Raw genomic sequence first — 72,041 nt, 5'->3', positions numbered from 1 at the left:
TATACACCTCTCATCCAAGACTACCAAGTAATTTAATTAATTAAAAAAACCAAGTAATTTAATTAATTACCAATTAACCAAGCAAATCATTAAAGCCACGTCTCAAGAAGCTAGCTGTTATGCTACATATCTACACATGATTTTTTTTTTGTTGAAGAAGGACTAAAACGGCAACCCTCACACGTTGTCATTAATGAAACCGGAAAATACAATGGGGGACATAAAACTTGAATCCCAAAACATCCCAAAATAATGTTAGGAGACACAATACAACATATACATTCTAACACACAATTTAACAAAGAGTGCAACATTGGCAACTCCATTTGCTTTACAATTTTTGCGACATACCGGAAAGAAAATGCTCAAACTGAGCCATAAAATTCGATGTCTATCAGCTTTCTCACTATGCTGCCACTGGAAATTTCCAGTGACATTAAGTTTCATCATACCACTAGGAGGCTGCGACCATTTGACAAACTATGGAACTCGTTGCCTCATTAGAGCAGACATGGCACACAAAGTGCAACTAACGGGACATGGCACACAAAGTGCAACTAACGGGACATGGCACACAAACTATGGAACTCGTTGTGTGAATCGCTAAGATTCATATATCAAAATCAGTTCATTTAATTAGTATAGCGATACTAGATCTAAATCTACTGTATTGGCTCAAAATTATTGATGTGACAATGTAACTGTAGAATTTTATGCGAATAATGAACCAGACATGCACCATAGACTTTGTGGTATTCATGCTTACATTTCAGCTTTCTGTCCCAAATATTATAGCTGTTGTCTGTGACTTGGTTTTATTTTATTCCAACGCTTAAGGGACACATTAAACTCATGAGACCTGGGTGTCATTTGCTGATTGCTTGCTTCACAATCTTTCTTGCGTAACCATATCCCGTATTAGAAAATTATCGCTACTATGTAGTAGCGAGAGGAACACTCCAAAGACATCATATTAAATGAGAACGAGTTTCATGTTTTCTTATGCTAGTTTGATCACGGAAATGCCTTGATTTTTGCGTATCTCTTGGACTTTGATGACTAGGTTAAGTTTTTTAATATAAGTCGTTTTAGGAGTTTTCATATAGATTAAAAAACAATTCGAATGACAATTTAACTCATATTTAAGGCTTCATTGATATAAATTCTTACAATTGTTCCGGGAGAATTACTATTCTACCCTTGTGTGTGTCTTAGCCTAATAGGTTTCCTGTTAGGAGATAGATTAGCATCTCCGTAGTAGATTAGGACTCCGAATCCTACGGGATTGTGGTGTTGTAAATGCCTATATATAGACCCCCATATCATTCAATAATATACAAGTATTTCATTCTCAAACAACAATGAAATTATTGATAATTGATATAAATTCCCACAATGAAAATATTGTCATTATTTTGGCTCATAAATAAATTAGAAAATATTATAGAATAAAAGTTAAAACGACTTATATATTGAAACGAAAATCAAAACATAAGCTTATTCCAGTTACCAAAGTTCACTTGAACCAACCATGTGCCACTCACATGCATTAACAGAATCGTTGAGTTGTTAGTTAGTCAGATTTAGACTAAAAAAATGAACTACAGTAAAAACGAAATTACCTATGGTGTGGGAGGCACGTGATCAAATGTTGACCAAAACCTGGGTTCACCATTCCTCCGTCTGTTCATAAGATCGATCTCTTTGAGATTAACCTAGCTTTTCCATATTCAAAGGGGCAACTTTATGGCTTTATAGATCTTTCCGACAAACTCGACGATGAAGAGATTTTGATTTTTCGATTTGTTGCATCCGGATCTGCTTCTTCTTCCTGGCGACTTTTTGCTGCCAATATTTTCTAAACCCAGATGTGGCTCATCCCAGTCATTGGTGTATGTGCTTTAGGCGACGCTGCCGGTGATGTTGATACCCTGATCCAAGAATTTTAAATTCCCCGACCATTCCTCCCCAAGTCGAGTCGAAATCTTCCTCTTCGAATCAAACCCCTTTAATATTCAATTTCTCTGCCGACCGCGGTACCCTTCACTCACCTCCAAGGCCGCCGATGACCTGAATCCCCAGCCAGGCGAGATCTTGGTTTTCTGTTCGACGTTGTTCCGGGTTCTGATTCGTTTTACTTTTTTCACCTAACATGGGTTAATTTGATTGATATTTTATCATTTTGATTTGTGTTTACGGTCGTAACAGTTTTTTGTTTGTTATCACAATTGTTAACGGTGTTAAACTGTTGATATCGGTGTTAGTGCCATGTAAAGATTCAGATCTAATGAAGGGTTTAGATCGAATAATAGTTGTTGGTTCACTAACACCTTAGTGCCCTGAATAAGTTTCTAATCAGAACCTAAAACGACTTATATTAAAAGACATGGAGGGAGTATTTTCTATCTCTGTCCCAAAAAAAAAAAACGAATGAGAATGAGTTTCATGGTTTCCATTACTATCTATATTACATTGAGCACGACCATCCCGAATATAATTACTCTGATGTGTTATGTATCTTATGGATTTTGATGTATTTTGATTTGGAGATATTTTAAATACACACCTCAAATCTTTTAATACACACTCATCTTTAATACACAATTTATTTCAATTATTATTCTAATATTTTTACTAAATACACCACATAAAAAACCTAAAATACTCTTGAATTAAAAAATAACAAAATACGTCATTATTTGATATACAAAGCTACTTTTTACAGTGATTAGTATATTGATATATATATATATATATTAACATCGTATAAATGTCCATATCGATTCTTGTTTGTTTTTACGAATCATTATAGATTGCAATTGTTTTTTTTTCAAATTCTTTAACTATAAAAATAATAAACAACATGAAGAATATATATATATATATTATAAGAGAAAATGATGAATTGAGTGTTTGAAGAAGATGAATATTTTCTTTGTTAAGAATGTATGAAGATGAAAAATCATAATTCTTTTTCATAAATTATCTTATTTGGGACTCTAAAAATAGAAATGTGTTTGAGGATGAATTACTTGTATATTATTGAATGATATGGGGGCCTATATATAGGCATTTACAACACCACAATCCCGTAGGATTCGGAGTCCTAATCTACTACGGAGATGCTAATCTATCTCCTAACAGGAAACCTATTAGGCTAAGACACACACAAGGGTAGAATAGTAATTCTCCCGGAACACTCCCCCTTGTGTCGCATGCTTAGGTTGCATGGTGCACACATCGTTGCCTCGGTAAAAACCTTGTCAAGCAAAACAAAAACCTCTTGGGTAAAACAAAAGCTTGATCGAAGGGAAAAAGAGCACAACGCACCAACTACTTAAGGATCTTAACATGTGATGTAGACTCCCCCTGAAGTCTACCAAACTCTAGTGTTCCGATAAACGACGCATACCAATGCTCTTCACATGTTTCACAAAAGTAGATTTAGGCAAAGACTTGGTGAACAAATCCGCAACATTGGATTCTGAACTCACTTGATTGATCTGAACATTCAAGAACTTCTGTTGTTGAACGTTGTAGAAGAACTTAGGCGAAATATGCTTGGTGTTGTCTCCCTTGATGAAACCTAACTTTGTTTGCTCTATGCAAGCAGCATTGTCTTCATAAATGCACGTAGGTTGATCAGTTGTAGAGACTAATCCACAAGAATCACGAATATGGCGAACAAGTGATCGTAGCCAAACACATTCTTTCACTGCTTCATGGAGAGCGATGATCTCCGCGTGATTCGAAGAAGTAGCAACAAGAGATTGCTTTGTGGATCTCCAAGATATCGCCGTATTCCCAATGGTAAACACATAACCGGTTTGAGAACGAGCCTTGTGAGGGTCAGAGAGGTACCCTGCGTCGGCATAACCAACTAATAAGTTGTTTGGAGTCTTTGCATCGGGGGAAAGAGCTGCACGGGACCGGTGGCTGCTCTCGGCACCGCGCACGGTCTCCACGCCATGGCGGCCGGCGGCATCGCTGCGGCGTACGGCGGCAAGGCCGGGGTCGGCGACGGCGGTGGTGTGGGGAGATACCGTGGCGGTGTTCTCTCTGCAATAGGGGTAGAACAATCCCATGTCAAGGGAACCTTTCAAGTATCGAAACAAATGCTTGATTCCATTCCAATGACGTAGCGTGGGTGCGGAGCTAAATCTAGCCAATAAGTTCACTGCGAAAGATATGTCCGGTCTAGTGCATTGAGCAAGATACAATAGTGCCCCAATCGCACTAAGGTATGGAACTTCAAGACCAAGAACGTCTTCATCATCCTCTTTAGGACGGAAGGGATCCTTCTTGATATCTAGACTTCGGACGACCATGGGAGTAGACAATGGACTGCATAGATCCATATTGAAACGTCGAAGCATCTTCTGCGTGTAATTTGACTGATGCACTAAGATGCCGTCGGCCCTATGCACAAGCTCAAGGCCGAGACAGAATTTCGTCCTCCCTAGGTCTTTCATCTCAAATTCCGACTTCAGATAAGACACGGTCTCTTCAATCTCATCAAGAGTACCGATTATGTTCATGTCATCAACGTAGACCGCAACGATGACGAATCCGGAATTTGTCTTTCGTATGAACACGCATGGGCATAGTTCATCATTCTTGTAACCCCTTCTCACCAAGTATTGATGCAACCGATTGTACCACATTCTTCCGGATTGCTTTAACCCGTACAACGAACGACGTAATCTGACTGCATGAGCACTCCGTGGTCTGGAGGCACTTGATGGAGGTAAAGGTAGTCCCTCAGGAGCTTTCATGTATATCTCTGCGTCAAGATCCCCATAGAGATAAGCTGTGACCACATCCATAAGCTGCATGTTTAGTCTTTCGGACACTACCAGACTAATAAGGTAGCGGAAGGTAATGATGTCCATAACAGGAGAATAAGTCTCTTCATAGTCAATACCAGGTCGTTGTGAGAATCCTTGCGCCACGAGTCTTGCCTTATAACGCACGATCTCGTTCATCTCATTACGCTTACGAACGAAGACCCATTTATGTCCAACAGGTTTGACATCTCTTGGAGTCAATTCAACCTTTCCGAAGACTTCTCGCTTCGCTAATGAGTCAAGTTCTGCCTGGATTGCTTCCTTCCACTTCGGCCAATCTGCTCTGCGTTCGCATTCAGCTACAGAGCGAGGTTCAACGTCGTCTTCAGATATGATCTCAAGTGCGACGGAATAAGCGAAAACGTCATCAATGCATGTGGTGGCTCGGTTTCGGACCGACTGCTCACTTGTGTAGTTCACTGAGATTTCGTTGTTCTCTGGCATCAAACAAGGTTCCATAGCGTCCCACGGAAACACTTGAGTTGATTCATGGACATAGCTGTAATCAGAGACAACTTCATACGATGGTGATTCATCGTTGATGACGCGCTGTGCCTTAGTCATTCGCTTCTTTCTAGGTTTTGAATCCCTAGAGTTTATCGGTCTTCCCCTTTTTCTTTGAGGAGCCGAGGCCGAAGCTGCTCCATGCCGGGCCATCTCGGCATCGTCGCCACAAGGGGCGCCGGCAACACCACGGCGTACGGTGGTGCCGCCGTCGGCCTCCGTCCCACTGTCAGGGGCGGTGCCAACGTTGCTAGGTCCAGGAGCTTGTCTTCCACGCCCGTATTTCGGGACATCCAACCGTGCCGGTACGTTCGCAGCGGGTATGTTTGATCTCGTCACTTTAGCAATATCTACAAAGCCGTCGGGCATCGAATCCGCGACTTTCTGGAGGTCGATAATGCGTTGCACTTCTAACTCACTTTGAGCAGTGCGGGGATCATAATGAGACATAGTGGGGACACACCACGTCAATTCCTGACGTTCATTTGGAATGATAACATTCCCATCTCCCCCTAACGACGGGAAGCATGTCTCATCAAAGTGACAATCTGCAAATCTTGCAGTAAAGAGATCTCCGGTGGTTGGTTCTAAGTAGCGGACAATCGTTGGGGAATTATAGCCAACATAGATACCTAATCGTCTCTGAGGACCCATCTTAGTACGCAGCGGAGGCGTAATAGGCACATAAACGGCGCAACCAAAGATGCGTAAGTGTGAAATATTGGGTTCGTAACCAGTTACCATCTGGTACGCACTAAACGCTTGGTTAGCCGCGGGTCGGAAACGAATAAGTGTCGCTGCATGCAACACTGCATATCCCCACGCAGAGACCGGCAGGTTAGTACCCATAACCATTGCCCGAGCAACAAGCTGAATACGCTTGATGGTAGCCTCTGCTAGACCGTTCTGTGAATGAACATGAGGAACGGGATGTTCAACTTCGATCCCAATAGACATGCAGTAATCATCAAAAGTTTTGGAGGTGAATTCTCCAGCATTATCCAAACGAATGGATTTGATAGTATAATCGGGGTGGTGAGCCCGAAGTTTGATGATCTCAGCTAATAACTTAGCAAATGCAGCATTCCTTGTGGATAGCAATGCGACGTGTGACCAACGCGTCGATGCATCAACCAATACCATAAAATATCGAAAAGGTCCGCATTCTGGTTGAATAGGTCCACAAATGTCACCTTGGATACGTTGTAAGAATGGAATGTTCTCGGTTGAAGCCTTAGCAAAAGAAGGACTTCCTTGAAATTTAGCAAGAGAACAAGCTTTGCAAAACGAGCGATGGGCATCAGAAATTGCCATGGAGGCATGTGAAAGCACGGGAGGCATCACAAGCTCCTGTGAAGGAGGGGATGCCGCCACCGACGGCATGAAAGCCGTGGAGCTGCCGAGTGAGGCATGCTCGGCCTCACCATGCGGTGCATGGGTCGGCACGGCCTCACCGTGCGGAGCACGGGTGAGGTGATCCTCCAATCGCTTCCGGGACTTGAAAAATGGATGACCATGTGAATTCTTAAGAATTCTAATCATCATATCACGTCCAGGGTGCCCGAGACGGGCATGCCAAAGCATATAAGAGTCCGAATCACAAAAGTTGCGTTCAACCGCATATGATTCAAAGATCCGAATGGAAGTAAGATACAAACCATTCCCAAGACTCTTCATCTTCTCTAAGATGCGGCGATGGCCTGCTTTCTCAGAGGTAACGCAAAGATATTCCTCTCCATTCTCAACATAAGTATCGAGGTGAAAACCATTGGCACGTATGTCCTTAAAACTTAGCAAGGTGCGGGGAGACTTCGGCGCATAAAGAGCGTCTACGATGTTAAGAGTCGTACCATTAGGCAACATGAAAGAAGCAGTGCCTCTTCCTTGAATGATGGATTTCGAGCCAATCATTGTAGTCATCGAAGAAGTCGAAAACACTAGATCCGTGAACAACTGCCTGTGCCGTAGGACAGTGTGGGTGGTTCCGCAATCAGCTAGACATTCGATTTCACCGCGGGACATCTACAAAATGACAATTAAGAGAGTCAGCGACACGGGAACAATTCTATACAATACGCCGTAGGATATTGTAAGAAAGGGAATCGGAACAAAGCGCGATTCCATCGAATGTATCACATGACAATAGTACTACATTCTTCAACTAAAGAGTTGGAAATCATGGTATTGAAGCAGTGAAATACCAAACAATAAATGAGGGTGGTAGAAACCATCCAATAATGGTGTGGAAACACACACAAAGAGTACCGGTGAGTGCATATAACGGACTTGGAGAAAACCGGAAAAACAAACCGGAAAACCATGTCAAAAGAACTCTAAACCAGGTGAATTTTGGACGAGGAAAACGTGGCAGCAGGGGCTGCTGCAATATGCCGGAAGAATCACGAGAAAACGACGAAAAATCGTCGAAAAACTCGGTGGAAAACCGCCGACACCTATTGCCGGAAAAACTGGCCGGCGGCTGTCGAAACTGGCCGGTATGGAGGCCGGGACTTCAGGTTCGACAGGGGACGCCGGCAGTAGCCGAGTGGCGGTGCCGGAAACGCCGGGAAATGGCCGGAAGACGGCGAATACGCCGGCAAAACGTGCCGGAAACGCCGGAATAGTAACCGGGGCCAGCCAAGGCAAAACGACGTCGTTTTTCGACGTTCCGAGGTTCGTTTTCCGAATTTTAAGTTCCAAATTCACAATGTAGTGCTATTGGGGTCCCATGTAACCCAAAAGCGTCCAATTTAAAAACCACGTGAGTTGCACACGTTGATCATCATGCTAAGTGTCGGATAAATAAAATTCTCAAAGAGATCGTCTTGTAAGCAAGAAGTGAGAAATTTTATTGAATGCCAATCTTTAATACATCACACATAAACTTCTAATTCCAAAATCAAAAGACTATTACAAAGTCAATGAAAAGAACAATGGCGGTTGGCCATAATGATACTTGAATCATAAAGCTAAAGAAGCTAAAACGACTAATCAAAGTCGGGAGTATCCATGGTAGCAACCGGAGGCCTAGCTTTAGAAGCAAGGGGCTCGGGTTTCATGGAGATATGGTGAGTCTCGATCTCATGGTCCTCATCCACATGGTTCGATTCGGGTTGTAGAAACTTCTTGTAGGCGGAGTAAGCCTTGATCATCTCTTTGCTAGCGCGACAATCGCGATTAAAGTGCTTAAAGGAGCCACATTTGAAGCATGGAGACTTGCCATTACCGGAAGTGGAGGCATTAGGAGGTGCACGGCCTCCTTGGAGTGTGGGACGGGGACGGCCTCCCCCTGAGGGTGCGGCGCCGCCACCATCACGGGTCCATGTATTGGACCGAGGCCGAGATCGGCCTTGTTGCCTCCCACCACGAGAGTTGTTATTTTGGTGCTGATATGGAGCGTTCCTTGATTGATTCTTTTGCTTAGGAGCTTTCCCATAGTTAGCCTGTGGCGTAGAAATTCTTTTAGTGCCAACAGGTCTATTGTTGTTGTTGAGGAGAATTTCAGAATGTCTCTCCTTCTTAGCTAAGAGTGCCATTAAGTCGGCAAAAGACCGGATCTTCCCTTCCTCTACATGAGTGCGGTACGTATGAGCTTGAACCTCATAGTTGATTGGAAACGTGTCCAATGTCTTATTGAGAAGATCTAAGTCGGTCTTGATGACACCAACGGTGCCAAGATCGGATTGTAAGCATAGCATATCCTGATTGAAATCATCCACTCTCTTATAGTCCAATAGACGGATGTTATCCCATCTAACGGTCAATTCAGGAAGAAGCTTATCATGAACGTTGTTGTACCGCAAGCGTAGTTTGTCCCATAATTCTTTAGGATCTTTTACGTTCAAGTATTGCCTCTTGAGAGTTGCATGGATGTGACGTCTCATAAAGATGAGAGTCTGAGTCTTAGCCATAGGTGGGAAATCAGCAGGAGGGTCGGCAAACATGCCTTCAATCCCTCGGCTCTCAAACGCGAGTTCCATGTCGGAAACCCAGCGGTGGTATTCCTTCCCTTCTAGATCAAGAAGGCCAAATTCCGGTCGAGATGGCGATGACATCTACAAAACGAATACGGAATCGATTAGATTCAAGTATAATAGGAATTAGAAGGGGTGACGTATATGGTCACATGAAAAATCGATGCAAGCGGCGATACTCATGATCGCACCCAAAACAGCGGTGCACTCAGGCGACCACACGAAAATCGATTAACTTCCCTTTCAAAACAATCGTGACTCCCCCAGGACCGTCACACAGAAAACATCGACCAAGAGGGGAAACCCATCCCTCTATAGTCTCATCGGCGTTATAAGAAAGGCCGGAATTAAGACAAGAAGAAGGCTAATAGCGCCCGATATAATATATCTATACGTTCAAAAGCGGGAACGTTTATAAAAATTTACCTTGGGAGGTTTGTAGTATACGGGAGTAGCTTCTCTTGAGCGAAATCCTTGCTTGTGACTTTCACGTCTCTTACGTGAATATGCGGGAGGAGCAATTTTGAATGCTTTGAGGCGAGCAGCAGGTGCGGCGAGCGGCGAGTGCGGCGAGCGGCGAATGCAGCGAGCGGCGAATGCGGCGAGCGGCGAATGCGGCGAACGGCGAATGCGGCGAGCGGCGAATGCGGCGAACGGCGAATGCGGCGAGCGGTGCGCAGCAGGGCTGCGGGGCTGCGTGCAGGAGCTGCGGGGCTGCGGGGCTGCGTGCAGGAGCTGCGGGGCTGCAGGGCTGCGGGGCTGCAGGGCTGCAGGGCTGCGGGGCTTGCGAGGGCAGGGGCTGCGAGGGCAGGGGCTGCGAGGGCAGGAGGTTGCGGCGGCAGCAGGGGGTTGCGGCGACAGCAGGCAGGGGCTGCGGCGGCGGCAGGAAGCTTGCGGCGGCGGAGGAAAGGAAGAAAAATTTCGGAAGGCTCTAAAAGATTCAGGGTTTTTAGGGCTTCGTGCTGATAACGTGTTTGAGGATGAATTACTTGTATATTATTGAATGATATGGGGGCCTATATATAGGCATTTACAACACCACAATCCCGTAGGATTCGGAGTCCTAATCTACTACGGAGATGCTAATCTATCTCCTAACAGGAAACCTATTAGGCTAAGACACACACAAGGGTAGAATAGTAATTCTCCCGGAACAAAATGATATTTTTTGGTGAAAATTAAGGAATAAATTTATTGCTTGAATCTCCCACTTAATTTTCCATCAACATATATACTAATTTAAATTTCCCTGTAAATTTTCTTATTTTAATTGTTTCTAAAAATAAATTCTTAGTTTTGATAATTTAATTTGTTTTTAATTTTATGAATGATTACATGTACCTATTTTGGTCATTCAACATACATGCAAAATGTTATTTAAATTATTGAATGATAGGGGTGTGTATCAAGAGTTTATGGGTGTGTATTTAAAACTTATCTTTGATTTGTATGTCGTTTATATTTGGCAAAAATGCCAATTTGCACCCCAAACTTGGACATAATTATCAGTTTACACCCCGAACTTGCATTTGAGTTAATTTGCCTCCTGAACTTGATAAAAATTGCCGATTTATACACCATCTATTAAATTTAATGTTTTTCATCCAATTTTAAGTCACATGTCATGCATTTGAGGGACAATATTATCATTATAAATGTTTTTTATTTTTTTTCGAAACATGTTATTGATTTATATCTCTACTACTATAAATGCATCACCCAAAAGCTTCACCAAATTATGAACTACTAATTTTATCATTCTCTAACTTTATCCTCACACACAGACAGAAAGACAATTATGTAAAATACAAATTTTTTACTAATGTGTTTTACCAAAATTATCCTTCATAAGAAACCGAATTACATAAAATGATGGGCTTTTAAGAATCAAGAATACACTTCAAATTAAATTCATAGAAAATTAAAAATAAATGTGTACATATAAAAATATATATATATATATATATATATACAACACATTATATTTGAATGGGTGGGTATGTTGAACATATAATTCGAAATAGGGTTAAGTATGTAGAAAAAAGATGTAAATAAATAATCCTCCTTTTATAGAACATTTTTATTTGTTTTTAAGAAAAATATTAATAGAAAATGACAATATTACCCCTCATGTGCATGTCATGTGACGCAAAATTAGATATAAACCGTTAAATTTAACGGATGAGGTGCAAATTTACAATTTTTACCAAATTTATGAGGTAAATTGATTCAAATACAAGTTCAAGGTGCAAATTGACAATTTCAGCCAAATTTATGGTGTATTTTGACAATTTTGCCTTTATATTTTCTAGTTTGTAGTGGGGATGTTTCACTCTCAAATAAAACTATAGTTGAATTTGCTGTAAGAGGCAAGGATACTGATAAGTTTCACAAAAATACTCATATATCGAGACATGTTTACATTCAAAAAACAAGGCCGGGACTCTTCCCAACTACAAATTATAAAATATAAAGGAGGACTACAAATGAATCAAAAGCTAGCTAGCCCTTGTAGTTATATATGTAGGTAGTTCGAATAAATTGACGATATGATTAGTTGTAGTGTTTATGTGCCGGCCGGAATGCTAAGTGTAAATGTGTAATGGCTGGCAGATTGGGTTGGGAGAGTTTGATTAGTTGCTTCTGTAAGTGCGCTTCCATTTTTCATCACATTATACTCATAGTGGAGTTAGATTGAATATATATAGTAAGACACGACTGACGATTCATGTTACTCATCAAATATTATGGTAATAATATTAGCTAATTGACAATACCAATTGTAAGTAGATAAACAAATTGGCTTGGTTTGAGGTGAGAACTGAGAAGATCAACCCATTGTTTAATTTCCTCGACAAAATGATGGACCGTGAACGTACTAGACAATTACTAGAAGTTTCAGTCTTAAAATTTTCATTGATGAACGATCCATGTAGTCATGCAGACAATTCTAGTGAGATATATATATACGGGGAGTTAGAGCTTTGAAATTTTAAGAATGCGACTGTGATGCAGTTGTGTATTGAATTCTATGCCAAATCATCTGATCCAAAATGATGGGTTTATATTGACTTGCCTACATCGCCATACACGGGCTATGATAACATTTGATAAGTTTCTTAACTTTGTTTCTCTGTCTCTATCGAGCAACAGAAATTGGTGATAGAGATAGACTCATACACAAATCGGTTTAACATCTCAAATCCAGATATTCAGCACAGAAGATATGTCATCGTAGGTCATCATTGTATCATCTTGATCTCTGTCCCTGAATAATGTTCTTCATTTAACAATATTAACTAGTCACGTATAAACTACATCAATTAAAATGGAACAGAATTGAATGATTGAAGAATCTTGACCTGGTAAGACAACAAAATTTATCAGGAAATCAGGGTTAAGTAACTCTTCGTCTCTATTCTTCCCTTTATATCTCCGATCCCGATTCCTATGCACCTGCAACATTTCACGCGCGCAAAACGAGGGTTCAACCGCTACAAGTCTATAACTAATTAACTATAACTACATGTATGGGTGTCAGCAGCTAGTAGATTTATAGGTTCCTTATCGAAATTAAGAAGGCTTGGAATGTAGGTGGTAAAGTTGACTCATCACTGACCACATATGCATCAATACAACTTATTTCATGATGATCGATGATGAGAGAGAGAGAGAGAGAGAGAGAGAGAGAGAGAGAGAGAGAGAGAGAGAGAGAGAGAGAGAGAGCTGGTGATGGAGCTTCTGCTTCTGAATCTTTAAGCTTGAGAGAGTGAAACTCTGAAAGCTTGGGGAAATCAATAAGCCAGCTATAGCTTGATGGTGGCTCCATGCATGCGTTTTGGACCCTCTTGGCCTCTTCTTTTCGGTGTCTGGTTTGGCTCTATCTCTACGGAGGCCTTTCTAATTAAGGACCTCTTGAGGACTTTTAAATTTAGCCATTAGATCTTACATATGGACCAGATTAAATTGACTTCTCCCTCACTTTGCTGCACCATATACTTTTCCCTTCATTTGTTCCCAGAAACTCCTCACGGTGAAAAGTTGCAGAACACCCAGAATCAGATAGCTGGGTTGGGAACAACGAACATCCAAAAAGAAGAGAGAAGGGAGCAAATAGAAGAGATAAGGGTAGCTTTTAGAGTTAATTGCTAGGAATTAGAATAATTAAGATCTGGGAGGTTCTCAGTTTGAGAGAGAGAGATTAGCGAAGACAAGGAGAGGAGAGGTGAAACCATTCAATTGCAAAAAGCAACCATCCATCTACCACTCTGTCCTAGAAATCAACTGATATCAATATTTGCTCTTCACACTGTTTCAAGCCACCTACGGCTTCTCGCTCGGCAGCGACGAAGAGAGTTAGCACCAAAACTTAGTTGCCAGCTGCCGTCGCAAGATTGGTGAAGGAGTTGGGTTGGTGCGCTCAAACTTTGTTTTGTTTTTAAGATGACAGCCGTTTAGTTGATCAAAGGGTTAAATTTAAAAGTCCTCAAGAGGTCCTTATAAGTTTGGTCCTTAATAGAAGAGGCTCCATATCTCTACTACTATAAATCCAGCACTCTAAGTACTATTAAATTACTAAATTACGAATTTCTAAAAATATTATTTCACATCTCACATTAACATACAAACAAACAAACATGAATTTTATAGTTGAAACATAAATATTTTCAAAAAATTACATATTTACAATAATAAATAACCGCCTATTTTTCCACACCCCTACGGGTGTGTCAGTTTAGGGTTTAGGTAATACCAGCCCATCTATAAATCTTCATATATGGCATAATCTTATAATCGGAGATGACCTAGATAACCCATATGGCCATATGTGTGTTACCATAATGTGCTACCATAAGTTGACAACATGATTCGACTATAAGTCTTTATCTAAAAGTTGGTAAGGAACTCTAGCAAATATTCTTGATCTCATGCATCTAAATTTGAAAAACAAGGATTACAAGATGGTATCTCAACTTCTCAAAAAAAAAAAAACATGTTATCTCAAGAACAACATTGTTATCAACGTCGATGTGGAATAGACCCTTGAGTGAAGTAAGTCACACAATTCAATAATCATTTACAAAACTAATTTTTGCTTCTTATATATAACGAGAATTATTGGAGTTGCATGTGAATGTTGTTCTTGTTCAATACTGGGATCAGAGTTACTGTGCAATCGCAAAAAAAGAAAGAGAAAGGCTGTAACCTAATTAATATTTCAGACAAATTCAAACTGTCTTGATCATTTCAGACTTAAATTACAGCCAGAAAGTATAAGATTTAAGTATAACTGTATAAGGATCGATGAGAATACTTTTACATCATTTGTTTCGAAATTAATCCACTAATATGTACGAGTTAATTGATGATCTTTGATCCTGTTGGGAATCTAGTTTATATATATATATATATATATATATATATATATATATATATATATATATAATGGTGGCCGACTGAGCTATCACTCTGAGCTATTGAGCAATATAGGAATGACCCCTGCCCAATTAGAGTTTTTCATAAGGTGAGTTCGAACCATAGATCTCTTATTACCAAGAATATCTATGCGGCGTTCGCCCCAATTGCAACGTAATGTATATGAATCTGGGTTATCTTTCATTACAGTTCTGGTTGGATGCTAAAAATATTCATTGAATTTCTATTATTTCAATCACGAATTTTGTGGATTGATGGATGGATTGATTTGAAGTCAAAGGTATCTGTGAATTTTCTTGTTTCATCACACAGAACACAACCCAATGATTGATCATTGTCTCATCAGAATCTTACCTAAAATGACAAGACTTGTGCAACTCCACCACAAAATCGATACCCACGCTTTGGACATTCCCAATAGAAAGAGGAGAAAAAGACAATGGTGCATCTGGTAAAGCGTAGCTGTCGGCTTCATACTCAGAATCTGAGATATGAAGTCCCATCACACTTACTATTACAAAACTCCTTTGTGAAAATCCATCATGGCTCTTCTGCCATCTTCTTCTTCTACTTCCAGTAACTGTAGCTCTTTAAGCATTGCTCTCTTATCAATGCCAAAACTAACAGTGTCATGCTCAGACTAAATGTGACAGTGTGGTGGCCAAAGGCGACAACTTTTTGATTTCTTGCAGCCTTTGCGTCTGTCACTAAGATCCCCAGTTTGGATCGATCTGATCCTTATTGTCAACAATGGCATTATACATGAATTGGGCAAAGCTACAACCTTTAACTCACTCCTGGTACTTTTGGGTATCTAAATCCGCAGTTTTGTGGCCGAGTTTTGCTTGGTTTATTGGTACCTTTGCTCTCATGGCTTCTTCTTCTTCTTCTGTGTGTGTTTTCCTTGTTGGGTTTCTTCTTTTTGCAGGCAAGGGGTTTGCTGAAATGCCTGACTCTGATGATGAGGTTCCAGTAGAGATGGAAAAGGAGGAGCTTTTGGGGATTTTTGAGGTTATGGGTGCCCTTCTTGAGAACTCTGATTGGGCTTTAGAGCACCCACAGCCATGTACTGAGACTCAATGGCCTGGTATTCAGTGTGAGATTGGGGATGAAGAACCTCCAATGTTTCATGTCACAAAGATACACATTGGCCCTGATATTCTCACACCTCCTTGCAAATCCTCTGCTTCTCTACCAGAGTCCCTTCTCAAACTGCCTTACTTGAAAACCCTCTCATTATTTAGTTGCTTTTCAACATCACAAGTCACTCTTCCTCCAAAGCTATTAGGTGCATTGTCTTCCTTGGAACACCTAGCCCTTGTGTCCAATCCAACTCTTTCTGGTGAAATTCCCTCAAGTTTATCTCAAATTTCCGGCTTAAGGGTTCTGAGTTTGTCACAAAACAATTTACAAGGAAAAGTCCCTAGCAAGATTGGTACTTTGGTCAGCCTAGAGCAACTTGACTTGAGTTACAACAACTTGAGTCGTCAATTACCAGAAGAAGTTGGAGGGTTGGAGAGTTTGACTATTTTGGATTTAAGCCGGAATGCTCTTGAAGGTCAGGTGCCCTCCTCTGTTGGTCAGCTTAAACTCCTTCAAAAGATTGATTTAAGCTCAAACAGGCTTAAAGGTATGTTGCCTCCAGATATAGGGAAACTTAACAGGTTGGTCTTGCTTGATCTAAGTCACAACTTGATAAATGGGCCAATACCTGAGGCACTTTCAGGTTTGCAGCAGTTAGAGTACATGGTAGCTGATAGCAACCCAATCAATACAGAAGTTCCTAATTTTGTTGGGAAGCTCCTGAACCTCAAAACACTGAGCTTTTCTGAATGTGGGTTGATAGGGTCAGTACCCAACTTCCTCTCTTCCTTGAAGAATCTGACTGATCTTTCTCTAAACAACAATAGCCTCACCGGGACTGTTCCTCCAAACTTGGAGACTCTTCCAAATCTGGATTTGCTGAATTTGAGTAACAATCAGCTAAGTGGTGAGCTGACACTTCCCGAAGAGTTCATAGAGAGGCTAGGGAAGAGGTTGGTGCTAAGAGGGAACAATGGACTATGTACAAGCAATCTACTTCACAAGAAGGAGAACATGTCTGGCTATGTGATAGCCCCTCTGTGTATAAATGCAAGAGGGTCTGGAGATCAAAACGCAACTGAGTCTGAAAGAGTGAAGCCATTGGATCAAAACCCTGTTCAGAAAAGTTCATCTGCAGTTTCTTCATGGTCAAATGTGAAGCTGAATTCATTTGGTTTTATTATTTGTTTCTTGAGTTTGTTACTGTGTTCTACACTTTTATTAGTTTTCTAATCTGAATGGAAAATTAAGGAACCTGCTTTCATTTGCTTACCTGTAGTTCATTCTTGAATGGATAAGCAATCAACAAGCTTTTAGAAGCATATGTAGGAGATTACATGATCAATACTTGGGTTGTAGGAGTAAACCAAATATTTGGAATGTAGTACTGATGTAGGCATGTACCACCTTACTTTTTCTTCTTCTTTTTTTCTTTTTGATTGAATGTAGCACACTAAGCACAGTACTTTATCAGAGAATCGAATTTGATTTTTTGCTAAATGTTAAAAACTTCAGTTTATGTTCTTTCTTTTTAGTTTCAAATTTGGCTTTTAAAGGATTTTATCTATCAAAAACCGAGTCCTAATTCTAAACTCTCAAGTCTTGTCTATTGAGTGTTCACTATTGTGTTGTCTATTATGAACAGCTTTTCAGAAGTGAACCAAGGGTGTTACAATTGACAGCCTGCAGGGAAATAACAAAGCAGGCTCATTTTCATATAGAGAAAGTTTAAATTGGCAGTGTCTATTTTTTAACTTTTATTTTTCCTTTTATTCCATTCTCGATCAGAAACAGAAAATCCAATCAAATCATAGGTGTTGTTATGGTCATGATATGTGGACAGTATATAATTTGTACTTCTGCTCTGTTGAAGAGGTGTGACTATTGTTTACCTTAAAAAATCATTTGTACTCTTATGAGTTTGCTCTTGAGTAGATGATATTGTTTGCAGGTTCCGTTTTAAGCCATTATATGAGTATAAGTTAAGTGGGATTTCACCAGAATTAGATACTGTGTGCGAATGTCCATCTGTATGTTATATTAGTAAGATTCACTTGACAGACTGGGGCTGATGAGATAAGGCTTTCTTATGAGTTATGATATATAGTCTGTGATACAACTTCTCACGAGTTGGCAAAGATGAACACAATTTTGGAAGGTGTCTACTTGGTCTTCACCTCTAACTTGTGAGTAAACAATACCATGTTGTTCAAAATGATGTTGATGAGATATTTTTTTCCCAGAAAATATTAATTGCTCCCCCCCCCCACCAAAAAAAGAAAAGAAAAGCTGATGTTCCCGTGTGTTGCTCCTTGTGTCCTATTATTCTTATAGATAGCAACTTGAATGCATCAAACAAAATCATCAGTAAGAACTAAGAAGCTAGGAAACAAAACCAGTTTTCAGTTCATGCACCTTATATGGTCAGGAAAAGAAAAGAAAAACTGGATGTATTCACTTATTAAGAAGACAAGTAGAGAGTACATGCTAAAATCTAATAAGGTTTACAAAACATAAGATTATGCCACAAAGAGGTTTCAAGAAATAAAATCTGGAGTACATTGCATGTTTTATCAATGTCATTGAAAATTCCGGGAGAGTTGATGGATTTCTCCTTATATATGCCTGAGATAAACATACCATATCTATCAGTGTTGTAGATACTGTCAGCCTCCATTTCTATGAGCAACGTCAACTAAGGATTAATCATACATTCATACCCACCGTTTCGATAATAAAACCAAAATTGGCTCTGCTCTTGGTATAAAATACCATCAACTAGGTCCTTCATCCTTATTTACTTTTGAATTGTAATCACGGGTGGATGGTTGGGTCTAATTGCCAACTTGACATCTATGCCAAACCTAAGATAAATTACAAGTCACAGAAAATATACAGGGCTATACCTTCCAAAAAAAAAAAAACAAATTTCATAACAAAGCAGAACATGACCTGATTCTGTGGTAAATTGTCACACAAGATAACAAAGATGTAATGATCCAGCCCCAGAATTGGGGAAATCTCTTCAATTTTAATCATTTTGGTTAACCACATAGATATGGTAAATACTGGTTTTTTTTTTTAAGAAAAGAAATCAAATACTTGTTCTTTTTCTAGGTGAAACTATAATTGCCAGCTGACGTCATCTATGGAAAATTGGAAATATCATTATCTCCAGGAACCTGTATTTGGTCCAGTACTGAAGATAAAAAGGTAATCTTTCACAGGTATATTATATCAATTTTGGCTAGTATTTAAAACCCAAAATTGGTTTTGCCTCTGTGGAATATATGACATATTAAGATGACCATGAGAGCATCGTCAAAGAGTCTCACATTCCCATGAAACAGATTGGTTGCAATTTTCCAATGCTCACATTGGAAACCAATCCAATCCAGTCACGTTAGTTGTCTACTCAGATTTGTCTTCGCCCTTCATTCTTTAATATATCGGCTTTCACTGTCTTTGTTTGCTTGTGTCATCTTGTGGAAATAAGATTGAATGAGAGCTTCATTCTCCATCTTTTTCTCTTCAAGCATCATTTTCTGCAGCTCCTCTCTGTTTCAGAAGTGGGAGTGAGAGACAGAGCCAAAAGGTTTGTTCTTTGCTTCCCAATTCATGCAGCTTCATCTTCTTTGATGTTTTTTTTTTTGGTTTCCTTCATTCTCTTTGATGCTTTGTTTACTCTTTATAATTGAATTTCGACTTGGGTTACTTTGATCATCATCATGACTAGTACTCTTGATCATTTGGTTGTACTACCGAAGTGTTCTTTGTGTTTGGCTGCATGTTAATGATCTATTTGAGTTCTTGCCCCAGTGACATAGTGATATATGAGATGTGAGTGAAGTGTAACAAAGTTTGGAATTTCCAATCCCGTACATAGTGTCTGCTTTTGTGGGTGATGATGCAATTTACAGTTTAGGGATCAATAGTCCTTGCGGATCATAAAAGCCTTCTCAAGTTTTGCAGAAAAAACAAGTCCAAAGAGTGCATGTGGTCCAATTGTGTTCTTCTCGTTCTCTTTTACCAAGTTGACTCATGGCTTCTATTAATATGGACTTGAAATAAAGATTGAACTTCGGATACATGACCCATGATAGTCTTGATCAGGATCAACCATGTCACCTGTTTGATTTTTTAATGAAATTTCATTATGTTTCAGAACATTCTGAGGTAAAAGTAAACTAACAGTTGAAGTGATGGAGATGGTAACCAATGTTTCCGAGTATGAGAAGATAGCAAAGGAAAAATTGCCAAAGATGGTGTATGACTACTATGCATCTGGTGCAGAGGACCAGTGGACTCTCAAGGAGAACGAACGTGCTTTCTCCAGGATTTTGTAAGCTCTTCTCTTGCTGTTGGACAATCCTCTGAAAATTAGGCCCTTTATTACTTCAAATTTTTTATTTTTCTGGTCGTTTAGGTTTTATTTTATTCATCACGAGAGAAATTATTACTGACACTCTTAGCTGAAGAATCGTATTCTGAGTTTTCTTTACAATGATATAGGTTTCGGCCTCGTATTCTTATTGATGTAAGCAAGATAGACTTGAGAACCACAGTGTTGGGATTCAATATTTCCATGCCCATCATGATAGCTCCTACGGCCATGCAGAAGATGGCTCACCCTGAAGGTTAAGCCTCTCAAATAATATTATTGCATGCTGATTATATAAGATATTTGCTATTTGCAAATTTTGGTTGCACAAAAGTACTTTCACTTACAGTTGAAGTGATTATCACCAAGTCCACTAGTAAATCTCTTAAAAGTTGGTTTTGTCAAGTTTTATCTGAAGCAGTTATGGATGGCTAAATTTAACTTTATATTGCTCTTTCAGGAGAATTTGCAACAGCAAGAGCAGCATCTGCAGCAGACACAATTATGGTTAGGCTCCTCAGCATCTTCCTGCAGCTTTTAGTGAAGTTGTATATATAATTCTGCCTCACTTAACTTACATATATGATATAAATATAAATTGTTGCAGACACTGTCCTCTTGGGCTACTTCCAGTGTTGAAGAGGTTGCGTCAACGGGACCTGGCATTCGTTTTTTCCAACTCTATGTAAGTTCAATTAAAATTGTTGCCTAATTCTTCTTGGAGTTTACAAGGCCGGAAAGAGGTATTCTTATTCAGTGTGAGTCTCATGTTATTAGGCATAATTTTTTTTTATGTACTTTAATTTCAGGTGTACAAGGACAGAAATGTGGTTGCACAGCTTGTCAAAAGAGCTGAGAAAGCTGGTTTCAAGGCAATAGCCCTTACTGTGGACACTCCGCGGCTTGGACGCAGGGAGGCTGATATCAAGAACAGGTATGCGTGTGTATCTGTTCAATAATATATTTGGGATTTGAGATCAGCTGGCTGGTGGTTCAACCAAATATCTTCATGATCGAGTTCATATTTTGTAATGAAGTCTTGTAACATTTTATGGTTCTTGAACAGATTTACTTTGCCACCAAACTTGACATTGAAGAACTTTGAGAATATTGATCTGGGAAAAATGGATAAGGTAGGATGACCCCCAGATCAGATTCCAACATCATTTTAATAGCCACTACTTGCATACTGACTATTTTAGTGATAAACTGTAGACCAATGATTCTGGACTAGCATCATATGTTGCTGGACAAATTGATCGGTCTCTCAGCTGGAAGGTAAAAGAGTTATTTCCGCATATGATTAATTTTTCTATATATTAAAAGAACCAGCTGTGAGAAGATTATGTTGGCGGTATGCGCAGGACGTGAAATGGCTTCAGACAATCACCCATTTACCGATTCTTGTAAAGGGTGTGATCACAGCTGAGGATGGTATGTACAAGCGTCCGTTTTTCCATACTCTCTCCTGTCTCAACTGCATAGTATGTTACCAAAATAACTCATGATATGTTTTAACAATGCAGCACAACTAGCTGTACAACATGGAGCTGCAGGAATAATTGTCTCGAATCATGGTGCTCGCCAGCTTGACTATGTTCCTGCAACTATTATGGCTTTGGAAGAGGTCGCATTTACTTCCTTGAAATTTCTGCTTTCATTGATATCTAAACTGTCGACTGGCTTATAAATGGTGTCAAATGCTTCATTTCTTGAATTCCTGTGTAGGCTCATCTTTTGTTAATATTCTGAGATTAGTATTTTGTTGAAATCGGTTGTCACAGGTCGTGAAAGCTACACGAGGGGTGATTCCGGTCTTCTTAGATGGTGGAATAAGGCGAGGAACAGATGTTTTCAAAGCTTTGGCTCTTGGAGCATCGGGTGTATTTGTAAGTGAAATCGACTTGTATGAAACTAGATATTGCAAGTGCAAAACTTATAAGATGCTGTGATCTATTTTATAACCTCAGACCTAAACCCGAGCCTAGTGTGAGACTATCATAGTTTTCTGCTTACTAAATAATTTACATCCATTTGTTCTGTTAATTTTTAAATTTCAGATCGGAAGGCCAGTAGTGTTCTCTTTAGCTGCTGCAGGGGAGGCTGGTGTCAGGAAAGTCCTTCAAATGCTCCGAGACGAGTTTGAACTGACTATGGCATTAAGCGGTTGCCGTTCCCTGAAAGAAATCACTCGAGACCATATTGTAACCGAATGGGATCGTCCGCGTATTGCACCCAGATTATAAGATTACCACCATAATTCTTGAGCCTCATTTGCTGAACAGCTAAATTCTTGTTCTTGAGCCGGTGTGTCAAGCTCAGGAATATATACTGGAAGCATTAATATTTGGGGATCAGTGGTACCATTTAAATAAATGTCATTCCCTTCATCATTTGTATTGATTTCGATCATTCTCGCATTCTTGTTAGGGACTGATATGACCACAAAGGTCAGAAACTAAATCACATTAAACGTGGTTCTTTCATCTCTGGTTTTTTTTAACAGGACAAACTGCCCATAATTTATAGAAATCAAACTAATAAAGGAGGGTGACAAAAAACATGACCTCCTATGTCTGATAAACTTCAATAAAGAGAATAAACAAAAGCTCAATCCGGCATGTGTACACCCACCCATGCAAAACCATAGATATAAAAATCCCTAGTAAATAGCAAACCTTTAACCAATAAACTCTTAATTAAAGGACGAGATGAAGGTGATAGCATTGACAGACAGTTGTGAAATACCAAGAATAGAGAAAATCTCTGGTCTCTTTCATATCAAGTTTCTGCAGCTATTTGGTGGAAATTTAACCAAGACGTATATACTCAATTGAGTATACCAGCCATGCCGACTTCACCTATGTCACGACCCCGAAATTTCGAGTATGAAACTCAAATTTCGAAGTCATGAAAAACTCTAAAACAATCTCAATAAATCGAAATCATTTTAATGTCACAGCGGATCATTACTAAGTTCATAGTACAACTCAGTCAAATTGATTATTACAAACCAAATTTATAATTCAAAATTATATCAAATGGAAATGTAAAAATCCTCTCAAATCCTCACCGCAAGATAGAATAAAACAACTTCAAGTCTTCAGAGTTGTCCGTCAATTTCCTTTAATCCACACCTGCGGAATTATCCCTTACACCATCGAATCGGTGCACCGGGATTGTAAACACAAACCCGGTAAGCTTTGCAGCTCGTATGAGTAAAACAACAATATAACTCGCATAAAAATATATACGAAAATCCACAAAGCACTAATCATAAATGCTCTCATGAGTCATTAGACGACCAATCTGGTTGTCTAATAATATGAAAATATATGTGCTCATGAGAAATTGGGCAACCCCTCTGTTTACCCAAATGCATTTATAATACGGGTACTCATGAGCGCTGGTACCCCTCTGTTACCCCTCATGTTAGTACGCCGCCGACATTAGGCAACCACCTGTCACCCAATATCCAAAATATGGGTACTCATAAGCCGATAACTCATATGTTACCTCTCATGCAGTACACCGGCAGACAGACTAGAGCTCTAACTATATCGTAACTTTCGCCCGGCTAAGGCTAGATTCCGACATGCCAACAGGTTCGAAGACAGAAAACACGTCCGAAGACAGAAAACGTTTTGACAAAACTCAATGTTAAAACCACGTACAAACAATCATCACATGATATTGTACAAATCAAATCGACTTGCTCAAATAAATAAACATCAACGCTAAAATGAACTCATTTGCAAACGGAAATTATGACAGTATATAATATAGCAAACCATATATATGTACCTATTTTACCAATTATACACATACACAATTCACTATATCTTATACATATCATAGTTCATTCTTTTTAATTAAGCGAAATCATGAATCTCCGCAAAGGTAGATTCGTCACTGTGAGATTTTACTCACCTTATATTCCTGAGCGTAAATTCCACGATTCCGAACTCGAATCCTTGACTTGTTGTGTCGATCACCTAGAATAGATAAGAAGTGAATTTAGAATCGTTACGTAAAACCTTAAATGCCGAAACAATAATAATATTTTACTATTCAACAATTTTTGGTTTTTACGAAATTACTGTTCATGTAGTTACTATTCACGTAGTATTGTACAAATATATATTAATTACGTATTTTTGTATGAGTAAAATAGTACTTACGTATTTCAATCGTATATACTGACTCAGTAAATTATACTTACTGATTTACCCTTCAGAAATTACTTTTATAATTACTGTACGTAATTTACATTTATATTTACCGTATGTAAAATAAATTCACATTTACTGTACGTAATTTACACATCAAACAATAATTTACACATCACGGGCCACTCACTGTGCAGAGTGTGGGGTCCACGATCCGACTTTAAAACCGGCGCGTAGATCGCCACCGCCGCCCCCAAACCAATCGTTTCCCCTCTTTCACCCTTCCCACGGCCTCACGCCGCCTCTAGCCCCCTTCACGCCCCCTCACACGCCACCTAAGGCGGCGGTATTCACCATTTCACCTCCTCCTCCGATCCTCCCCAAATCTTCATCAAATCAATCCCAAAAAAATTCATCCACAAACATCACAACATCGAATTGAATGCATCTTTACCTAGATGGTGCCCTAGAATGGCCGGAGAACTCGAGATGCCGGCGGAGTCGAGATCGAGCAGCTGCGATTTGGGCGATGCGATTCGAGCTCCGGTCGCTCCGTTGGTGGCACTGAAAATGAGGAGCGGCGGAGGGGGATGAGCGCCGAGGGTCTGCATCGCCGGAAGTGGAGTTCGAGCGGCGGCGAAAATCGCAGGAGGCTCGGTGGTGGCCCTGGCTTCACAGCGGCGAACTGAGGCGTGTCGTGCTCGGGGTCGGATGCGGAGTGCCTCGTGATGCCTTTGGGTGAGGCGGTGAGGGCCACGGCGGCCCAAGGAAGGGGATCGCCGACGAGGAGCTGCTGAGGGAGAGGGAGAGGTCGGAGAGGTCGGAGAGAGAGAGAGAGAGAGAGAGAGAGAGAGAGAGAGAGAGAGAGAGAGAGAGAGAGAGAGAGAGGGAGGCGGGGTGAGGGTTTCCGAAAATGGAAACCCTAGCTCCAATTAATTCCCTTTTATACCTATTTCCAAAATCGGAAACTGACTTCCGTCATTAATAACTTTCACATACGACGTCCGATTGAAATACGTGATATGTCCACGAACTCGTATCAACGAGCTCTACAACTTTTGTGAAGGAAGGTTTTACAAACGAGCGGCGGAGTAAAATTCAATTCTCGCGTTGCGGAAACATAACGTTTTTCTAATTAAGATTTCCGATAACGGTTCCATTTCCGATTTCCAACATCGCAAAGCGAAACAAGCGCGTTTAATAAATTTTACAAACTTAATAAATTCTAAATACAATCCAATAATTGATTTCCGAAAAATCGGGTTATTACAACCTAACTTACCTAATTAGTGATCATAGAGATCTCTGACCTTCACTCCGCTTCCATAATCTGCTTTCTGGTTGTCAAAGACTCAAGATCTCATCCTTACGTCTCTTTAACTTTAGTTTCTGCTTCTTTTTTCGGTTAAAAAGCTTCTTCTACCTAATCAATTACGGTTATGTTGGGGATTTGTAGAGGAACTCGTACAATATTGGTATAAAGTGTCAACTTTTACTATCAATTTTTCAAACGAAATGCTACATTTAAAAGAAAATGAAGCATGCTAAATAGTAACATGACTAACATCAGTAAGCTGGACAAATTATTTGGCACAGCTGGTAGTTACCAAGCATAATTATTTGATTTAGATTTAAACAATGTCAAAAGGATACACTCCATCTTCGATCTCCTAATTTCCCAACAATTTTCTAGTACAATAATTTCCTACTGGGAGTACTGGCAGGGGGTTTTGTTAAACCTGTGTTTGCTATATCGAGGTCTACAACAACACCAAGAAGACCCAAAGGGACTGGTCCAGATAATAGCTTGTTGTCATTGACACGTAGGAACCTTAATTGTTCCAAATCCTGCAACGAAGAAGGTAAGCCCCCTGAAAGGTTGTTCCCAAACAAGTCCATGGATATGAGATTCGTTAGCTGACCAAGCTCGGCCGGAATAGGCCCTTCAAGATTGTTTTGGTAGAGTTGTAGATATTGAAGGTTCGGGAGGTTTCCGAGTTCAGGTACCAGTTTTCCGGCGAGGTTGTATGCACCCAAATCAATTCGGGTAACGCTATCATCTGCATTGCAGGTGATGTGAAACCAAGTGCAGGGAGTAACAATGTTCTCATCCCACGATTCGAGCACGTTGTCCGGATCAGTTAAGCCCTGCTTAAACAAGATCAAAGCTTCCACTTCAGGGTTGGATAAGACCAAGAGAGTGAGGATGCCTAGGGTTAGGGGTGAGAGTACTAAGGATCAGCAACAAGAAATTTGCCATGGTAGAAGCTATGAGAGAACTAGATCTCTGGAAGAACAATGAACCGTGTGTGCAACTATCTTTAATTTGTGAGTTTGTGGTTTGATGATCAATAGGGTTGGGAAGCGCCAAATTTATACCCGCAAAGATTGGACTAATAAGGGAAAAATCATTATATAAAATGATTAGCATTGATCCAGGCAGAAAAGTTTGATTTAATTCAATCTATCAATTTGTGTATAAAATGAAAAGATTTAGCCCTGGAGATAATTTGATTTTGAGCCACTTGTGTGGTAGGAATCTGTGGACGAATTTACAGAGAAGATCAACAACAAAAAATTAAGAGATAAAAAAAAGATACATTCTGCTAATAAAATTGTGTTTGCTCTTGTTGTCATCAACTAATCTACAACTCTTCAACGGTAGGGATGCGATGCTTGGCTCCGATGATTTCTCTTTTGGAGAAACTTTTGCAGTGACTTCTTCATAGACAAACCACCAGCCGGAACACGACTGCTGTATGGTGGAGAGTAGTGCATGCTTGGTGAAGATAATTTATAGTGATCTCTTGGACTCGAACTGGGAGTAGTACTAGTCTTTACCACCATATTCCCTATTTCATTGTTTGCAGCACAAAGAATTGTTCTAGCCTGTAAAGCACAAAACAAAACATGAAAGTTAATGACATTCGATCAAAACGAAGACTCTGAATATGAATTGCTAAATTGCAATTGTATAATAGCTACAATGATGGATCACTATCATGTTCATCTTTGAAGTACCTGAAGCTCAGTGACATCACAAGCGCACATTGCTCCATTGTAAAAAATGGTCAGCTGCCGTTGCTGTTGCATGTCTTCACTTGATCGGTGGTGAGGGGAGGAGCTGGAACATTCATCAGAAGAGGATGAAAGGCGAAGTTCCAGTTCCAGATTGCAACTTTTCTTCATGTTGATCTCTAAATTAAGGTAAACCAAAACAGTAAGTGCTGGACTCAAATAAGATAATAGGGTGTTTTTGCGGAGCCAGCTAGCTGGGATGATATATGATCGATATGATGAGCAGAAACTAGAAATGGAATGAGATCTATATAGGTATATGAACTTGGTCTGAAAATAGTGCAAACACGAAGCGCACACTCAGAAACACTATTAGCATGCTATAAATCAAAACACGCAGAAAAATTAACAATAGCGGCGGAAGAGTTGTTACACTAATTCAGCACGTGTAATTCATATTTCAGCTGCGCGCGGCCTTTGGTTTTCTTCATATATTTTCGTCTGCTTTTATATTTACGCACGTGTGATGAAGTCGGCACCGCTCTATTCATCCTCAACTTGTACAAAACAGGAGGCACCACAAGTACCAGAAATTTGGATGATGTTTGTCGGCCAATCCTAATCGGAAAAGTTCTGTAGTTTCAACCGTTGGATTTGGCGAATGAAACAAAAGTACGTAAGCAGCAAAGTGTTCTCGATCAAGTAGTTCTTAACCGTACCCTCGGACTTTTATCCATGGTTAGGAACTTAGGATAGATCGATGTAGTCCAATAGCAATTAGGACTGTGATACAAAATTAAAAGAGCTTCTTTTTAATTAGTTCTAACTAGCTACTATTGTTGTGCTGAAGCGTAACCAAACAATAATATTGATATGGAATAATAAAGAAAAGAAAACACAAAGACACAAGATTTATAGTGGTTCACTCAATCAATGTGATTGAGCTACGTCCACTCTGAGAGCCGGCAAATATTCCACTATGATCAAATATGAGAAAAAAAATAACTAGAGTTAATAATAACTCTCTCCACTAAAACCCAATACACTCAATCCTATTAATATTCTCTTCAACTACAATATACATCAATCCCCAACAACTAAGCTCTCTAGGAACTTCACCAATTGAATAGATGCGTCACCGTCACCAGGAAGAGAATAAGGAGAAAAGAGTATTGTGGATGGCTCTGCAATATTTATGTCTCTTTCTCTATTCGAATCATCACACATGCGGCTTCATTTTAGATAGTAACTATATATATATATACAGTCTATATCCAGAGTGAAGCTTCACTATGAAATTACAGGGTGAAATTCAAATTTTGGCACACTTTTCGATCAAATGTTTTCACCATAAGCAATTCAATATTTTAGGTATGTTATTCAAGATCATCTCTACAAAATTTCATCCAATTTTTGACAATGGTTTGAGCTTTCAAAATTGAGATTTACACGAACGGTTCACGTTGAACAGTTTTAATTCATTCATTGATTTAATCTAATTTCAATACCTTAACGATGTCCGAATTAGATGAAATTTTGTAGAGATGATCTTGAATAGCATACCTAAATATTGAATCGCTTATGGTGAAAACATTTGACCGAAAAGTGTACCAAAATTGAAACTTCACTCTGTAATTTCATAATGATGCTTCACTCTGGTACTTAGGCTCTGATACCAACTGTAACGACCCTAAAATTTCGAGCATAAAAACTCAAAATATTAAAGTCGTACAACACTAAAACAATCTCAACGAATCGAAATCGTTTAAATGCACAACGGATCATTACTGAGTTCACAATACAACTCAGACAACCAATTATTACAAACCCAATTTATAATTCAACATTACATAAAATGGAAATGTATAATCCTCACAAGAAAGTCGCACAAAATCCTCACACAAGCTGTAACTAAATATCTTCAAGTCCTTTGAGCGGTCCGTCAATTCCCACTAATCCACACCTGCGAAGTATCCACTACACGATCGAATTGGTGCACCGAGATTGTAAACACAAACCCGGTAAGCTTTAAAGCTCGTATGAGTAAAAACAACAATAAAACTCGCATATCAATATATACGGAAATCCACAAAAACATCAAATATAAATGCACTCATGAGTCGATGGACGGCCCGTTTGGTTGTCCAAAATATGAAAACGAAAGTGCTCATGAGAAATTGGGCAACCCTTCTGGTTACCCAAATGCATTTATAATACGGGTACTAATGAACGCTAGTACACATTTGTTACCCCTCACGTAGTACACCGCCGATATTGGGCAACCACCTGCTACACAACATCCAAAAATATGAGTACTCATGAGCCGATAACCACCTGTTACCTCACATGCAGTACTCCGGCAGACAGACTAGAGCTCTAACTGTATCGTAACTTTCGCCCGGTCAAAGACTAGGTTCCGACTTGCCAAACACGTACAATAATCTCACACCCTAAACCCTAAACAAAAATCAATTTGGAAACTAATTAGTGTGAAATAGCAAGGGAATTTAAGATGACTCCTATTATAATGGAACTTTTGATATGTGAAATTTGGATAATTAGTTGATTCATTTATTTTTTCCATGAATCAATTTATAACTTCTTCATGTTAAGAGTTTATGTCCTCATGAAATGAGTTATTTGGCTCCTCTTAATATGAACACACGGTCGATGCGTTAAGGTGTGTGTTCTTCATTTTGTTTAACTATTATTTCATGTTTAAAGATTTAGAGAACAATAATAAATCTTAAAAGATATAGTCAAGTAATATAATAAATCATGATTAGGGATATTTTAGTTATATTGGGTTGTGTATTTAATAAAATATTAGAACTAGAAATTAAAGTAGTGGCATATTAAGAAAGGGGTGTGTATTAAGAGTTTTAGAGAGCGTATATAAAACTTCTCTAAGATCATATGTGAATACATAATACATATAAATATTTGAAAATTGATGACACAATAAACATAAGTTAATTACAAGCCAATTCATGTTACAGCCGTTATGCCGAACATAGATAATTAATCAAGGCGGCTCCAAGGGAGGGAGAGAATGACCCAATACTTCGAACTCATGACATCAAGAACGTGCTACGAGACCCTAAAGTGCGGGAAAAAAATTGCCTCATTAAGAAAATTAAGGGTATGTATGACATGAAAGTTTGGTGTGTTTAAATTAGTCAGAAAGTACATCTGTACATATATAATCTGTTGGTTGATCATCTTGATCGAACATTCCCTGAAATAGTGAATCACAAGGAGTGGAGGTCATGCATCAATCTATAAATCTTTGTATCGTTTCATAGATATTCTGAATCTAGTAAGAAATTATTGACATGATGTGTGTCAGTGTGTGTACCCTTTTCTTGAGAGTGTAGTAGCTAGAGAGAAAAACCTCTTTAACACTCAAATTTACTAGGACAAAACACTTTACATGTTAACGATTTCTTGATTGTGGAAGACTTAAGCGACCACTTTCACTAATGCGTACCCTAGGCTCATCCATATATGAAGATCTCTCTCTCTTAGAGTCACTAGTGTTGCAATACCTACTAATTAGTATGTATCATGCACGGTATTGTCCCCAACATAAGAACATATATTAGGTATATCAGTATTCCATTCAAAATGTCACCACAATTCCTTTTAACTATTGTTACTTTTTTAATGGCAACTTAATGTTCAATGAAATCATAGTTTGGTACGTATTATAGAGAGAAACATATGTGAATGGGAGAGTAGGGATTAATCTTGCCATCGTTGCACATGCAGAACATATTAATTACATGCAACAATTGGATCGATCTCTCTTGAAAAATCAAATTTAAAGGCTTAAATGCTTAATTTACAAGCTTTCCATATATATCTTCCATCTGTTGACTCTCACTCTGGACTAATGAATCCAACAAAGAAAGAACATCAAACTTATATTGTCTTCCATCTAGTGATTGTAGGGATGAGATGTTGCTTGAATCCGGTACTTCCTCTTCTGTAAAAATGTTTGTAGCGATTTCTTCATTGAGGGGCTGCATATTGGGGACTGCAGGCTCGGCGAAGATGGTTCAGAAGTCGACGCACATGGACTTGGACTAGGACTAATCTTCAACCTTTCCTCCACTTCTTTGTTCGCAAGTAAAAGAATTGCTCTAGCCTGCAACACATACATGTGACCAGAAATTAGTCTCTGCAAAAGGATCGAAATACACAACAGAATGCAAAAGGTTGGGGCAACATTATATTCTTTCATTCCAAATACAATGAAATTAGAGTGAATAACACGTAGAAATTTAATTAACATGCATAAGGTAACGTTTATCAACTTGTGTTCTTAGCTGAGCTAACAGTCTAACACGTTATGAATGTATTTTATACTAAGACCCTAAAACTAGTCCATGTACATGCATGTTGTGCACGAAATTGTTTTAACATTTTCTGTTCCCGAATGGTCTTCTATGGTGTCCGGTGTCCCAACCGAGCCAACTAACACATGTTTAAAAACCCTAATTAGAACTGAAAATTATTAGCCAAAACAGAAAGTTACCGGAAATTGAAGAAATACCACGTGATAAATGAGAAATAAGAAAGACCGCGTTTATAATGAGAGATAACAGTGACCAAACAAAGTGGAATGCATGGAATGAAAGGTCCGTTGGGAATGAGGTGGTCAAAAAGTGTTCATACTCATGAGTTTGAAAAATAGGAAAAAAAAATTAATCTCGAGTCTCGATATGTATGAAATATTCTTCTAAAAATGAAGATCATATAAATCATCTAACTAACAAAGGCATAGAATTAAGTAAGAAACATAGACCTACCTGGAAGTCTGTAACATCAGAAACACACATCATTCCGTCGTAGAAGATGGTCAACGGCTGCTGCAGCTGATGACTTGGGGTTCCAGAACTCAATTCCATCAGGGCGGCACGGTCGTGGTGCTTACGAAGAGGAAAGCCGGAATTAGCACCGGAAGTGTTAAGACGGAGCTCCAGATTGCAATTCCTCCTCATGTTGTTGATATACTGATCGAAGATCGATGAGCGCGAATTGAAAGCTCAGTAGTAAAGGAAGTTTTAAAAGGGTAGGGCTTGGTTTAAGAGAGAAGAGCGAGAAAGATATGATGGAGAGGAGAGCAATGAAGAGTGGGTTTTATATAAAAACGAGCAAGGGAGAAACTCTTCAAACACGCAACGCACACAAAAACTATAATTAGGTGGGAGATTTTTAAGCAACACACTGTATTGGCAAACAGAATCAAAAGCATGCTTTTCAATTAGAAGCACGTGGAAAATATTTATGCATATACTGATATAAAATATGTTAGTTAACTCTATATCTGCCAATCTGTGTTGTTCTGTCTTATTTGGATGTATTCTGGTTTTGGACTGCTTTCGTATTCAACCACGTGATTAGAGTTGGCAGCACTATACGGTCTAAACCAAATCGTTTGAGTTGTTTCACCCTCAACTTGGCCAAGGGCGCGCGCAGTTACGGGTGGTCGACTAGGGTCGCTCAACTATGCTCAACTAAGCGGAGTTTAGCTTCAGAATTTAGTTAATTATAGAAAATTTAGTTAATCATAGCAAAACATAATGTATAGTTAAAAGTTTTATTGATCATCAATTTTAATCTCCGATCCATCTCTTCTGTTGTTGAACAGATCCAATAATTAGTAATAGAAAGTTGATCGTGAGTTTGGGACTAGTTGAGTCTTATTTGAAGTACTTTGTGAGTCATTTTCTTCTTGTTTCGTTATATATAAAAGTCATTTTGGCCTATTACAATTATTAGATCAATATCTCAATTCAAAACACACATTCTAAAGTTATTATCAAACAAGAGAAAAAAAAACACACACAATTCTGCCTTTCACCTGATTTTGTTTTCTTTCTACCATGTTCACGAAGTTTGTTTATACTAACTTTACGTAATCCATTATAAACAAAACAAATCCAGCCTAACCAAACTTAAGCTTGGGTCTACATGATATGCCCCTGCATTTGCGTAGCGCGTATAATTTTAAAATATATAGCTCATAACTCTAGAAAGTCAATTTTTTTTCAATCAATCAAAATTTCACAGACTGTACAAAAATATATTGGAGTATATAGCGATTTGTTGCAGGAAAATCATCTCATATGCATTCTTGGTGTATATTGTTCTAATTAGTATAGTCTAGCTATGTAAGGAATGTTATTTTATTCATGATTCATCGGGATCTTTGATGTAATGCCTATATATAAGGCCATATGTCTATCAATAAAATTATTGTTATCCTCTCGAATTCATTATATTGTTTCACGTTATCAAGCACGTAGCTCTAGTCCTGAAAATCCTAAGCCTAGAACCTAAAAACAAAAACAAAAACAAAAACCCCAGTTTTTTTTTAACCGGTTGCACCTTTGCCCTCGCGCCGCCGACCTCAGCCCCATGCCTCCTCCAACCGCCGCTTCTTAGTGGTTCTAGCCTCCTCTGCCACCGCACCAAGATTTGAAGACCAAAGATTCAAGGTTGCTGGCGTACAAGAGGAAAAGAAGAGAAGAAGAAGAAGAAATTTTCAAGACTTTTGCAATTCAAGGTAAATTTATAAATTAAAGTTCATGTTTTCAATGAAATTTACTTTGATAAGATTTTGTCTTGCATCAGGGACTTTCAAACTCCATTTTTCTTGTTAACTTGATTCTTCTGCTTCTTGGGTGGTATCCAGAGATAGGATTCCTCTGGTACCGAGTTTTAGGAGCGGCTGGGAGTGTCAATGTTACCATCCTTAGCCGTTGTGTATAGCTACATATGAAAAAAAGGAAGAACAAAAAAGAAAATTTTGATCGTGGCAGTCATAGCCGCAAATTTGCATTGATTTGACATGTATAATTGTTCTGAAATAGTTTTATTTAATCAAACTTGTTTCATTAATTCGAAACTAACATCTTCAATATTTTTCTTGTAAATGCTTGAAAATACACGAACAAAGTTCGACATCATAGATTCTCATGGTACTGAGTATCATTGATGGGTGTCCAACGTGCAAATCACGTTTGTCGGAAAGAAGTTTACTACCGCTATCAAACCTCTAAAAGCAAAAGAGGACCAAGCGTCCGATGAGGTCGTGAAAGCCCATGCTCTGATGTTTCTCAGGCGCCATATGGACAATGTGCTTAACAAACAGTGTCTAAAACAATGCCTAAAGTATAAATATCCGAGTGTTTTTTTGGGAAGCTCTCAAGGAATGGTTTAATGATGTGCATGATGCATGGTTACCGACTCTTTTGGCATAATGGAGATCTGTTTGTCTACTGGATTTTGCCAAGCTTCATAATTACCATTAAACATTGTTAAATTTCTAGGCAGACTTAAATGTGTGTGGCAAGGAAAAAACTGACAATGACATGATCAAGAAGACCATTCCCAGAATCTATGAGTGAATTAGCTCACAAATATCGCCTTGATTATGAGGCCAAAAGAATAAAGAGTTTCACATATCTGATGAACATTCTCAAGAACAAGGAACATCATCATGAGATCATTCTCAACAACAATAACAATCTAAGACCTACAAGGACGAAGAAAGTTCCAAAAGCTAATCAGGCAAGTAAGGGAAAACGTCAAAAAGAAAAATCAAGGGATCGATATGCACCGTACCATAATAGAGGAAATCGAGAGCCTCCTCGAAACATGACTTAGACTAGGGATGGCGCCGCCGCCGTGCCCTCTAACCCTCGAGGCCGTGGTGCCTTCTGACCCTCCAAATCTGACAAATCGGCAAAGGTTTAGAATCTGAACCTTCCATGCTACAAGTGCGGTTCAAATAAGCACTTTCATAAATAATGTCATGGTCCTAAGGAGATTGTTCGAGCTCATAAGAAGTCCAAGCAATACTTGTCCAATGAAAGCAACTATGTTGAAGATGTGGAGATGCCTGATGCTAATGTTACCATCAAGCTCAAAGTTTAGGACTTTAAGATAAATGAGCAAGAGAAAGCCAGTCATGAGGCTTAATTCACTACTGACTTTGAATAAGATCCGTGTCAATTGATTGTCGTTATGTCGCTTATTTTATTTAAGCTTTTAAGTTTGATTTGTAATGAGTCTAATGACAGTATCACCATAATAAAACTTTTTCAAGTCAAGTGTTTATTTTTTAATGGCAATTAATAAAAGTTTAGTTTTTGGTTCTTTGTTTTAAGAATGTATACAAGCGTTTGTTTTCCTTAACGAATGAATGGTTTATAATCTATAAACATAAGGATCCATAGAACTAAACTCCACCGGTTTATGTGATGATTGAGAATTAATGGTTCAAAAATTGCAGTAACATATGAAACTTAAGGAGAGTGGGAAACTATAAAAGGTTCACGAGTTACGCCCTTGGAAATCCACCAACATGTTCCGTCCGCCGCCCGGTTGACCCCTGCAAGACGTTTAAATTGAAAAAAAATTAACTGGAAAATTTTGGCCTGAAAAAAGTGGTTGGAAAAAATCACTGGACCGCCACAGCCTTGCTGCTGGTCCTGCAGACCCCCTGTGGCCCCTCCGCACGACCCCCGCACGACCCTCGCACGACACCCATGCACTCCCCCGCGCGGCCTCCCTGCACTCCCCACTACAAGAGCCCAGCACTCCTCCTGCAGCAGCTTTACAACCCCCCTGCACAGCCACCCCGCAGCCCTGCATGGCCTCCTCCAATCCCCCTGCATTCCAACACTACAACCCCGCCTAGGCAAATACAGCCTCGCCATGGCGATGCGACCCTGCAATGCTACTTCATTGTCTTTTCCAATCATAGTTATTTGATCCAATGACAATGTGCTTATTTTGTGGCACACATAAGTTTCTCATGTGATTTCTCTAAGTATCTATGATATCGTTATGCACATTTAAGGGATCACAACTTATTTTGACCCTTCATATTATAATTTTTCTCTGTTCTTAGAGAATATTCACCTTATCTTTTTAAAGACTAATTATGTTTTACAATTTACTTGTATATGTCAACCATCAAGATAGAATGCTAAGCAGATTGTGGAACAACTCATACATTTTTGCGGGATAAGCAACTTTTACACAATTTTTGCCTTACAAATCCTCTGTGACTTGTCTCACTGGGACAACCAATTGATCCAAGGGCATGGTATAGTGCAATTCTTGCTACCTAATGGTACTCCCATAATAGGCAAAGATGCACTTTACGCACAAGAGGGGAACCAAACATTGCTCAGTTTTAAGGATATTTGTGCCAATGATTATCACCTGAACACCAAGTTATTAATGAAAAAAAATATCTTGGTGTTACATCTTGTTATGGACGTCATCATTGAGCGTGTTAGTAGTGGGTTGTACTTTACCACGGTTGTACTTTATGTGATTCTGACGCTTACAAGCTATGACATAATCGTTTAGGTCATCCCGGACGTGATATGATGATTTGTATATTAAAAACTTCACACGGTCATCCATTTTTCAAAGCCAACAAGCATGTGGGAATCCCACACGCCATGGATGATGGTGACACCTCTGTGGCACTTGTGTCCGGCCATGGCTTGGCCTCACGGCCTACCATGGCTTTCCCACGGTCGTTTAAGGCCGTGATGGAGCCCAAGGCGTAATGCGATGCTTTTTCCGCAATCTCTAATGCCCATAAATCATTTTATAAAGATTGTACATTCGCAAAGATGCATGCAAAATCTTCCTTTGTAGTTTGATAATACACAGAACATTTATTTCTTACAAATGATCTAAGGTGATATATGTGGACCAATATATCCAGAGTGCGGACCATTTAGATACTTTATGGTTATGGTAGATGCGTGGACACACTAGTCACATGTCAATCTATTGTCCACACGCAATGCTGCATTTCTGAAACTCTCTGCTCAAATAATTAAACTCAGGGCTCACCACCCTGACCATCCGATTAAGTCTATTACACTGGATAATGCATGAGAATTCACTTTGAAGACATTTGATGATTATTACATGTCAATCAGGATAGATGTTGAACATCCCGTACGCAACGTTCATTCTCACAATGGATTGGCAGAAGCGACGATTAAACGGTTATACCTTATAGCTTAGGCTTTACTTATGCACTGGAACTTGCCCATAACTGCTTGGGGATATGCAATCTAGCATGTAGTTGTACGTATTCGACACAGACCCACCGCTAAACAACTTGTTAGTGCGTATCAGTTGGTAACTAGATATGAGTCTGACATTTCACATTTATGCACGTTTGGTTGTGCAGTTTATATATATTACACTTCCACTGCATAAGAAAATGGGTCCACATAGACAAATTTCAACTTATGTTGGATATAACTCTCCAACGATTATCTGCTACATTGACGCTCAGACAAGAGATCTATTTACTGTTAGATTTGCAGATTGTCACTTCGATGAGACACACTTCCCGCATTTAAGGAGAGATAAGAACACATTTGTTCAAGATAAACGTCAAAAATTGACGTGGAACACCCCCACCATGTCTCATTGGGATCCCGCACATCTCATTCTAAGATTGAAGTGTAACATATTTTGCAGTTACATAAGATGGCAAATTCGATGCCTGACGCCTTTACGGATATTGCAAAAGTGACAAGATCGAGTATACCTGCTGCAAACTATCCTGCGAGGTTAGAAGTCCCAAACTTTAGGTAAGATGTCTCAGTACCAGGGTAATGCTTGGCCGAGCCTACCCTAGGTGGAGGCATAGTGACGATCTCGGCTCATCCCAAGAATAGGGGGATACCAAAAGATCTAAAGGCAAGGCACAAACTGATCCAGTCATCAGAGACTCGGATAAACTGAGCTTCGAGATTATCTCTGATTATAATTATGTCCATGAATCAACAGTTGATGATCTGAGGGACGCTTCAGACTCATTGTTCATATCATAGAGCAAAAAAATCTCATTGAGCGAGTTAAATGCTCCAGAAGTCATGGATAGGAATTATATGCGGATAAATGATGTGTTTGCTTATTTCGTCGCTCGGAAAATCATCGATGACAACGACATGGAACTGCACTCGGTTGAAGAATGTCAACGAAGAGCAGATTGGCCAAAATGGAAAGAAGCAATCTAGATGGAACTAGACTCTCTGAATAAAAGGCAAGTTTTCGTTCCAGTTGTTGAAGTACCACCGAATGTCAAGCCTGTTTCTGATGGACTTCAAGTATCCAATTCAGGTAAGCCACGCAATGCCTATGTCATTAGGCTACAACGCTCACTTTATGGACTTAAACAATCCGGTAGAATGTGATATACACGTTTGAGCGAATACTTGATTAGGAAGGGATATAAGAACGATGAACTGTGCCCTTGCATGTTTATCAAACGCAATAGTTCTGGTTTTACTATAGTAGTTGTCTATGTCGATGACATGAACATAATTGGATCTCTTAATGAGATTGGTGAGCCGATAAGCTACTTGAAAGCAGAATTTGAGATGAAAGACATGTGAAAAAGTCAGTTTTCTTAGGTTTGGAAATTGAGCATAGAGTTGGTGGAATCCTTATACACCAGTCTGCATACGTCCAAAAGATGCTCAAGCGCTTATGTATGGACACATTTATGTACCCTTCTAGTACACCTATAGTCGTAAAAAGTTTAGATACCAAGAAAGATCCATTTCGTTCGAAAGATGACGATGAAGAGATACTTGGTCGTAAATACCCATATTTGAGTGATATAAGAGCTTTGCTTTATCTAGCTCAATGTACTCGTCTGGACATTGCATTCTTAGTGAACTTGTTGGCAAGATTTAGTTATGCACCAACTACTATGCTCATTGGACCGGTATCAAGAACATCTTTAGATACTTGAAAGGTTATATTGATATGTGATTGTATTATCAGTATTCCGACAAGAAAAGTGTTATTCCGGCAAGAATTGATGGTGAAGATTGACACAACGTCGCCGCCATGCTCTCCCTGAGAGCCAAACAGAGTTTCATCACTACCGCTGCCAGTGTCGCTGCCGATGCTACTTCCCAACACTTGAATGACAATTCCTCATTTCCTATAACTTCTAGTAGGGGTGGACAAACTGACCTGAAAACCGAAAAAAACATGACCCGAACCCAAACCGAACCCGAAAAAACCGAAACCCGAATAAAACCGAACCGAAAATAAAAAAACCGAACCGAACCGAATCTGTTTGGGTTGGGTTTTGGGTTCAGTCCCTTAGAAACCGAACCGACCCGAAAAACCCGAAGTCAATAGTCAACGTTACAAAACGACATCATTTTGTCATATTTATAATTTTACATTATTATTATAATTTTTTTAAAATAAAAAAAATAGTGTAGTCGGCCTCATAGCCGCACCTAATTTCTAACTTAATTGACCTAATGTATAAGAGGCGTATTATTTAGCCGTCTTGCTTCATTCATATAGTCGCTTCATAATGTGATAGTTTTATTTTAAACTTAATATAAAGGTTATGATATATTAGTTGACACTTAGGCAATCGCCAACTTTAATTCGAAATATGGTCGATCGACACCAGCAGATGTGATCGTTATATATATCTAGGGACCACGTAAAAATTTCATCCATTTTGAATATGGTTTGACCATTCGTACCTACGGTTAACTAAAAAAGAGGCGTTTTGACATATTGAAACCCCATTGACCGGGGTTTTGCCAAATAGATTTCTTTTGTGCGACCACTCACGATAGGTAACAAAAATTATGTGATTTCAGATATGCAAACAACTTTCGGCGTTCGCATATTTATAATAGGTCCTCCCTTAGGGCATAATAGTGGTGTTTTCGATTTACAGAAAATTCTGACAGTCCAATGAGGTCTGAATTGGATGATATTTTTATAGGGTCACTAAATATATATACTGATCATATCAGCTGGTGTCGATCGATCCCTATAAATTTTCTTCATATAGTCGCTTCATAATGCGATAGTTTTATTTTAAACCTAATATAAAGGTTATGATACATTAGTTGACACTTAGGTGATCGTCAACTCTAATTCGAAATATGGTCGATCGACACCAGCAGATATGATCGGTATATATATTTAGGGACCCCGTAAAAATTTCGTCTGTTTTGGACATGGTTTGACCGTTCAGACCTATGGTCAACCAAAAAAGAGGCGTTTTCACATAATAAAACCTCATTGACCGGGGTTTTGCCAAATAAATTTCTTCAGTGAGACCGCGCACGATAGGTAACAAAATTAGTTGATTTCAAATATGCAAACGGCTTTCGGCATTCGCATATTTGTAATAGGTCCTCCCTTAGGGCATAATAGTGGTGTTTTCGATTTACCGATAATTCCGACGGTCAAATGAGGTCTGAACTTGATGAAATTTGTATAGGGACACTAAATATATATACCGATCACATCAGCTGGTGTCGATCGATCCATAGAAGTTTTCTTCATATAGTCGCTTCATAATGCGATAGTTTTATTTTAAACCTAATATAAAGGTTATGATACATTAGTTGACACTTAGGTGATCGTCAACTCTAATTCGAAATATGATCGATCGACACCAGCAGATGTGATCGGTATATATATTTAGGGACCCCGTAAAAATTTCGTCCGTTTTGGACATGGTTTGACCGTTCAGACCTACGGTCAACCAAAAAAGAGGCGTTTTCACATAATAAAACCTCATTGACTGGGGTTTTGCCAAATAGATTTCTTCAGTGCGGCCACACACGATAGGTAACAAAAATTAGGTGACTTCAAATATGTAAATGGCTTACGACGTTCGCATCTTTGTAATGAATCATCCCTTAGGGCATAATAGTGGTGTTTTCAATTTACCGAAAATTCCAACGGTTAAACGAGGTCTGAATTGGATGAAATTTGTATAGGGTCACTAAATATATATACCGATCACATCAGCTGGTGTCGATCGACCCCTAGAAGTTTTCTTCATATAGTAGTTTCATAATGCGATAGTTTTATTTTAAACCTAGTATAAAGGTTATGATGCATTAGTTGACACTTAAGTGATCGTCAACTCTAATTCGAAATATGGTCGATCGACACCAGCAGATGTGATCGGTATATATATTTAGGGACCCCGTAAAAATTTCGTCCGTGTTGGACATGATTTGACCGTTCGGACTTACGGTCAACAAAAAAAGATGCGTTTTCACATAATAAAACCTCATTAACCGGGGTTTTGCCAAATAGATTTCTTTAGTGCGACCGCGCACGATAGGTAACAAAATTAGTTGACTTCAAATATACAAACGGCTTTCGGCGTTCGCATCTTTGTAATGGATCCTCCCTTAGGGCATAATAGTGGTTTTCAATTTACCGAAAATTCTGACGGTCAAATGAGGTCTGAATTAGATGAATTAATATATATATATATATATATATATATAATATTACGTATTTTACATACGGGTAAAACCGAAAAAAAACCAAACCGAACCGAACCGTACGGGTTGGGTTGGGTTGTGGGTTACAGTCTCTAAAATAGAAAAACCGAACCGAACCGAACCGAATTTAAAATTTGGGTTGGGTTATGGGTTTTGTCCAAAACCGAACCGAATGGACCCGTGTCCACCCCTAACTTCTAGTGATGAGTTGGTAGGATTCGGTAATGCTGGATAGTTTTCGGATCCACACAAATGACATTCCCAAACTGGTTATATTTTTACCATGAGAAATACGACGATTTCTTGGAGATCAACCAAGAAAACCCTTGTTGCTATTTCCTCAAATCATTATGAGATTTATAGCATTGCATGAAGCAGTCAAAGAGTGCATTTGGATTCGAGCAATCATTACTCACATTCGAGATGCTAGTGGATTAAGTTCTACTACAGTTGAACCTACATATCTTTACGAAGATAATGCTGCTTGAATTGAGCATATGAAGTTATGTTACATTAAGGGTGATAACACAAAACATATTTCGCCAAAGTTCTTTTTTAATCAGCAACAAGAGATATTAAATATCCAAATTAATTAGATTCGTTATGAGGATATTGTGACAGATTTGTTCATTAAATCTCTTTCAAAATCTACATTTGTGAAGCATGTGAAACGCATTGGTTTGAGTCATTTATCAGAGCTCTAAGATTGAGTTAAAGATTAAGAGGAGCAGTTTTGTAGACATTAGGGGGAGTATACACCACATGCATTAATCAATTGTAGTTAGTGTGTTGTGTTATTTTTCTCATTTGACCAAAATTTTTAATTTTACCCAAAATGTTTTTGTTTTACTTAACAAGGTTTTTACCGAGGTAACATTATTGCACTATGTCACATTAAGATCGCGATACAAGGGGGAGTGTTGTAGGAGAATCATCTCCAATGCATTCTTGGTTTATGTTGTCCTAATTAGTATAGCCTAGCTAGTCAAGGAATGTTATCTTATCTCTGATTCATCGAGATTTTTGATGTAATGTCTATATATAAGGCAATATGTCAATCAATAAAATTACCGTTACTCTCGAATTCATTCTACTGTTTCACGACTCATGTATTAAACCCAACAATAATTAGGAAGAGTATAGATCAGTTTATCTTTTCTAACTTTCATTTCTATCTAATTAGACTGCTGGTAGTGCTTCTTCCTTAAGAAACTCTGCGGTTTTTTATCTTATAAATATTACTTCATGTAAGAAACAATGTTAGAACACATCAGTTATATTTCTAATTACATTTTCCCAGTTATATTCTTGATCTTGCTTCATACATTTTATTGTTTTAGAACCATGCCACTTAGGGCATCTCCAATGGAGATGCCAAATAACTTGTGTCATATTTGAATTTGGCATAGGAGGTGTCAAAGTCAAATTTAACAAAATTTTGCTCCAATGAATGTGCTATAATTTGAATATTGTTTTATCAATTTGACATAGAAAGAGAGAGTAGGAAGAGAGAGAGAGAGACTAGAAGGAGAGAGAGTATCAAAGAGAAATAGTAAAAATAAAAGACATGAGTGATTTAATATGTCAAATTTGACATAGAGAAACCATTAGTCAAATTCACCTATTACCCTGTGTGTATGGTTATTCGGTTAGAAAAGATGGCTTGATATCAAAAAGAAGCCGTTGGACTGTCTAAAATAAATAATGGACTGGAGATGGTCGTACTAGCTTGTTTTCTTATCGCTTTTACTAACAAGGGAGCGAGCAAAATGATCTACGAAAGGAAAATTTGGCAACACAGTAACCTAACCCTAAACACCGCATGAGCCTAGCTACTTTTATCGACATAATATATTAAGATTTTCGGAGAGACGTGGCATCAATATTCAATAGGTTTCACGTTGATATCCATGAGGATTGAGAAGAATCCCGTTCCTGATATGCTTAATTTTCCTGTCGTTACGTAGATTTTTTTTGGGGGGGGGGGGGGGGGGGGGTTCCGGAAGAAATTCAACATGTGAAAAGAGTGATATAATATATTATACACAAAGATATTCAGGTTATTACTCTATTCTTCCCCTTAATTAAGTTTGGTGGACGCATGAAACATCTTATATTCCTTGTTTTTTAAAATGAAAAGGAGTAATGGAGTATAGCTAGGTACAAGCACGTTTCAGAGGCCAACTATTAACATCTCTCTATTATTTCTTCTTGAACAGACATTTTTGAATTAAATTAGCTCTGAGCACACCATAGATGCACCTATTAATTGTTACTTCCATTTGATTATGTATAAAGTCATTATATGCTCAATTCTATTTTTGTTTTTCAATGAAAAACTATATTCATAGCTTTTTGAACCCAATCTTAGAGATTCACGTATAAAGATCGAAATGCAGAAAATGCGAGCACGTTTTTGGATATATAAATAGGAAATTAATGTCAAATAATGTCAATTGAAAATGGAGGAGTCAAGGTTGCTTTCATATGATGTAGTGATCATCAGTACGTCTCCTTTAACTTTAGTGGAGGCGGACAAACCGTAAGACCTTCTGGTTGTGAATTTTTTTATCATATACCAGTTGACGAGTAAGAACTGGCCCACTGAAATGACTTCATTACTATCCACTTTGCGTGCTTGAACAAATGAAAGTCGGAACTTGGATTTATTTTGAACCATATATATGAAATTAATTGTAATCACAGACTAAGCATGAATACACACTGACGTACAAATTCGAATCATGTGACAAATTGACCGGGAACAAGATTATGAGAAACAACTAAAATCATGTGGTTCTCGAAAAAAATATGATTAGAAGTTTCAAGTTCGACTTGTTTTCATTTCTCGATAACTATTGTAAAACAGCTTATCTAATTTCTAAAAGTTGAAGAAATGTCCCCAAGAACCGGACAGAGACCATACATGCTTGGTGGTTCAAACTTCAAACTTGTATTATTAAGGTGGCCAACCATTCCATCCTGAACTACGGCCTCAAGAACCAAAATAAGAAAGAACAAGGGAGTTGATCAGTTTTCTCTGTTTCATTTTTCTTCCAGCACATGAATAATACCTCAATGAATCGAGTGGTGCTGCGCGGCCTCGTGGGCGGGTTTCTTGGGTGCCTTCTGCCCACCGTTTACATATTATACAATATCAACAGATCTTCCGGGTTCTACATCAAGATCGACTACGTAGTTGCTCAATTACACAGTTTTTCAATGAAAAATGTGAGGAACCGAGGCACCTTTTTCTCTTCAATTTATGTCGACTAGATTGTTTTTGAAAGAAGACTTTGTGTGTATTTATACAGTACACTAACAAATCAACCCATTTTTACTGTAGTGCATGGAAGATTGGTTTATCATTTATGAGACTATGACAGTCGTAGACTAGTTCGAACTTGGGCAATATAGATGTTTTACCAATATATGGAGCTACTTCACTTCTGTACTAAATAAATCTATTTGATGTATCATATATGTCATGCCTATTGCAAGATAAAAAATTAAATCCAACTGTTACAACTATCAAATTCTTTCTGATAGTAACACGGTAACACCTACACCCTTGTGTCATTGGAGGAAAGATGCCTTTTTCTTAAGTTTACAAACAAAAACTACACCAATCATGTGGGGTTTGGTCTTTGGCACAATATTATAGACTTCTGATGCTTATGGTAGTGATGTCGATGATCATCCGAAGACATTATAATATAGATTTCTGAACTACTTCAAACCCATCAAACACATAACAAAACACATGCATGATAATTTACAGGTTTTTATCTAGTATTCATATTCTAATGGTATAAAAGAAAGATAACACAACAACAAAAAACTCCTAATACAACCAAAATTTAGATTGCAAAGTCAGGATTGCTTTAAGCAGTAGACCATATAGTATGCCTACAGCAACTGGCATGGAGTAGTACTAAGGAAGATGCCCCTGTTTCTCACTCATCTTTCAGCAAAAAAATATATATATGATATATGATGGGAAAAAATCCAATTAAGTAAAAAAAAATTGTTAGGATGAAGTGATCTATTGACTCTATCATGTAATTTGTCTGTAACAACTAACAAATGTATGGAAAGTTTCAATGCATGCCTTTGGGTTTCAATACCCAGCAAGTTCAGCTCTCTCTCTCTCCAGGGAGAGACAGGAATCCTCTTGTAGCATTGACACCCACCCGTTGATCGCTGAGGTTCAAAAGTGATCGATCCTCCATTTCTGTAGAATCTTTGAACCTATAGCAGCAGCGTTTCATGCTTCTTAGTATATACTAGCCTTGCTCAAAACTAGGCTAACCATAACATTTATTGAATCTTTACTCTGCAGTCGAACCAAGAGTAGTTTAGCACTCCATGAATACAGTAGCATGCCCAGCCGCCCAGGTGGGGGAGCTTAACCCATCCCATATAAGGAACTGATTAGCAGCATCAACTTTATTAGGAAACAGATATTCACAGCAACTTTAATTCTTTGTACAAATGGACCAAGTTTTCATGCGGTTATTCAATTAATGAGTATATTACCATGCATTTCCAATGGAATTATCCTAAACAAAACACTTGATGCAATGTAAACATACATGAAAACACAAACTCCTACAACAATTAGGAGTCAAGACCAAGGCCACTTAGCATCTCTCCATTTAATATAACGAGACTCGTTTTCATTGTTAACTCTACATCCTTGACTACTTCCTTCAAACTGCAGATGTTTCTCTTTATCCAATCGAATAGCTGGGCAGCATTGAAGTTTCTGGTTACGAACTAGAGCTTCCTCCCTATATCCAGGGCTGGTGTACCTTGGGTGTTGGATAAATGCCACATTCTTCCACCATAGTTTAAAGGCCTGCAGAAGTAACAGTTGACTCACAAAGTTTAAGAACAGAAACTACAGAATTGTTGAAACATGTGATGACACATTGAGGCGTATAAAATCAACCATTGTCTGAATCTGTAAAGTACATTCAGAGAAATGAAGCATATCAACTACAACAAAAGATTCTTAATTATCATTACATTCATGGTTACAGAAATTGATCATACATATCAAGCCATAATTACAAAAGGAACAAACAACAATTGTTCTGAAATTAAAAAAAAATTGATAATTTGAATATAAATGTTCACAAAGAGAGTTGGCAAATCATTCTACAACCATTTAAAATGATGCTGGTCTGGTGGTCTTTGAAGTTGTACGTAAAGCCAGGTCTCAAGATTAGGCTTTAGTAAAGGTGAAATTAATTTTAATTGAAATCAGTCAGTGATATCTAAAGTAGTGGCTCTGATTTACACAGTGAGTTCAATTACTTATAAATTTGCAACAAATATTGCCGATCATGGCAATCATCCTTATATATCATACAACATATATGTAGAGCTTAGTGTTGCATCATCCACAAGGTTCTGTAACAGATTTACTGAATCCACTGTAATTAAGTATGTGTTTAGCTAAATCAAGGTTTTCTTAAATAAATTTATATGACTTAGTTGATTCTGCTTAGATCTAGGGTGCAGAAGATGAAGCAGTAATCCTACTTTACTTACATGCCAATATATCCACACTGCAACCTTATGTGGCATCAACCAGAAAAACAGTGCATGATCAGACACCAATGATGAGGGTACCCTTTTAGCTTTTAGGGTAGCTGTAAAATAGTTTCCAAGGTCAGGGTGTTGAACTGAAATTGAAACGAACAGAGTATCATCAGGAGCATTTGTTCTGATATTCCAATTCCCAATCATGTCCTGCAATCATCATAAATGGTTATTGAAAAAATGGCAATCTTTCTACATAGTAGATCCTGATTGACTTAAAACTTGTATAATGGAAAACCCTGTCCGTAGGAAATGGAATGGCATTTGCATTAATTTCGATCAGTTATTATGGTCGACCAAATTAACATTTAGTAATTTCCTATTTACAAATATGGATACTATACTTGGACAAAGTAACAGTAATTGCAACCCTATTCAAAGGAGCATATTCCCCAAACCCTGTTAGCTTCTCTCGATCACCCTGCCTGAAATATCACACCACATTTTCCCCTCTTCGACCAGAACATAAAAGACCCTACTTGTATTGCATTATTGATAAATAGCATCATATTCTTCATCCATTATGCATATAAAGCTCAGAACTTGACATGTGTTACTACTCAAGCACTGACCGAAGATTATAACAAAAGCTATAGATATATAATAGATGAACTCAATTTCAATAGAAGCAGTTGATGTAATACTAATCAAGCATAGCAATAGCTGAAAACATACCATAAAAGGACTGACATGTAGTGGTTTGGCCACTAAATCAGAATTCGGGTCGAAAACAAACAACACTCTTTCTCCCCATGGCGTATTGGTAACCTACAATCACATTCATATTTTTCAGCTCAATAGAATCTAATCTCTACTAATGCACCATAAAAATGGAGCTACCGAAAAAAAAAATACACACAAACTTTAAGCCAAACCTCAGCAATGCAATTCTTCAAAGTCTGATCATCATAACAGTAGTACAAGCTCAAAGGGTTCTCCTCATATCCCACGCTTTCAGGAATCGTCAAAAGCAAACTGCCCCATATCCACATCAGCAAAAAAAAAACACAAACTAGCTACCAGACAGCAAAGATTATAGAGATGACGCAATGCTTACGCTCGACCAGAGGTGCCGGAAATGCGGCGAGCCTCGTCGGAGGAGAGGTGGTTGGGGAGAGCGTGGGGGGAGTCGTCGAGGTCGATGAGGGCGTAGCGGACGGAATAGCGGAAGGAGTGGTGGACGGGGCGGCGCCGCTCGTGAAAGACGGTTCCTTGGTAGAGGGATACGGCGGAGGAGGAGGAGGGGGAGAGGCGGCGGAGGAGAATACGGAGTGGGAGGAGGAGGGAGAGAGTGAGGGAAGTGAGGAAGGTGGAGATGATTGAGCAGAGCAGATAGAGAAGCTCCATTGGCTACCAATTTTCCTTCTCTTTCCATTTTTATTTATGTGTTCCTATTTTAAGGGATTGGTCGATTGGTTTGTCTGAAATTGAAAGCAGGTAGATAATATTTTACCATGGTGAAATGTAATTTCGGAATGTAAATTAACTCGATGTAGTTTCAGTTCGGATTTTACTATATGATTCTTAGTAAAGTTAGTGTGTCGTGTAAAAAAAACTTGATAACATAATATGTTAAAAGTCGTAAACATTGTTGTTTTCTGATTAATTTTTTGTTAAATCAGTGTTGATTACGTGAGCAGAACTTGATAACCTATTGACGTGAAATTCGAACATCGACAGGATAGATAGTTTCACTAGACTAGTGTTCTTCAAGTAGGTTGAGTGTCCTTTGAGAATTTGATCTTGATTTTGTTGAGTGTGATAAACAAACTAGATAATGAGTAAAATGGTGAACAAAATTTTGAGAAAACAAGCTTTTAAACGGGGCAGAGAGCCCGACCCGGTCCGGACTTTTAAAACCGCACGTGACCTCACGTGATACCAACGAAGGTCGAAGGGGTTGGTTTAACCGTTTCGCTCCTAGGCCACCTACAAACAGGTGCATCACACAGAGCACAGCCGCAACAGAAAATTACACGCCCCCACTATAAATCCCCCTACACCTCCACTCACAACACTCCACGTACCCCTCTCTCCAACACATGCATCCAATCACGTAATTCTCCTCTCTCTCCTTTCCTCTCCCTAGCCATTCACCTAAAGCCTTACCCTACAGCCGAGCGCAGGCGATCCGGGCCTCGAATGGAGGCGATGAAAACTAAGCGGGGGTAGACGTACATCGTCGCCGTCTCAATAAAATCGACAGCCACATTTCTCAATCTCTCCGCCCAAATTCATCTATAAACTCCACTCCCTCCAGAACTCTCTCTCGCTCCATTGAAGACGAAGAGGCTTGTGATCTCGGTTTTCCTTTTGCTTCGAAATTCGAGATCAAAAATGGCCGCCGTCTTCGGAGCTACTTCCGCCGCCATCTCCATCTCCTCCTCCCGGAAGCTCCACCTCCCTTCCCGTAGATCCCTCCCAGGTAATCACTCCTCACACTTTAAACTCTCACAAAGCTCGAATATTTCGTATATATATCAGTTAAAATTACTGAGTCGAGTTTGTGATTTTGTGGTTTTTAAATTCAGGGAGGAAGGCCAGCTTCGTTGTGATTAGATCTGACGCCGGTGTTAACCCGGGCCCCACCAATGCCAGGCCTCGCCGCTCCGTTCAGCTAATCACCAATGCTGTTGCGGTGAGTCATTTTTCAACTGTGTACAGTTATTTTAGTTGTGTTGGTTGCTGTTGATCTGAGTTTGGTAATTGTTGTGGAATTGAGTTTTGATTAGTTATTTTTTCACCGGGCGGTTTATCTGCAGACCAAAGCTGATGCTGCTGCGGCTTCCGCGCCGTCGAAACCTGGGTATGTTAATCTGAAGTCATCTACTTGTACTTGCTGTTTCTGCTAGGTTGATTCTGATATAGTTTTGGTATCACTGTCTTTTGGAGATTGTAATAGTGTGGCAGTGATTTTTCAGAATCTGACATAGAATGTACTATTTTCAGTGTAGTTTCTGAAATATTTGTATATTTTAGTGGATTAAGAAATTAAGTTGGGTTAGTAGGTACCATGGACCTGCTTAATCAAAGTGAATTGATAGTAGGAATCAGGTATTCGTCGTCAAATGATAATTTTGATGTCACATTGTAGTTGTATGGTTAGTTAGTGTACTGCTCAGCTCAGTATGCCAAGCTGATAATCTACAAGTTCACATAGAAAGATACAAATTGCTATATGTTTTCTGGTAAACTTGCTTTATTTTATGTGATACACTGTTGATTATTTCAAATTTTTTTTTTTGCCTCTTTATTCTAGCCTTTCTACTGAATTGGCTTGTATTCAGTACCACATGCATTTTGATGACCTGGGTTGTCACTCTGACATGCTGTTATAATCGTGAAATTGATGGATAGGGTATGAGTGATAGCATTAAGGTGTCTACTAAACAGTACTGTGTCTACATTAAACTGTGTCCACATTATCATAAAGTATGTTTCGTTGGCCTTCATTGATGTTTTCTTGGTTCCCTTTGAGATCGCTGAGTATAAAACTAATAAGATATGCCTTCATTTTCTAGGCATGAACTTCTTCTTTTTGAAGCCTTACGAGAAGGATTAGAAGAAGAGATGGCTCGGGATCCCACCGTATGTGTAATGGGTGAAGATGTGGGTCACTACGGAGGATCATACAAGGTGACCAAAGGCCTGGCTGAGAAGTATGGGGATCTCCGGGTTCTTGATACTCCTATTGCTGAGAACTCCTTCACAGGGATGGGTATTGGAGCTGCCATGACTGGGCTGAGACCCATTATTGAGGGTATGAACATGGGTTTTCTCCTTCTGGCCTTTAACCAGATCTCCAACAACTGTGGTATGCTCCACTACACTTCCGGAGGTCAATTCAAGATACCAGTAGTCATTCGTGGACCTGGTGGAGTGGGTAGGCAACTTGGGGCTGAGCACTCACAACGTCTTGAGTCGTACTTTCAGTCAATCCCTGGAATTCAAATGGTAGCATGCTCAACGCCTTACAATGCCAAAGGCCTGATGAAAGCTGCCATTCGAAGTGATAACCCTGTGATTCTTTTTGAGCACGTGTTGCTGTACAACCTGAAGGAGAGAATCCCAGATGAAGAATATGTGTGTTCTCTTGAGGAAGCTGAGATGGTGAGGCCTGGGGAGCATGTCACTATATTAACATATTCTAGGATGAGATATCATGTGATGCAGGCTGCTAAAACTTTGGTGAACAAGGGATATGACCCAGAAGTTATTGATATTAGGTCATTGAAACCATTTGATCTTCACACCATAGGGAACTCAGTGAAGAAAACACATAGGGTCCTGATTGTGGAGGAGTGCATGCGAACAGGTGGAATTGGTGCTAGTTTGACAGCAGCCATCACTGAAAACTTCCATGATTATTTAGATGCCCCAATTGTGTGTCTGTCGTCACAAGACGTGCCAACACCTTATGCGGCAACATTAGAGGAAGTGACTGTTGTTCAACCAGCTCAGATTGTGACAGCAGTTGAGGAGCTTTGCCAGTAGTACCAGCAGCGTGGAGTCTAAGCAGCTTTTGTAGCGTCATTTCATAATCCCCTGTATTCTCAGAGCTGGCTAGCAGTTGTTTTTGTTGCTTTTTAAAAACTTGTAACTGTTGAAAGTGATTCGAGGTTATCTTTCACTTTAAGGTATGTAAGGTCAAGTGTTTTGAGGTTTTGGAGCTGTGTAATATTTGAGATTTACGTAATTGAGTCTGGGATGCAAATTATATTGATTATCAATGATCTATTACTAATAAAATCTGATGCAACTACAGGGTTTAGGCTCAATTGTGGCTGCAGAAACTCAAAATCATAGTCCAAAGGTTTTTGTTTTTGTTTTTGTTTTTTGTTTTTTATTTATGAAAACCTGTCCAAATGTTAATATGAGCTAAACCTTCGCTTTGAGATACAAATTATGTTCAATGATCTGTTACAGTATTACTAATAAATCTTAGAATTAATTTTAGTTTACTCTTTTAAATTTTACACTCGAAATCAGTTTACTTTTAAAATTTTTATTTTTATTAATTCACCCCCTATATTTTCACATGACATTAAAGAATGACAAAATTCAGATTTTGTTGGTTAAAATTTGATTAAAATTTATAAAATTAGGTTTCATAGCATAATTGTCAATATAATCTATATAAAAATTTAAATTTTGTCATTCTTTGATATCAGATGAAAGTATAAGCGGGTGAACTGATTAAAATAAAAATTTAATGGGTGAACTGATTTTGGATGTAAAATTTAAGAGAGTAAACTGAAATTAATTCTAAATCTTATCCAACTCCAGTGTTTAAGCTCCCATAGCTAAACCATTCCTTGTATGAGTATGACCGCAGAAACTCAAAATCCGAGTCCAAATGTGCTTTTTGTTTGAAAACCAGTCCACATGTTAATATGAGCTCAAACCTTGGCAGATATATTAAGATGGTAGAGAAATGAACCAAAACCAACTAATGAGGAAGATTGAGCCAACTTATAGTGCACGGAGGAAACAACATCCTTTCCTGGTAACCAACTGAATCGGCCTGGTAACCTTCGGACCGGGAACCGCTGGTCTTAAGAGAACATCATAAGCCTTGACGCCTTGTTCTTCTTTGTTTGATGGTCCAACATATAGGCCTGCTGTGACTGAAATTGGACATGCATATATAGGTGGTGACACTGGCTCGCCAAGCACTTCATAAATCATAATCATTGTGTAATGTTCTGAAATGATAATCATCATAGTGTATTTGTGCTTTGATTTTTTTCGTATTCCAGTTCCATAAGAGTGTTGAAACTTGAATGGATCGCTCATCCCTGTATCGATCCTGCCATAATAAATTCATGATAGAAGACACTCGTATGTTTCGACAAGATTGCATGACTTGAGGCCATTATGTCGAGGAACTTATGAAGGTGTTACTCTTCAATCTTCATCGTTGAATTTGTCATTACTCTAGATCTGTATGCTACAACATCTCATATTCTCTTACCTTCTATACTTTCAGATATCTTCTAACTTGTCAGTACTGATAATGTTTTTGCCTTTGCATGAGTTTGAATTATTAGTATCATAACACAACAATTGTCAAGTGGATCCTGCTTCTCATGTATTTAATCACACCCAAAATCCAGGAAAGGAATATCCTTGCACAAATTGTTGGTTTATATTATTGTGTTCTAAATCTGCAGCAAAATCCACCCATGTGGAACGTGGGTTGAAGCACAATATGAACCTCCTTAGATGACAGTGCGCCGTATCATAACATATCATGCCTAATGCCTGATTACTTAGTATCATCTTCTTTTTTAGGCTCTGCAATGCGAGGAAGATACTCTATACATGGAGAATAGTCTATTTATGATATATCGATCTCTGTTTCCTCAAATTGAACATCATGTTTTGTTTAACGTCTCTAATTAATTTCTTTTTTTACTCTTGGATATATGAAACAGTAGCATTTGAGACAGTGAAGAATGGAGTACGTGTTTGTTCTCCTCACGGATCTTTATCATTATAACATCTCAGCCCCTCTTGTAAAACATGCTTAAACATGTCCTCATGGAACTTGTCCCTTTTGCATATGGGAGTTAAGTACAAGTGAACATGGGTTGCTGTGGTTTCTGCTAGCACAGAGCTAGGCTAGCCACTTGTGTTATTTTTAGCTTATTAATGTGTCCTCCCTAATTACATTGCTGCATATGCTTGAACAATATAAGCATAATTAAATATGGTGGATGCATGATAGCAAAAACTGATTTCTGGGCACGAACAAATGCTTTGTTTTGTCTCCTAGTTGGTCCTGGAATATGTTTGTTGCAGACATAGCGCCGCCTAAATGAGGGTATAATCACAAGCACGTGGGAAGATGATCAATTTGGAATTGGTGAGTTGGCATTAGATTTTTTGGCATTAATCAGTAGATATCTGGATACGATATGTTCTTGATGAGAAAAGCTTTGGCATTTTGCAGTCGTTTGGGTTTAGTAAACGTGTTTCTTCTTCTGCCTTAAATCTGTAATCTGCTCGTATTTGTGAAATGTTAAAAGCAGCTAAGTTTCCAGAATTATGTATATATGCTTCCCACCTTAAATGTATTGCATTATAAGTCATATCAGATCGGCATATAACAGTTGGAGAACACAAGGTCCGATCTGAGTTGATGGATAATTTCCGAAGCCGATTACCATGAAGGCGTGAACAACTTGATATGTCTTTGTCATTACAAAGCAATCATGCACCAACTAGCTTGCTTGCCAGTTTTTGTGTCCTTGTCTTGGTCTATTTGAGAAAGACAGTTAGTCCGCGAATACTTTAACATCATTATCTCTTAATACGATTAGAACACTTTATATCCTAATCTTCAATTCTCCAGAACAAAACAGGAAGCTAATTGTCATTTCGATCTCATATATGGGCCTCCTTCACTCCCACTGAAAATGACGCTGTACATTCTCCATGACATGTGTCCACCGAGCGAGTATGCTCACAGGGGCCACAGCTATAATTCTCTATCGATCATATATCTAGCTGCATCTTCGGTATACTATTATCTACTTAAGATGTTTGCAGAACTAATGACTCAGTAGGAGTGGACCAGACAGCAATCGGGATATAAATGGAGCCACTGGACGGAAAGCAATGTGATCGATTTTTCTGAATGAGTCGAGTTCAGACTGTTGATCACCGGCCACCACCACCAGCTACTAGCTAGCTTATAGCTTGATCAGTTTCTCCTACTGAGTTGGATTAATGCATGATGGCCCTTGATGGGTGTATGACAGAATTGACAGCTGAAATATATGGATGATTAATTGATCAACAGCAGCTAGATGACCTAGTCAAGCTTAATTAGCTTGATAAAGCTGGTATAGTACAATAAACCCTAATCTGATCGATAAAGTTAAGAGATCTAACGTTTAGTATGTTACGAGGTAATGTACTTTGAAGTCAATATGATCGGTATTAGAAATTAGAAAATATTCGATCACCCTGTGTGATCAATACAAGTTGAGACTCTTTGCTATAAAACTAGGTACTTTGTGGTCGATCAGCTCGTCATACACGAGAATTACCATACCATGCCAACAGGAGCAGTAAAAGAGCATTCTCTTCTGGGCATCAAAATGAGAATATATCTAAGCATTCATGCATGGTCACCAAGGTCTGAATAGATTACAGTGCTTATAATATTACAAAATGAATGGTCTAAACAAGCATGTTCTTTGTTCACTTGAATTTTTCTCACGATAGATTCTTGTGTAGGGGGGGCGAACGCACCGCCACTGGACTGTCCAATAAGGGCATAGCAGAGGGCTGTTTTGGGTATTGTATTGGAAATAAATGGGGGCAACATAGGCACTTGGGAATAAATTGCTGCATTTTTATTTGGCTGCCCTATCCACGTGGTAGGAGAGTCCGCACCTAAGAATTTATCTCACTTGAATTACTTATTTTGATATCGACGAAGCAACAGAAGACTTAGCTATCTGTGCCACGTGAGCTGCATACGTGCTCATAATTTGTATCCACAAGAAAACAGTACGTCTTTTCATTATAGAATATATTCCATATTAGGTTCCTCATTTTTGGGAGGAAGATATATGGGAATCACGATCATTAGGTCATCTCCGATTCATCTTTGTTAAAGGTTAAAAGGCTAAAAAATTTAGCCATAATTATTTCAAACTCATCTAATTAAGGGCTAAAAGATAATGATAAGAGGGCTAAAATACATTGTTAAGGGTTATTTTAGCCCTTAACAATATATTTTAACTATTTGGGTGAGATTTGATTTCATTTGTTTATTTATTATGACCTCCACATCTAATTCTCATTATCAACTATATTTAATTTTAATTATAAGTTTTTATTAATACAATTAATTTAAAATTTAATGATTAATATAATTAACTTTAATTTTAATAATTAATACAATTAATTATTAATTAGTATAATTAATTTTAATTTTATATGATTAATACAATTAAATTTATATGATTAATATAATTAATTTTAATTAGTTAATACAATTAATTATTATTTTCAGGATTAAAATTAGGAACGAACTAAAGTATATAATTTGTGTGTATATATATCAACCTCACTATATTTCTCTATTTGATAACACACTTGATTGATCATTCATTCATTCTTGCTTTTAAGTTATTCAACATAAAGGTAGATGAATTTGCAATGTCATTACTTCATTTCTTTTTATTTTGTTAAATATATACTACTACGTCAAATATTGTTGAATGAAAAAATGAGAGGCAATAATAATTTCAATTAAAATATATAATAAAATGTCAGAACTATTTTCTTAATTATGAAAATAACTTATTTACTTGAAATAATAATCTAATAAAAAATATAGAAAATTGTTATTAACACACCTTTTTATTATTATTAACACACCTTATATATTTTTATTAATTTTCTAATGAACCCTACAACTTTTACTTGGTTCTTATTGGTTTATATCTTTAGTAGGGTGTGTTGATAACAATTAAGGGTGTGTCAATAACACCACTCAAATTATGTTACTTAAACATATAATAACAACCTCAAATTTTAAAATATAATTTAGGGCCTAAAAATTTAGCTATATGAGTTTGAGACAATTAATGTCATATAAATAAATAATTCAATTTTTCAAAATTAAAATTTTAGCCTTGATACTATTTTAACCTTTTCCAGGTTGGAGATGGTCTTACAGATTGAACAGCTCCAAAAGACCATATATAGGAGATGCGTACCTCCATTGAAGCGTCGGTTTTGGGCTTGAAGAGTCAAGATCTGACGTAATTTTGTTCTTCATTTTACTTCCAACAAGAAATATGGGTATAAATCAAATCGTTCCGGCCTGAATTCTTGGTTGCCTGCGAGCCGGTGGAAGGTGGACCTGTCTTCTTCTACAATGTCAACTCAGGTGCAATCTCATGCATGTTCGGCTCCAAGTTGGTAGGAGATCTATGTGTTCGTACAGAAATCTCGCAATAGAGGTACGTTCATCCCAAACGATGATGCGCAATTTTTGATAATCAATCACATCGCTCCGCAGTGCTTCGATCTCTTATCTGTTTTTCTTGTTGATGTCGTTGCCACCGTTCTCTTCTTATTTCTGTTCCTAATTTTCTATTTCTTGTTAGCTTCGAGTAGAGCAGTTGCCTACAAAGGGAGTAAGGGACTTTGCTTTTGTAAATTGTTTTTCCCTTTTATGTGTTTCTATTGTGATCCATTCCCTCAAACCTTGACTCCTAGCTTGAGGGTAATTAAAATCACTCAAATGTGACTACGTACATTGATAATTTCATAATTTAAGGACATCTTAAAGTAAACGTATATTGTGAGCCTTAATGCTTCTCTTCGTATTTCTTTTCATCATGTATTTCTATCTTCAATTTGCTTTGTAAGCCTTTGTCATTCTTAATCTCATCTTCCTCTCAGCAGTACGTGCTTCTACAGGCTCTCTCTGACTTTAACTCTAATTGACAATTTCATCCCCCTTAAATATATTCTAGTTAAAAATATCTCTCTTTAGTTCATTTTTCTTGATTAGTTGTACAATTCTTAAACATTCATTATATCTACGTACTTACATAGTACATAGTAAATATAGTCAAAGATGTTAATTGTGCGTACGTGTTTACGTCAGTGAGATTTCGTTTCATCCTTACATCCCAGTCACACACAGTCACAGATGACGGAGACCATGTTATAATGGCGATCGTCGAGAACACTCCTCAACTGAGATATCGATCGATGTTCAAGCACATTACACATGGCTATGCTTCTGATGAGTGATGAGCATTACATTGAGTCATGCTCGCCGATTCCAGGAAACATGGTGTTCTATTTAAATTAGTAGCCGTTTTTAATTAAAAACAAAAAACATATATTTGTTTGGGTTCAAGGAATTTGGTCGGCAAGAACAAACCCAGACCAAATACGTCTACCTTTCTACTTCTTTGTATACAGTATAATACGTGAACATTCGAGTCGATCTAACCTTAAACATGCATGAAGGGCTGGGTAGCTAGTACAGCAGTCAATCGGTTTCAGACAGCAAGATACATATACGGCTGAGCATCTACTCGACACCGCATTCATACTTCGAATGTATCACAATTCTTTTTCCTCCCTCCAAACGACTGGGAGTTTCGTCATGAAAATTAAGCAGGTGCCAGCTTCAGCTTGCTTAGATAGTAGTACAGCACTACAGGCTAGCTAGTTCTGGACCATATACATATGTAACATATCTATGATTTATACACACACTCGCCAAAGAAAATATGTGTGGTGGTAAGAGATGATGGTGGTGACAATACGTATGCAATTTATTATCCTAAATAAACGTATGATGCAACAAGCTTGTGATCTCATTCTCATGTAATTTTGGTCAAGTTTGTGCACGACTATATGGTGGCTAAGCCATATCACATATGCATGATAATCATGATCAATTAAAAAATAAAATACATTGTTGTGTGGGTTACGCACGTGTAGTCGTCTACCGTATTCTTTAAATGTATCATGGCCTGGAAAATAAAAGAAGTGATAAGTAAGTTACGGTTTGATTCGTTCTTTTACTATTCTATGTAGCTAAAATCATGATTTAAGATCGATCCATCATAATCTTTTTTTTTTAGTCAGATGCCATGAAATTTTATTGAAAAAGAAACGAATCAGATAATACATGATAAGTCGTTAATTAAAACATCTATAATAAACCTTGTAAAACATCATCGTTAGTATAAAATAAGCATTGATCGTTCAGTCCGAGAAATCAAAAGAGCCTCAAAACTTTTCATGTTATTGGGGGATTTGAGTTGGATTATAAAACTACTACTGAAAATAAATCCTAAAATACTAGTTACATTATCGACTTATCTTTAACAAATTTAAACCAAATTTACCATTACACCACATAATTACAAGTTCGAACCTATCATGTATTCTAATTTAACCAATTACATACTTTTTAGACACCAATACAATTAGAGCCTTAGAGGATTATTTAATCATGCAAGATTTTAATTAACATTTAGATTGACTTAGGGCCTAATCTAAATTTGCATGCAATCGAATTCAATAACACTTAGAGTATAAATCAAACAAGATTACATTTAAGCACCAAATCTTTGTTGGAGACATGTTTCATGTATGACATCACCCACAATGGTTTCACATGCAAATTTCCAGAATTTTTACCACTTTAATCAACACAAACCGAACATACTTATGGCATGATTTGATTTGTGTCAATATGGTTGATGAATGTAGCACTCAAACACAATCTTAGGGACTGCATCCAAGCACTAAATTCATATGCACATATCTGAAAATTATCTAAAAATATGAGAAAGATGATTAGAACACAACAATAGAAATACAAACTCAATAATTATAGGAAACCATCAATTCGACAAAGAACCAAAAATCCAATAAAACAATCTGAAAATTTTGATTCTTAATACAAAACAATAATCTCACACAAACATCATACTACAATCTTCATAGACAAAGTATTATAGAAAATCAAAAACAAACAAAGCTATGGAGATGAGTTGCGAGAATCACACGTTGTAGAAACCTTAGAGGTGTGTCTTTAATGGTGATTTCGGTGGAGATGAAATTTGTAAGGGGGGAGAACGACTTGCTATTTTTGGTGAAAGAATGTTTGAGATAATATTTTGCTAGAGTTTTGGCTCTGGAAGGCAAATGAGAAGTGATCTATTTGAGAGGTGAAGCCATGTATAGAGGGAAGAGGGAGGGTAGGATCGATGCACAGTCTCCTCTTTGATGTTGTCTATTTCTTCCTATTATAATGTTATGTTTTATTCCCTAAATCATGTCATATTGTACTCCCTAAATCATGTCATGTTTTATTCATTTAATGATTATCTTCTAACTTTTAGGTTGCATATGCATGACTCAATCTCTTCTTTTTTTTCACTTAATTAATATTCACATTTATTTCTTCATTCTTCTTTTCTTCTTCCCACGGCAAAGACTCCATTTCTTAATTTTCTCACATCATGCTATGCTTTATTCCATTAATGATCATCTTCTATTTAATTGTTGCATGACTTGTTGATGATATGACTTCATGTGCATGACTTCTCCTTTATTTTCTCTAGTATTATCTCCTAAATCCAATCTGAAAAAAATAAAATAAAATCATAAGTAAGAGATAATTAGTTTCGAAAATTATGTCATAATCTTGACAATTGTTGTCTTAAAAAGACACATGTAATATATGAGCTTAGCTAGATTAGGAAAGTTTCTAATTTGCAAAAAGAAAACTTATTAGAACAAGTAAGTTATTAGAACATGAAAGTTCATTTAGAAAAGTTTCGCAAAAAGAGTTTCAGTTTAAGTAGGACTTTCCCAAATAATATGTTTCTTAGTCTAACAAGGATTCCTAGTGTGAGAATGACTCTCAAAATATCGTCAATGCGACCAAAACGTAGAAAAATGAAGACTCCTAATCTAACTAGGTTTCCTAGTCCTACAATGATTCCTACTCAAATTAGGACTCTAGACCAATTCTGCGTTTTTAACTCATGTAAGCACATAATGCATCAAATACCGCTCAAGACTCTTACTACGACTTAATGACTCAATAGTACAACAATAAGAGCTAAGTAAAGTACAAATGGAGGTAAAAAACATGTTAAAAACATCACATAAAGTGCTCATATCAGTACAAACTTCAGCTGCAAGAGCAGCTTGAATTAGAGCAAGAGCTGAAAAATAAAAAAACATCTTGCTCCAAAGAACAAGCATATGCAGCCGAAACATGAGCTACATTGTTACCAGAACGATGAGTATAAGTAACCAGCAAATTCCTTTGTTCTTGCATTAGTGACCACAAGTCTTCATATAACCTACCCAACACCGTAGTATCAGGCATACACTCCTCTGAAAGTTGACGTTTCACCTCTTAAGCATCGGTCTCTAGAATACAGGGGGTAAAACCATAAACTATAGCAAACTCCACAGCTTTCGTACAGGCCAAAAGCTCAGCATGCTCCACCAAGAAAAGACTAGGGATAGGACAAGCCCCTCCAGCATCCATAGTACCAGCCAATCTCTAACAACAAAACTCACACCCCCACTACGAGAAATATGAGAGAGGGCACCGTCGACATTTATTTTCACCATACCACAGTTGGAGCTTGCCATTTAACAATAAAAGAGATTCTAACCTTTGGAGATGTGTCATAGCCCCTGAACTCTTGGATAATAATCGTTGCCCTGGAACTCACATCCACTGCTAACTTTTTCTTATTATTCCGAACCCAGTCATTACGCTGTTTCCAAACCATCCGATCACCAAAATTTGCAACAGAGAGCTTAGAAGCACACTCATTCAACCATGCCAGAGTCGAATCATGAATCATTCCCCAACGAAAGCACAAGTTCCTCAGCTGGGGATGGCATTGTATAACAACCGTAGTAAAAGGGCAGTCGCGGCACAAATGCAAAGTAGTTCAACACCATGATCACATAACACACATATATTGGACTCGAAAAAAAAATACTCTTTTCGTAGCCAAACTTCCAAGAGAAGGAAGAATATCAGTGCAAACTCAATGTACCTTGGCTTTATTAGGAATAGAGGCTTTCCACAGTTTCTTCCAGAATTGCATAGAAACTGTATGAGTAAGAGGAGAGTAACTAGAAGAATTCACAAAGGCATCTTCTTGTTCTTTTTCTTTTTATTTACTATATTAATCTCAAATGTTGCATCTATCATCCAAGAATCTTAAAATATAAAAGTTGCAACAACTTTCTTGCGTTCATTGATTTGATCGATCGACAGTTTACTGTAATTTGTGTGGTATGCCTTCTTCACGCAATCAAGAACTTATTGAAATCACCAAGTTCATTTGGTTACTAACTAATAAACTAGCAGGGGAGTCTGAAAATAGTATACTATATGCTACAATTATAAGCTAAAGAGCGGAATAAAAGAAACCCTGACATAATACACCAATGTATTATATGTTTCCTTAAGACCGCATGATGCTTGGCTGACAATTAATCCTGCGTCTTGCATGTTCATGATCTCGTACATTAAGGTCTAAGTTTGGTGGATGATCGAATATATTAATATTTGACCGACCACATGGCAAGAAATACTTTGTTAATACTTGTTCGGTGACTTTAATGCTTGGTTTCATCGTCAATGCAAACGACATGCCATCGATCAGTACTAGACTACCAGTTAAGGATAAGGATAGGGATTGAGGTTTCTTTTCTAGGTTTCATATATTTTTGCTTATCCTTAAACAAAACATATTTCAAACCTCGAAGGAGCATTGTTGATGTTTGTTTTCCTCCACCCCACCCATGCATAGACTTGTTTATTAATAGTAGGGTTTGTACGTCTAGAATAACTAAGTTATGATACGCGCGCGCGCTGCCGTGGGTTGTACTATTTCTTAACAATAGTCTATTAATTTAGTGTTTGGATGTAAGTGAATTAGAATTTTTAAAATTAGTTTAAGTGGAGAGAATAGCGAAGAAAGCGAGATACAGAGAGAGAGCAATCGAAGGAGAAAGAATAAAAGAGAATGAGACAAAATAATTTATACCCAGTAGCAATCGAGTAAATAAGTGAAAAAATAGGCATTGAATCAACAATGTTCATGTGTCGTTGAACAGTGCATCACCAAATTTAGGGCTTGATTGTAAGAAAATTAGAGTTTTAAAAATTGGTTTAAATAGAGAGAATAACGAAGAAAGCGAAATACAGATAAAAATAAAATAATAGAAGGAGAAGAAGATGAGAAAATGAGGTAAAAAAATTATACTCAGTGGTAGTCAAGTAAATAAGTGAAAAAAATGACTTGAGCTAAGATGCGTTAGGGCATGATTGTAAGTGAATTAGAGTTTTTTTAAAACTGATTTAATTAGAGAGAATAACAAAGAAAACGAGAGAGAGAGAGAGAAAGCAATCGAAAGGGAAAAAGAGGAGAGAATGAGGAATAAAATTTTATACCCAGTAGCAGTAGAGTAAATAAGCAAAAAAAAACAAATAGGGCATGAGTCGAGCCGACACTATTTATAAGCCGATGAACAGTGCATCACCAAATTTAGGGTTTGATTATAAGCGAATATAAGTTTTAAAAACTGATTTAAATGTATAGAATAGCGAAGAAAACGAGATATAGAGAAAGAGCAATCAAATGAGAAGAAAATGAGAGAATAAAGCAAAAAACAATATATATCCAGTGACAGTCGAGTAAATAAGTGGAAAAAATGCATGAGCCGAGCCGATCTGACACTATTCATAAGCCGATGAACAATCACCAAATAATTAGCAAATATGCTCTTCTTTGAGAAAACGAGGACGTGTATTCCACTGCCACACACATCTACTTGAAACAATCCCAAAGATATGATTCCCATTCGAATTAGGTGATCGAGTCCAGATCATTTAGTAAGGGTGTGCACGGTGCGATGCGGTTTGGAAGTAAAACCATATCTAATCCGCTTTAAATAGTTTGGCGATTTTACAAACTATATCTAGTTTCTGGTTTAGTCAAACTGTATATCCGGGTAAACCACATTCTGATGTGGTTTCGGTGTGGTTTTCGGATAAACCACTCGTTTTCACATATGAAATTAAAATAAACAAAATCGTTAAGTCTCCGAATAATATTAGAAACCAAAATACTAACCAAATTTTGAAAACACAAGTCTCTGAATAATACTACATGATAATGTCTTTTTTTAAATCTTAAAATATACTAGAAATTAAACAATATAAATAAAGTAAGAGAGAAAGAAAGAAAAATTGGCAGAAATGGATAAAAGTTAGAATAGAGATAAGGTTTTGTTTTTTTTGTTAAATAAGGGATAAGGTTTTGTTGCTATTAGGGTATTGGTGCAGTACCATAGAACCATATTAGGGTTAAATAAATAATAAAAATAATTATTTATTTTAAACTGGTGCGGTTCGATTTTTATCCGGTTTGAAAAATACATAATCCTAAGCGTTTTGATATTTTCACAATCATAATCCAATCCACATGAAGCGGTGCCCCACTATTTGGATTGAATCGATGCAATACAGTACGGTACTGCATTTTCGATAAGAAATGCACACCCATATCAATTAATATTACTAAGATCTCGGCCTCTTGTCAAGCCAAAGCAAAACCTGCCTACCAATGGCGGCCACTAGCTGTCGGTCTCATACGTATTCTCTATGTATTTCTTTGTAGGCACTTTTGCGGTTTTCTTCTTATTCTTCTTAGAGTTTGACTGGTTTTTCATGGCATATCCCTTTCTTTGGATCCTTGCCAACTTCCCAGTACTGGTTTTTCGGCTCGTAGTATATGCTGGCACGTGGACTTCACGTGATTTTGTTTTGAGAACGCAGGAACGTTTCGAATTTGGTCACTTTCTTGAATATGAACTGTATTGTCGCTTATGTGGTCGGAACGTCGATCAAATATGATCTCATCACCATTAATAACGAGTTCGAGTCAAAGTACTACATTTCTTTTCCCCAAATCAGTGTGTAGGAATTTTAAATTACAAATTGGATGTAAGTATATATTTTCAGTCACGATATATAATGCATCGAACTCACTAGAATCTAAGAATCGATGTCTAATAGAGTAATAAAGTACGGAATGTATATGCCCCTATTAGAGTTAATGTATATCAAGTTACTGTAGTTTTAATCAGTCTAAGATCTTCTTGTACTGTACGTGATTGAAAGAAAAATACAACATCAACTCAAAAGGAAAGTTAATTTGTTATGTTTTTCCATAGATTACCCAATATTATCTAAGTAAACCATTTCATACTACTTTACAAAAAAAGGCTCTAGTTTTCTCGGAGCGATACCAAAACCTAGGGTTCTGCGTGATAGTGTGGTGGCGGTCTTCGGCCTTGCATGCAACAGGACGCTTTAGCGTGGATCCTCTAAAGAGGGAAAGTAATTAGGTTCTGGTCACACGCTGTTCGGGGACTAAGCAGCGATTCCGTTAGATTTGGTTCGACGGGGAATTGTTTGGCCGTGGTTTGGAGTGGAGTTGGAATCGAGTAGTGGGTTTGATGGAGTTGGTGAGGACCTAACTTCTTAGCGGCGGGGTAGGCTATTGTTATCGAATCAGTCCTCAACGACCAACTGTTGTTTGGGTTTAAGATTTTTTTGTTGAAGGTTGGACTAAGGGTCGGCAATGGGCCGGGTCGGGCTGGACATTTTATTTTTTATTTTATTTTCAAGGCCGAGCTGGATACCTCTAAAATTAAAGGCCTCAGGTATGCCCACGGGCCGGGCCTAAAAGGGCTTTTTCGCGCCGGGTAGCCCTCTACTTTATCGGGTCGGGCCGGGCTTGTTATGACATAGCCTAATGATAGTTTTTACTTGAGTTTGTACACCCACCCAAACTTTAATTTACAAATATTAAGCATGTGAATAAAATCAGATAGTTTACATGGAAATTTATATACACATTACAATTCTCTCCATGCTCTAAACTCTGAAGAATACCAACTGATCCTCCTCCTGTAGTCCTAGACTTTGTGCTGCTATATGTGAAAAGCCAACATCTGGAAACAATCCAATACCAAATGAGATCAATTTCAATAAACAGTGGTCGATTTTATTGTTGAACAGTTGAACTTTAGGTGGACATACTATGCAAACGAAAGGTCTGTCCTTCTTGGCCTTACTATGAACCCATATTCCCAACAATCTAGTAGTCCTATGACTCATATCTACTAGAACAAGTTATGGAAAAACTTTTTATCAATTACCTCACATAAAAGCATGTCTTCTTCTGGTGACCATTTACAAAATTATTATCAAACTCCAACAACGTCATCCTCCCTTCTGCAAATAAGAGTTCAAAATAAAGCAGCAAACCAATAATTAGTTAATAAAATTGCACATTAACAAAATAGGCTAGCAGCCTTATTTTACTTATATCTAGTCTCTTAAACACAAAAAAAGTCAGCATCCTTACTTTACTTATATCTGGTTTTTTAAACACAAAAAAGGCAAGCAGCCTTACTCTACTAGGGACTGGTCTCTAAACACAAAAAAAGGCAGCAGCCTAGAGACTCAAAAGTAACCGGATTAGCCTTGTAATCTTGTTTTTAATCTAATGGAATGGTAGTTCCAACTTCATTTTCATCATCATCTTCACTAGCCTCTCCACCATCATCTTCACTATCAACCATCCAATCAGGTCTTGCAGCCCTCACACTCATAAGCTCTTCAGCGTATGCCTCCTCTTGTTATGCTTCTTCCTTTCTTTTATGTGTCAAGCTCCAATCCTTCAAACAAACCAAAGCCTCCATGGTGTTTGGACTTAAAGAAGCTCTTTTCTCTTAAACAACCCTGCCACCAACACTAAAAGCAGCCTCCGAGGCAAATGTGGATGCTGATACACTAAGTAAATCACGAGCCATGAGTGAAAGCACAAGGTATAAGGTGTGATTTGCCTTCCACCATCCCAAAACGCTGAATTGATTGTCATCATTCACCTTTATTGTTGCTAAATCAAGGTAAATTTGCAAGTCAGAAGAGTTAATGGAAGAACTAGATTCTACCCTAGCTGGTTTCAATCTTTGCATAGAATAATTTTGAACCCTAGGAATAGTTATTGATGTAGATGTGTTCCCCAAAGGAGTGGGGAGTACTTTATCAGTAGGTAAACTAGATGCAACACTAGAACACTTATAGAAATCATAACATTGTTGCAAACAAGTTCTAATGGATGTCATCTTATCATCAACTTCTAATTGCCTAAGACCATAACACTTCAGCCACTCTTCAATGGCTAATAACTTGAACCTAGGATCCATGATAGTAGCAAGACAAAAGATCATTGGAAACTCACACCAATACTTATCAAATTTTGTTCTCATTGCTGGTAAAGCATCTTTAAAAACAGAGAGGTCAGAATATGTAGCAAACGTTTGGTAAATGTGAACTAAACAATTAATAACTATATTAGATGTCGGTGAATAAACACCACAACAGATTTTTGTAGAAGAGTTAAAAATTGTAAGAAAACTGCATATAAGTTCAGTAACCAACCAATCTTGTTCAGTTGGAAGTGCTAAATTACATGAACAAAATTCATTTACTTTCTGCACATATCTATGCAAAGGTCTTTGGTATTGCAGAGCCACTACCAAAAGATCATGTGTGGAATTCCACCTATGAGGAACATCATTGTAAATATTTTTTTCCTTTCACCTAAATCAGCTCGAGCTTGTATCCAAATTTCATGTCTCTTATTAGAAGAGTTCATACTACGCACAATGGTGGTTATTTTCTCAATTGATGGAGATAAAATAGTTAATTCATTTTGCACAATCAAATTTAAAAAATATGAGCACAACATCGTACGTGAAACAATTGTTTAGGCATTGATGCAAGCATAACATAATCGGGAAGAAAGCCTACAAGTGCATCATTATTTGAAGCATTGTCTAATGATATGGAAAAAACCATTTGATGAATATTCCAAGTAATCAGTTCTTCATAAATATGTTGTGCAAGTGTTTCTCCCGAATGTGGATACTCAATCATTTTAAAAGAAATAATTCTTTTATTTAATGAGCAGTTCTTGTCTATGAAATGCGATGTGAGTGACATATACCCCATTTTTTGTCGTGATGACCAAACATCGGAAGTGAAACAGACTCTTCCTTCAAATGATTGAAAAAACTTAAGCAATTCATCTTTTCCATTACTAAAGAGTTTCATCACTTCCCTTTTACATGTAGATGCAGAAAATCCGGTAAAGTAAGAAGCAAATGATCTTTTAATCATGCCTACAAAATCATACTTTTCAACAAAAGTAAAAGGCAATTGAGCTCTAATGATAAAATCTACAACTTCTTTTCTTGCAACCCTATGATCATACTTAAACCTTGACAAATTTCCAGCAGCATTTATACCAATTTGATATTGGTTTCTAATATCCTAATTTTGACTAAGTACAATGGCATGCTTTGTAATGTATCGTTTCAAATGACTTGTCCCACTAGAAGGACCACGAGCAAGAAATTCACCACAAACACCGCATTTTGATTTCAGTAATGTCTGCCCACTGCACACTACTTCTACATTCTCAAAAATTTCCCAAACATCACTCTTTAGTCGGCTAGTAGATGGAGAAACCAAGGGTACTTCCTCAGTTTCCTCACTAGCTAAAGTCATTTAACGTTTGAGACCAGAAACTAAATGCAACTAAGAAAATTAACAATCAACAAATACAAAAATTAAAGAGTTTAAAGTTCAGAGTACTTATATATAATCGCCATGACCCATAGAAGAATATGGTGCTAACAGCTAACCAACCAATCCACAGTTCATCGTGACCATTGTTCTTCTTCCAACTTCTACAATACAAAAAAATAATCTAAATTATCAAATAGGAAGATATAGAGTGCCCTGCAATTTGATATAATCAATAGCCAAATTCCAAATGCGAATTCATGAGCAGAAAATGAGAGAAAATGTATTTATATATACCTCAATTACTAAACAAGCACAACTAATATCCAACACACTGCTTATCTCAACTGAAATTCTCTTGAATCTGCACCAGTACCAGATCAGAAACTCACCCATCATCAAAAGACAAACACATATGTATGACCATAAATTAAGGGTTTCAACATTCAAAAACTCACCCATCATCAAATCTCGAAGGCAAAGATTGATCATCGCATGAGAGAGAAATGGATAGAAGAACCGGATCAAATGCTCGAAAGTTCCAGTTCCATTCAACACGGTCGCCTTTGGCGCGGGTTCTTGAGTCTGCAGATGCCTCAGAATCGCCCCCACCAATAACTAAGATTAATCGGGGTTGGCTCTCCACTTCTTCCCGAGTGAAAGGCAAGTCGAGAGAATTTGAGATCGGTTGGCTAAGGGGAGCTGTGTGGTGGAGATGTGGAGTCGTAGTCTCGTAGATCTGAGATATGAGTTCTCGGTATTTATTAAAAAACTCACAGCGTCAATTTTTCTATACTCATTGGATATAAGAAAGCTCCGATATAAGAAATCTCCATTCACTGGATAAAAAAATGGTCATAAGTCCTAAATAACGGTAATTAAGTTTAGTCATTGAATTTGACTTTGACCGGGCTTTTTGGGCCGGGCCGGGCAGCCTTTTGTCGGGCTTCAACGGGCCGGGTTGCGGGCCGGGCCTGGGCTTTACAACCTATGCCTATATCCAGCCTAATACTCATAGGGCCGGGCTTTGACTAGGCTTTGACCGGGCCGGCTACCCACGAGCCGCCCACGGGCTTTTAGGCCCGCCGGCCAAATGATGACCCTTAGGTTGGACGCAAGCAGCCGAGTAGCTGCTGTACACAATCTATCGTTCTTATCTTTTTCCTTTGGGAACCAGGTCGACGGCGTCAGAATTAGAGGAGGCACCACCTTGATCTAGCTTTTGCTCTTGCGATGGAGGAAGAACAAGTTTGTCCGCCGGAGGTGACGCACGCCAGTGCCGGTTTGCGAAGCCTCTCTACTTGATCTTACGACAGATCAGGGTGAGGCATGTTAGGCTTAGGCAATGGGCCAGCCTACTGGGCTTTGTGCTAAGACCTGGTAGTTTTTGGTTTGTTGTCTTTTCCTACATACTTCACTTGGGCCTAGCACGACTTTTGCAATCCATGGCTCTAGTTTTAGAAGCATCCAATGTAGAATAACTAATTGATGGCTCGAGTTGAGTGCTTTGTTGATTCTAGAGTTCGTGGAGTTTTATTTTGCTTTTTTCACATTTAGTTTTTTTTTAGTTATGTTCGCTTGTTGGATTTTATTTCAGACTTTGGTTTGTTTAATAAGCATGTTTTGCACATTTATTTGTTTTACTTAGGTTTAGCTTATACAAGAGGTGATATGTCACCTCTTGTATTTGATCATTGTGATTGCGCATGGCGTTGTCGGCAAATGAAGTAAATTTATTCTTCTAAAAAAAGGGTTGGGATCAAGCAGAAGGTTTTAGATATGTTCTATATATATGCAGCATACAACCGAATATTATGGAGCTACTGTTTCTTGCATATCAAGAAAAGTACGTGGTATGTAAACAATTTAGATGAGCTTGTATATATTTGACAGTACTGGACTACTGGAGACCGATGGATCGACCTTTCCCAATACAATAGAAAACGGAAAACACAAGTTTGTCAGTGATTGATCTTAATCTTATATATTGCAATCGAAACTAACAAGATAACTATAAATAATTTATATGCTTAACATCTTGTTGTTGGCTTCCTACTGTTGGAAATGGCATTTCCTAGTAATAAATCTTACGAGTTCCGATCAAAGACTGACAACTACAAAACCATGGCAGCTCGGGTTTTCTGGGTACGTAACATTACAAGTTACAGCTGCAAATCGAATCTAGGAGACGAACTTTGTGAATACCATGCCAATTCAAGTAAACTTATATGTTGTGAAAGCATTAACATATTGACCATGCATGTCATGAAACGACAGGCAAGCCCTCATAAGTTCCTAGCGTTTTAGCTGGCTTTCCAAAAGCTTAGGTTTAGATTGCAGACAACCTACATGCGTGTGTCTAAAATGAGACCAGTGAATCAGTGATATATCGACCCAGCTGCTAAATTGCTTCAAAGTTCATTCATAAGATTACGACAAAGTTTACTGCGTGATTGAACATTTTGAAATATGTATCTTTTACCATAAACAAAGCATAATACATGATCGATATGTCAGGTCGGCTGCCTTGGACCGAAGAAAAAATGTCAGGTCGGCTATGCATAATCCCTAATTACTTATACAAACACACATTATTAACTTCCTCCCTCAAATTAAGCAGGTGATATACACCATACTTTCAAACATGTCGGCTATCAACCAAGTACGTAATAACCCTAGCTATTAAATTGAATAGGATATGACGGATCCGGATGATACGATAACAAATTCCGATTTGAAGTGCGGATTCTGCACAATTGAAGTTAGCTTTAATAAATTAGGGTTTTCATCTAGTTCACTGGACCATTGGCTATGGGGAATTTAAAAACAGAAGGAACAATCATATATAGTTAATGGCACAGCCCCACATTCGATCAAATTACAATTTACATAACTATAAAATTTCTTTAATACTAGAGCTGGTCACTAGTAACTTTTTTCTTTTTTAGCCTTTACACCGCTTACCCAAAAAAAAAAAAAGCTGGTCACTAGTACTAATGCGGCAAAATTAGTATTTCAATAAGAGTAAATTCCTTATATGTTATGTAAAGTATGACCAATCGGACAATTTGGTACCTAATGTTTCAAAAATGACAATTTGGTACGTACTTAAAGTTAGATTTTATATGACACTTTAGTACTTATGTTGACTAATATAAGGGTAAAATAGACATTTAAGTATATTATTTATAAAAATACAATTAAAACATAGTTTTATGTGTTCTATCCTCAAATCTTAATTGTTTTATATGTTTAAATTTATATTTTTAGGTCTAAGCCCGTTTTATATTTATGAAATTCAATCGTTTCACAAAACTACTCCACGAGACCAAATTTAATTAACTAAAAGCATTCTCGTGGGTATTTAAATTCTAGATTTCCTAAACAAAAATCCAATTTTTCAATTCCAATTACAGGTTAAAATTAATTCATGTTTATTTTCTTGCAAACGATACAAAAATGA

At 37.9% G+C, this 72,041-nt stretch overlaps 6 protein-coding genes across 6 annotated transcripts; 3 read left to right on the top strand and 3 right to left on the bottom strand.

Moving 5' to 3' along the window:
• The first annotated feature begins 15,641 nt into the window (after window positions 1-15,641).
• Window positions 15,642-17,077, top strand: LOC126785956 (receptor like protein 29-like). Its single transcript, XM_050511641.1, has one exon. It carries the CDS (start codon window positions 15,707-15,709, stop codon window positions 17,075-17,077), a length of 1,371 nt encoding a protein of 456 aa, XP_050367598.1. The 5' UTR covers window positions 15,642-15,706.
• A 2,196-nt stretch (window positions 17,078-19,273) lies between these two features.
• LOC126786251 (glycolate oxidase 1) lies at window positions 19,274-22,615 on the top strand. The gene is made up of 12 exons (XM_050512019.1): window positions 19,274-19,439; window positions 20,010-20,186; window positions 20,357-20,481; window positions 20,686-20,732; window positions 20,833-20,910; window positions 21,035-21,159; window positions 21,292-21,358; window positions 21,441-21,503; window positions 21,590-21,659; window positions 21,752-21,852; window positions 22,010-22,114; window positions 22,286-22,615. Exons 2-12 carry the CDS (start codon window positions 20,047-20,049, stop codon window positions 22,469-22,471), a joined length of 1,107 nt encoding a protein of 368 aa, XP_050367976.1. The 5' UTR covers window positions 19,274-19,439; window positions 20,010-20,046; the 3' UTR covers window positions 22,472-22,615.
• A 4,279-nt stretch (window positions 22,616-26,894) lies between these two features.
• On the bottom strand, window positions 26,895-27,673 carry LOC126786252 (protein TIFY 5A-like). The gene is made up of 2 exons (XM_050512020.1): window positions 27,416-27,673; window positions 26,895-27,283 (listed from the first exon to the last, which is right to left on the bottom strand). Exons 1-2 carry the CDS (start codon window positions 27,581-27,583, stop codon window positions 27,050-27,052), a joined length of 402 nt encoding a protein of 133 aa, XP_050367977.1. The 5' UTR covers window positions 27,584-27,673; the 3' UTR covers window positions 26,895-27,049.
• A 3,544-nt stretch (window positions 27,674-31,217) lies between these two features.
• On the bottom strand, window positions 31,218-32,530 carry LOC126788125 (protein TIFY 5A-like). Its single transcript, XM_050514091.1, has 2 exons — window positions 32,227-32,530; window positions 31,218-31,562 (listed from the first exon to the last, which is right to left on the bottom strand). Exons 1-2 carry the CDS (start codon window positions 32,416-32,418, stop codon window positions 31,353-31,355), a joined length of 402 nt encoding a protein of 133 aa, XP_050370048.1. The 5' UTR covers window positions 32,419-32,530; the 3' UTR covers window positions 31,218-31,352.
• A 13,664-nt stretch (window positions 32,531-46,194) lies between these two features.
• On the bottom strand, window positions 46,195-48,721 carry LOC126788427 (uncharacterized). Its single transcript, XM_050514417.1, has 5 exons — window positions 48,431-48,721; window positions 48,249-48,348; window positions 48,049-48,141; window positions 47,323-47,523; window positions 46,195-46,624 (listed from the first exon to the last, which is right to left on the bottom strand). The coding sequence occupies exons 1-5, from the start codon at window positions 48,718-48,720 to the stop codon at window positions 46,391-46,393; spliced, it is 918 nt and encodes a 305-aa protein (XP_050370374.1). The 5' UTR covers window position 48,721; the 3' UTR covers window positions 46,195-46,390.
• An 828-nt stretch (window positions 48,722-49,549) lies between these two features.
• LOC126789108 (pyruvate dehydrogenase E1 component subunit beta-3, chloroplastic) lies at window positions 49,550-52,087 on the top strand. The gene is made up of 4 exons (XM_050515176.1): window positions 49,550-49,798; window positions 49,905-50,011; window positions 50,136-50,179; window positions 50,895-52,087. The coding sequence occupies exons 1-4, from the start codon at window positions 49,711-49,713 to the stop codon at window positions 51,865-51,867; spliced, it is 1,212 nt and encodes a 403-aa protein (XP_050371133.1). The 5' UTR covers window positions 49,550-49,710; the 3' UTR covers window positions 51,868-52,087.
• Window positions 52,088-72,041: the final 19,954 nt, after the last annotated feature.

Source organism: Argentina anserina, chromosome 3 (assembly GCF_933775445.1).
Source record: "Argentina anserina chromosome 3, drPotAnse1.1, whole genome shotgun sequence".
In the NCBI taxonomy this organism is placed as follows: domain Eukaryota; kingdom Viridiplantae; phylum Streptophyta; class Magnoliopsida; order Rosales; family Rosaceae; genus Argentina; species Argentina anserina.
Note: the sequence above shows the minus strand (reverse complement) of the source record. Positions and strands in the feature narration are given on the sequence as shown.

Excerpts from the sequence above, each read along its gene's own strand:
- LOC126785956 (XM_050511641.1), top strand. The coding sequence starts at position 15,707 with ATGCCTGACTCTGATGATGAGGTTCCAGTAGAGATGGAAAAGGAGGAG.
- LOC126786251 (XM_050512019.1), top strand. The coding sequence starts at position 20,047 with ATGGAGATGGTAACCAATGTTTCCGAGTATGAGAAGATAGCAAAGGAA. Across the intron at positions 20,187-20,356 it reads CGTGCTTTCTCCAGGATTTT|GTTTCGGCCTCGTATTCTTA; the intron begins GTAAGCTCTTCT and ends ACAATGATATAG. Across the intron at positions 21,160-21,291 it reads GAGGCTGATATCAAGAACAG|ATTTACTTTGCCACCAAACT; the intron begins GTATGCGTGTGT and ends GTTCTTGAACAG.
- LOC126786252 (XM_050512020.1), bottom strand. The coding sequence starts at position 27,583 with ATGAAGAAAAGTTGCAATCTGGAACTGGAACTTCGCCTTTCATCCTCT. Across the intron at positions 27,284-27,415 it reads GTGATGTCACTGAGCTTCAG|GCTAGAACAATTCTTTGTGC; the intron begins GTACTTCAAAGA and ends TGTGCTTTACAG.
- LOC126788125 (XM_050514091.1), bottom strand. The coding sequence starts at position 32,418 with ATGAGGAGGAATTGCAATCTGGAGCTCCGTCTTAACACTTCCGGTGCT. Across the intron at positions 31,563-32,226 it reads CTGATGTTACAGACTTCCAG|GCTAGAGCAATTCTTTTACT; the intron begins GTAGGTCTATGT and ends TATGTGTTGCAG.
- LOC126788427 (XM_050514417.1), bottom strand. The coding sequence starts at position 48,720 with ATGGAGCTTCTCTATCTGCTCTGCTCAATCATCTCCACCTTCCTCACT. Across the intron at positions 48,142-48,248 it reads TGAAGAATTGCATTGCTGAG|GTTACCAATACGCCATGGGG; the intron begins GTTTGGCTTAAA and ends ATGTGATTGTAG. Across the intron at positions 46,625-47,322 it reads CAGTGTGGATATATTGGCAT|GCCTTTAAACTATGGTGGAA; the intron begins GTAAGTAAAGTA and ends TTACTTCTGCAG.
- LOC126789108 (XM_050515176.1), top strand. The coding sequence starts at position 49,711 with ATGGCCGCCGTCTTCGGAGCTACTTCCGCCGCCATCTCCATCTCCTCC. Across the intron at positions 49,799-49,904 it reads TTCCCGTAGATCCCTCCCAG|GGAGGAAGGCCAGCTTCGTT; the intron begins GTAATCACTCCT and ends TTTTAAATTCAG. Across the intron at positions 50,180-50,894 it reads TCCGCGCCGTCGAAACCTGG|GCATGAACTTCTTCTTTTTG; the intron begins GTATGTTAATCT and ends TTCATTTTCTAG.